The 60,948-nt window shown below is 41.6% G+C and overlaps 2 protein-coding genes across 2 annotated transcripts; both read right to left on the reverse strand.

The window, feature by feature from the left end:
- Positions 1 to 30,606: 30,606 nt before the first annotated feature.
- On the reverse strand, positions 30,607 to 33,429 carry LOC124286987 (zinc finger protein 501-like). The gene is made up of 2 exons (XM_046723454.1): positions 31,828 to 33,429; positions 30,607 to 31,652 (listed from the first exon to the last, which is right to left on the reverse strand). The coding sequence occupies exons 1-2, from the start codon at positions 32,454 to 32,456 to the stop codon at positions 31,118 to 31,120; spliced, it is 1,164 nt and encodes a 387-aa protein (XP_046579410.1). The 5' UTR covers positions 32,457 to 33,429; the 3' UTR covers positions 30,607 to 31,117.
- Positions 33,430 to 39,384: 5,955 nt separating this feature from the next.
- On the reverse strand, positions 39,385 to 43,874 carry LOC124286989 (zinc finger protein 501-like). The gene is made up of 2 exons (XM_046723455.1): positions 43,804 to 43,874; positions 39,385 to 41,129 (listed from the first exon to the last, which is right to left on the reverse strand). The coding sequence occupies exon 2, from the start codon at positions 40,690 to 40,692 to the stop codon at positions 39,385 to 39,387; it is 1,308 nt and encodes a 435-aa protein (XP_046579411.1). The 5' UTR covers positions 40,693 to 41,129; positions 43,804 to 43,874.
- Positions 43,875 to 60,948: the final 17,074 nt, after the last annotated feature.

Genomic DNA, 60,948 nt, shown 5'->3' on the forward strand with positions numbered 1-60,948 from the left:
TTTGAAGAGGGAAATTTTACTGAGAATAGCTGCAGATTAGCTGCTGAATATTTGCTTCTGGGTATGTCAAGATACATCCATGGAAACATACAGTATTGTTAACAGGTCCAGTAACGTTTTCCAGATAATATGTACAGACAAACAAGGTGGACGAAGTAGTAGACGGGATACTGTTTTCCTGCGTTGTTCCTTGAAAGGTAGAAACCCATGTTTTCACAAACTTCTAATTTAAGTAAAAAGAACGGATAAATAAATAAAGGTGGCACGCGCAGTTTTGACAATCTTTTTAATATAGATACCGAACCGATCTGCAACTTCAACATTCGGTTGTGTTCACGGTTTTTATAATATTACGATGGGAATTTTTGAGAAAAAACAACAAACAACATAATTCAGTTACCTTTCCCCTGCTAATATCTTAGACGAACGTGAAATGACGGATAGATTATTTGGTAGAAAATACGCTTCCCAATCTCAGCAGCTGGCTGAGACGATTTTTTCATCGGGCATGTAGATATAACTACATTTTCACTCGCCAGTTATACAACCTGTCAACTAAAATATATTGAAAATAAACTACGTAAATTTTCCTTTTTACATATCATTCACAAACGACGGATACCAAAGTACAACAAACAGAATTCATCAACAACATTCGCTATCACGTACGTTTCGCCGGCGGTGACGCCATTGTGATTAGTCCGTGGTTGTCCCCCCTAACGTCAAAAACGAAGTGGGCGGGGCTTATCGGCCGGGACTGGATCGGTCTATTATCTTTAGAAAGTATTAAATTTGGCATCTTAGAAAAGAAATACAGTTCGCCCTACCACCATGTATAGTGTAATAAAAAACACTTTCGCCCTGAACTATTATCGTCCGAGTGCTTTAACGTTATAATAGTTCAGGGCGAAAGTGTGTTTTATTACACTATACATGGTGGTAGAGCGAAGTGTATTTCTTAATTATGATGTTCTAACAAAGTGACGTCATGATAAACATGCGCAGTTGTCTCTTCCCCAACGCTACCGAAAGTGGTTTGGCGTCACAGGTCAAAATGAAAATGCTGCCTGTGATTCAGCTTATCGAAGACAAAACAAGATTATGTCAGGATGGTAAATCCAACAAGACCGCAAAACGGTCAATAATAGAAGTTAAAAGGGTGAGTGGCATATTAAAAATCATGTATTACATACTTTTATATCCTGTTATGTAAGGAAACTTATCATCAAGTAGGTGGTTACAAAGATTCTTCCACAATGTACAAAGTGAATTGCATATTCTTACAAAATGGAACCTGTTTTGTATTGACTAAAACCGTTGGATAAACGTTTTTCGTATTTGTTTGTGGGTGAAATAAAACTGTATTTTCATTCAAAATTGTGTGTCGTGAATTAGAGTTCACTTGAAATTTGAAATTACGTGTATGCCACATCATATCTTTCAAATGATTTATTTAGTGTAAAATTGTATTATTTATTGTAGGATGTGACCGTTGATGAGATTGACGGGGCTCTGAAGACATAAGCCTCAGAGGGTCCAAACATCGTCGCTTTCCTCAGAGGTGATGCTCTGGCCGGCCTCCTAATCGCTTCCGACACCGTGTAATGCGAGGTGAATGTCGAAGATGGCATCATGGCCGCGGTATTGAAACTGATGGCGACGTACTTCATTTTCAATTTAAGCTATCCCACAGCATACACGATGGTTTTGTAGGTTCAGAGAAATGGGGGAAGTTGTCTCATCCTTGCCCGACCCTGAGGTATAGCTCTGTTTTCTTCAATGATATGCGACTTTAACTGCAGATGTTATGAGATGTGCACGAATGAGTTGTTGCAGTTAAAGTTATCTCCTTCTCCTACTCTCCATATAGCCGTCCGCGGTCTAACAAAAGGATATTAACAATAACACATTTTCGTACTCAATGTAAGTTTTAATAAAGCTTTGAATAATTTCATATTGTTGTTGTTTTTATTCGTTCATGTTAGGCTGGTGGAAGTTTGAGAACACTAGTGTTCTGAAATAAGGCTCAGAACACTCAAAGGGCGTTCTAAATCTGTTACAGCGTCCGAGGCATCCGGGGCTGTTCTTAATTGAACACATACAGAACACACAAGGAGTGTTCTAAAATCTAGAACACGAGCGTTCTGTACGTGGAACACTAGTGTTCTGACGGCAGAACACATAATGTCTAAATCAGAACACTCCGAATGCGTTCTAAATCTGTTACAGGTATGGTGTTCTCATGTTCAGAACTAGAACACTTAGGTTTAGAGTGCATGGAACAGATGAGAGACGAAATATGAAAATTTAACATTCAGTCTAAATCACCTCGAATTATAGCTTCAAACATTCAGATGATCTTTAGACACCACAGATACATTAATAGAAACGTCCAATTCCGATTCATGAACAAGATTTTAGAAATTGTGTCCCCCTCAATTGCATTCTCGGGATTGTGAATTATCTGTGACCAAGAATGAATTTTCCGTTACATCAATTTCATAATCGCAATTTTTCTGTCACTATAGAGCTATTCAGTGTTTTAGATATGTGTCCTCTTTCCGCCGATTAAACAGCATATGCTTCTTTATAGTGGGAAATAAACCCAATCATAATTGTTTCTTTGCATGCTACAATAATTCATTCAATCATTTTTTCAAATATATCAAGTCATTATAAAGAAATTATGAAAATCTTAATTTATTACTTTACATGATTATAAAGGGTTTTCAGAGTAATATCGCTACATTCGTTCCTGAAGGAACATAGCATTGAGGTAAACGTTGAATTAATTCCCTTACAAAGTTGATTTTGGACGTCTACAAGACATATATTGTACCTTACCCTCGCCTTGCAGATGCTATAATCACAAAGACTCTGTCATAAATCATAAAGTTTCTGTCCCAAAACTCACAAAGACTCCACTGTCACTGTAACCAAGTTCCCTACCTGTGATACACGATATTGTGGAGTTGACTGCCATATTTGTGCGTGAAAATCGCGAACTCCTAACATTGTCGGATCGTAAATATTAGTGGATGCCAAACCTAAATCGTGACAGGGAGTAAAGATGCAAGAGTTGCTTCCATTTAAATACCTGCTGAAGATTCGTTTTTCAATTAAATCTAAAACATTTTAAACACAATTTTTATTTTTTCTTGTGGTGGAACCTTTTTTTTTCAATGGGCGGTGTACAATTGCGAACGGTCGGCGCAAAGTTTAGAAATAAAAATATATTTTTTTATTGTATGGGCGGGTGAGATTTTTACGGGCGGTGGGAGATGAGAAACACAGAATTAAATAGGGACGCCCTTATGAATGTGGAAACGGTTTTGTCGCTTTTATTTAGTTTACGGTCTGAAATAAATCAAACGTGTATTTATAATATAATAGGTAATAAGAAATGGTTAAAGAAATTAATGAACGCGCGTCCTTTGGTACATTGAAATTTCACAGATCACGGGTAACCAATTCAGAAATACGTATAAGCATTGTCTCAAAGTTTCTTACGCTATTCTTACAGAGGGTAGCCCAGTCTCATGTCAAGGTCAGTTTGCAGCAATCTTCTCACGGGGGCTTCTGAGTCCGTGGTCTCGGTGTGAGCCCGCCTGTAAGTTAAATCCAAGACGTTGACATTTTCCAAAACACGAAAAATGCCCAATGACAACCACTGATTGCAAAATACCCTTGAAACCCCTGTGGCAGGGCTGAACGGTGTTTTTTTGTTGTTTATTTTTGTCTGTTTGTTTGTTGTTGTTGTTGTGTTTGTTATTATTTTTTTGGTTTTTTTGTTGTTGTTTTGTTTTGTTTGGTGTTTTTCTTTCTTTCTTTTTCTTTTTGGGGGGGTGTGGTTACTTGGAATGGTCCTTTTCAGGTAGACTAATGCTTAGTCTCTGAATATATATAATTTTGATAGTAACAAACAAGCCCATTTAAATTTAAAAGGAGCCCCAGGGAGACCAGAGATTCAGAACCTGAGGAAATCTAGACTTGCTTTATTTATAGCTTTAGCACTGCAGAGAGGGCTTGGCAGTAGGGACAATAACGTGGTTTAGGGACTGTGAGACAGACTACTTTTCAGGTAATGTGAGTCTGTCTACAACAAAATAAACATGTCATAATAAAGCAATTAACTGAGCATCAATCAGACGGCAATGCACTGCTGTGGTGTCTAAACCCTAAAGCATGGGTGACAAGGGAGTAGTAATTATTGTCCTTCTACGCGATTAGCATGAAAAAGCCGTTGTTGCTGTTTTGTCAACCTGTTCAATGTTATAACATTGTCTTACATATAGCTGGGGTGGCCACAGATTCAGTACAACCCACTGAGCTGAAGGCTGGAGTTAACCTGTTCAATGCTATAACATTGTCTTACATATAGCTGGAGTGGCCACAGAGTCAGTACAACCCACTGAGCTGAAGGCTGGAGTCAACCTTGAGCATGCACTAGTGTGTGGATATGTGCGATATATATATATCCAATAATAATAATAATAATAATAATAATAATAATAACCTGTTCAATGCTATAACATTGTTTGTTTTGACTGCACTAATCAATGTTTGACTTTGAGCCAAATAAAGTCATGCTTAATTAACCAAACATGTTCTGTCATGAGGTGGTTATGGATGAGCACTTTTAAGGTGGCTGCCATCTTGGGGAAAGCGCTAAATATTTTTTGTTTTGGGCTGGACAATGTTTGATTTTGGACCAAATACAGTCATGCCTAAGGATCCAAAAATATATTTATTTCTGTGGTATTTTGAAATATTTACTGTTCTGTGTAACTTTCTCCAAAGTGTTCTTGTTACAGTCACTTTCTGATAATAGAAACAACAAAAACCTTTCAGCATCAACAAGAAACCTCCGCTAAAAGCAGAATTGCTTGTACAATTCTGACTATATTAGTACAGCTGAGGTCAGTCTTTAAACAATCCAAAGAATGGGATTAGTACAGAGAACAAAAATAAAACTTTCACTTCACAAACTTTATTCTGTTTCTACACAGCATCTGTCACATGATCATATGCCAGTTTCACTTAAATACAGTTTGTTTTCTCATAATATCAGGTATCACAATCATATATTTCAATCATTATAATTAACACAAACTAATATGGAATACAAAAGTACATAATGGTTGTAAATAATGAATGAACTGAAAGTGCAGCATCTTGCAGATGGACAACCCTGCAAAAACATGACTGGAAAAAACTGTTACATGAGCAGTACAACAGGGTGTTGGCATTACACGGTCCTTGGCACCAAACAAATGGTTGACAGTAACTTATCTTCGGTGTTGATTCCATTGCATAAGGGATATAGTAGGGGTGAAATGGTAGTTCTTACCGCAGTAGGTACATATTGCGGTACAAGGCCTTTGGTTCAGTTGAGATATGATCATAATGCAGAAAATTGACAAAAGCCGTCTAGCAAAGAAATACATAGATTTGGACAACATGATTTGATTTCTAGACATTTTAGAAAATGTTTAAAAAGGTTAATAAAATGACGGTAAGAAAACTGAAAATACTGAACTTTTGGATTACATTAAGGTATATCAAACCGAAGGTCAAATATTGCAGTTCTACTAATACCACGGTTTACCATTTCACCCCCAGAATATAGAAGCAACTCTTGTATATTCTTGAGAAAAGTTCTACTTTGTGTTTCACCATGATACAAGAAAATGGAGCAAATATAGACAATATATTTGAAATATACAACACTAATATACTAGTGAACACCATCCAGTTCTTCTAGATATTCTGTGAGTGTGAACCTGTGTTTGCAAGACAGGATAATATCTGAGGACTATTGTAAGTATTATATTACAAAATGACTTGAATGACACACCAGTCTGATAATTGAATACTAATCTCGAGCTACATCATCTCCTGACCAAGGCGGTGGGGTAGTCTACTGGTTAAAGCGTTTCTTTGTCACGCCAAAGACCCAGGTTTGGTTCCCCACACAGGTACAATGTGTGAAGCTCATTTATGCTGTCCCTGCCATGATATTAATGGAATATTGCTAAAAGCGGCATAAAACCATACTAAACTAAATCTTGCAGTTGAGAATCCTCTGTATACAGCTGACAAAGAAGGAGCATCAGGGTAGCCTAGTGGTTAAAGTGTTCGCTTGTCTTGCTGAAGATCCGGGTTTGATTCCCCAATTGGGTACGATGTGTGAAGCCCATTTCTGGTGTCCCCCGCCGTGATATTGCTGGAATATTGCTAAAAGTGACGTAAAACCTTACTAACTCACTCATCCCCAGACCAGAAGAGTAGTCCGACTAAGTGGCCAAGGCAGGAGCATAGAACACCCGGACACCTCAGGTTACATTATATGTCAGCAATACTCACTGGGCAGTTATATACTGGACAAAAATAGTTAGGGATATATGTAAATTTTGAAATTATGAATACTGACCTATTTATTCATTTACACACTTATACAATATCAATCATAAAAATACCAATATCCCTAACTTATTTTGTCCAGTATATAATTGCAACCCCTTTCATTATGACCTGACTATTTGAAAAGGAGACACAATCAAACTGTCACAAAATCATTGCAGAAAATGTGGCCTTGGACCCAAACTGGAAAATGCTAAATCATAAGAGCTTTGACACATAAACATAGTCAAACAGATGGTTTCATCAGTAGACAAATACCCCCATTTCCTGGAGATGACACTTACAATATGAGGAGAGAGATTTACACTGGCCTATACATTTTAATTTTCAAGTAAAAGTGAAAAGAAGAGATACTCTGGGATCAATTATTGTTAAAAATGATTCCACTTCCAGACCATCTGTGTTGACAACGTCAGTGACGACACCTAAGGCCAGGGGAGGAGAAAAGTAGCGTGCTGATATTCTGAGTGAAGCTGATATATCACAGGAACATCCAGACCATCTGTGTTGACAACATCAGTGACGACACCTAGGCCAGGGTAGGAGAAAAGTAGGGTGCTGATATTCTGAGTGAAGCTGATATATCAGAGGAGCGTCCAGACCATCTGTGTTGACAACATCAGTGATGACACCTAGGCCAGGGTAGGAGAAAAGTAGGGTGCTGATATTCTGGTTGAAGCTGATATATCACAGGAACATCCAGACCATCTGTGTTGACAACATCAGTGACGACACCTAGGCCAGGGTAGGAGAAAAGTAGGGTGCTGATATTCTGAGTGAAGCTGATATATCAGAGCGTCCAGACCATCTGTGTTGACAACATCAGTGACGACACCTAGGCCAGGGGGGGAGAAAAGTAGGGTGCTGATATTCTGGTTGAAGCTGATATATCACAGGAACAGACGAAGCATCAAGAACCACAACAGACAAATTTTGATCAGCATGAATGCCATGCTTCTGACATTGACATTATGAATTTCTTTGTCACTAAGACAAAATCTATTCTAGACAAGAAGAAAAAGACTTTTCCCAAGTGATAGTCCTACAGATATGACAGGGCAAAAGAATATTGTCGTGACACAGCCAAAGAGAGACAATGATGAGACTTCATCTTGCTGTTAGTCAGCATTCAAGTCTGTAACTATTATAGAAAGTGCAGATGAACTGCTGATTGGACTGTTCAGATACTACCATTACAGCACTGTAGGATCCAAATGCTGAGAAAAGATGCAGCTACTGGCAAAAGAAATGGAAGACAATATGTCAGTTGAAGAGAGCAGAGGTCCCATTACAGTATTGAATTAGAAGGCAGTCATTATCAAGTGGCTCTGTCAGGGGAGAGCACTCCTACCCATCTCTCCTTGATGACTCAGAGAGTACTATCAGCATAAACACATGATAAGAGGGCTGGAGATAAGCAGAATGTCACCACTGGAGGACTAAACAAGCAGCTGATTGTACATTATACTCTTGCTGGGTTAGGGACTTCATAATTTATGGTGTGTGTGTGTGTGTGTGTGTGTGTGTGTGTGTGTGTGTGTGAGAGCAAGAAATTATTATGATTTTTATGGAAAAGCATGTACAATGTGAATGACCCCTCCCCAAAACTTTTAAGCATGATTTTATATGTTTATATACAAAATTGCTGACCCCTCTAGTACAAAACTTATGACCATCCTACGTGACCAGAACAAAATGGGTACCCTCCCTTAAAATCATCATCACCCCCAAGTCAAAGGTCCCTAATGAGTGCCCTCTGTTGTCTGGACTAATCAAGTTATTCAAGAGAAGGAAGTAGTATTACAGATGTCTAATTCCGTTCCCTCATGCCCCACAAAAAAATATTATTATTATTTTGTGTGGAGCATGTGCGGCAGTGTGTCGCACGTTTTATTTTATATTTTATTTATTTATTTATTTTTTAAATTATACTGGATACGACCAGTACTGGAGTTTCTTAGGAACAATCATGACCAGCCATCTAGGTCGGAAGTTCAGGCTTTGTGTTCGGAGGCTAGGACCTTAGTTGGTCAGTGGAATTCCTTAGTGCTTAGGAATGGTTTTTTATTCAGTAAAGTAGAGTCAGAGTTCTTTGGTCCGCGAGAGCAGTTGGTTGCTCCCATACTTGTCTGTACTAGTATCTTCCAACATCTTCACGCTGACCGTACTGCAGGACATTTTGGTCGTGATAGAACACTTAAGGCTGTTAAGCTCAGATTCTATTGGCCAGGTATGTCTAAGGACATTAAAAGGTGGTGCAAGGCTTGTGATTTTTGTGCACGCTGTAAACCTGGTCCAGGACGGGGCAAAACAAGGTTACGGCAGTTTCAGGTCCAATCACCTATGCAATGTATAGCCACAGACATTGTGGGTCCTTTGCCGAGGAGTCGTCATGGGAACGAATACATAATGGTGTTAGGAGATTACTTTACAAAATGGAAGGAAGCTTATCCAATACCTGATCACACAGCTCAAACAGTTGCAGACAAATTAGTAACAGAATTTATCTGTAGATTTGGTTGTCCAAGCCAAATTCACACTGATCAGGGTCGTGAATTCGAGTCCATTTTATTCAGGGAAGTCTGTAACTTATTAGGTGTTGACAAGAGTAGAACTCCCTATCGTCCCCAGTCAGATGGACTTGTTGAACGGTTTAATCGGACACTTCGACAAATGTTATCCATCTATGTCCACCAGGAACCCTTAGACTGGGACTGACTGAGTTTGGTTTTACGCCGCTTTTAGCAATATTCCAGCAACATCACGGCCGGGGACACCAGAAATGGGCTTCACACATTGTACCCATGTGGGGATTCGAACCCTGGTCTTCGGCGTGACAAGCCAACGCTTTAACCACTAGGCTACCCCACCGCCCCCCTTAGACTGGGATGATCACCTCCTGTATTTACTCATGGCATACAGGGCTACAGAGCATAAGAGTACACATTGCTCCCTGAATCTAATGATGTTAGGTAGAGAAGTCAGTGTACCTGTTTTGAAATGTGACCATTTTTAGAATATTATGCAAGACTTTCGTTTTATCAGTATCTTCTGTTAGCGGTATGTTATCTAGTGTAGGGTGGGAGTTATCTCCCTTTTTTGAACGAGCTTTTCGTTGTTATGTTAGCACTGACGAAGACCGCATGGTGTGCCGAGATGCACTGCAGGTTGATGGAAGCTGTGTTTTGTATAGAGGCGGAAAATTCACTCTTCAGAATCTGTCAACTTTATTTAATAAAGGACTTATTGGAAGAATTCCGCCTTATTTAACCATTGTTCATTCAAAACAAATTTCTGAAGAATGAAGAGTTACAGAGTGTCGATGTATGGACAACAAGTGAAGTGTGTCGATGAATAGACAATTTAAAGGTGATATTAATGTAGCGGTTATCGTGTAGGTCAGAAGTTTTTAGTGGTATTTGGGTTGGCATTGGCAGAGGGTTGCCTCCCTTTTGTTTTGGTCCCCCTTGCGAAACCAGATCATGGCTGAAAGCACATGTCATGTTGAACTTTGCGATGTCTTCTTCGATGGACATTCATGCGATGTGAGGAACCATGGTGTTCACAAAGTTGTGAAGAGAATGTGTACGGACAAGGTTTGCGACAACTTTGTATTTTAAATGAAGAATAAATGTTGGAACTTTTATAGATTGTCTTTTTGCACGTGAGTTGCTTGGAAACCTAGCGGACTACCGCTATAGTGAACACCACCTCTGAATGCAACTCGTGAATAGCAGAACATTTTACGATTCATGATGAGTGATAAAGTTTCAGTGATAAGTGGTTTGTCAGGACAGTCGGCAAAGTCATTGACTTCATGAATGGCAGCTCAAGCGAAGGCAGCGGAATATCGTGTGCAGTTAGAATATGTTGAAAGGGAAGAGAAAAACGCAGTGAACTTTTGAAACTTGAATTAAAGAAGAAACTTGATATTGAAAATGCCAAGTCACAGGTATTTGAACAGTTTGAATCGAGTGAAACATTTCTTTATGGAGCTAGTCCAGATAAAATCTCTCCCAATGTTAATGGACAGGCTGTAGAGAAATCAGTAAATATTGAGGAAGAAAATAAGACTGAACTTGTTAAGAAATATATTCAAACATTACCAAATGATGATATTCAGAACTCTAACCAGGATCATGATAAAACATTTGATGGTGCAGATCGTGCTCAAAACCCAGGAATCTATTCCACACCAATTTCTACAGGAGAAACACAAAGACAGACACAGCCATTTTCTTCAACGAAGCTGAATGTTGGTGCAGATGAATTCACACCCAAGTTTACACCTGATTGTGTTCCCAGAAGGTCTGAGATTTCAAATGTAGACTGTGTTATGGCTGCAGCAAGTGAGATTGCTAATATGACTAGGACATTTGCAGAGAAGTTTAGTTTGAGTAGATTACCAGTTCCTGAACCTGGTATTTTCTATGGAAATCCCATTTATTTTCCTTCTTGGAAAACTGCCTTTGAAACTTTGATAGAAACCCGTGAAATTCAGCCCCAAGAAAAACTTTATTATTTGAAGAAATATGTTGGTGGCAGTGTGTGAGATGACCTAGAAGGATATTTTCTTATGAGAACCCCTGAAGCCCTCACGATGAAGCTAAACAGCTTCTTGAAGATAGATATGGAAATCAAGTTGTGTTAGGAGATGCATTCAGGGATAAACTAGATGCATGGCCGAAAATTAGTTGGAAAAATGGAACAGCATTGAGAAATGCGCTGACTTTCTGAAACAGTGTTTGATTGCAACAAGAACTATTCCAAGTTTGAGAGCCCTCGACTTTGAGAAGGAGAATAGAATGTTAGTGTCTAAATTGCCAGACAACTTGATTCACAGATGGAGTCGCATAGTTGTCATTTTTAGATCGAGGAAAGTATATCCTCCATTTTCGGAGTTTGTGAAGTTTGTGACTGACAAGCCAATGTTGCATGTGAACCAGTCACACGTGTCCTTGTCATGAAGCAGGACAAAATCAAGGATTCCTTTACACAGAAGGATAGGGTTAGAGACACACAGACAAATCATAGTCTGAGAAGACCAGCTATCTCTATGTCAACAGAAGTAAAGAAGAAATATTGCTTCCTGTGCAACAAAGATCATGAACTTGAACATTGCGATGTTTTCCTCAAGAAATCTGTTGCTGATAAGAAGCAATTTGCGATGCAACGTGGGATCTGTTTAGGTTGTTTGAAATGGGGTCATCGCTCAAAGGATTGCCAGGACAGATTGACTTGTCAAGTGTGTTCTCGAAACACCCAACAGTGTTTCATGGTGACCGTGTGGACAACAAATGTGAGATGAAATCAGATCAGCGAAGTTTGAATTGCGAAACACAAGTGAAATCTGTGAACGGGAAAGTAGCTGTTAGTCATATGAAGGACACTGCTCAGAATAACAAGTGTGCGATGATCGTACCAGTGTGGTTGTCACATGATGATAATCCAGATTCTGAGATATTGACTTATGCTTTATTGGACACCCAGTCTGATACAACGTTCATTCTGAAGGATACCTGTGAGAGGCTTGGTGTTACTGGACCTAAGGTTCAGCTGATGTTATCTACAATGCATGCAGAGAACGAAACAATTGAGTGTCAGAAGATCAGGAATCTTACTGTCAGAGGATACAACTCTTCACTGAAGATACCTTTACCTATTTCCTATACCAGGGGTATAATGCCTGTGAGTCGTGGTCACATTCCTACACCCGAGAATGTAGCTCAGTGGACGCACCGCAAGCATGTCAAGTGAGTTGTTAGAGTTACAGGACTGTGAAGTTGGTATTCTGATTGGGTACAACTGTCCCAAAGCTCTCACACCCAGAGATGTCATACCTGCAGATGCAAGTGGACCGTATGCTGTGAGAACAGACCTAGGATGGAGTGTGGTTGGTGTCATGGATCCAGAGGCTGTTGATGAAGATCCTATTGGAACGAGCCACCGTATGCTCACGTATAAGGTACCAGAAGAGCTGTCTTCCAGATGCAATGCTGCAGAGAAGTCTGAGCTTTTGAACCACGTGGTGATATCCTTGCAGACTTCGGTGAAGGAAACTATAGGAACAACACAAGTTGTCAAGTTGCTTGAACAAGATTTTATTGAATGTGAGAAGAGTGACAAGGTGTTGTCCTACGATGATGCTAAATTCGTAAAGATTGCAAGAACCAGAATTCGCCAATGCGCTGACAGTCATTATGAAATGCCCCTGCCTTTTCGTCACCCACAACCAAAGTTGCCTAACAACAAAGTTCAAGCTACCCTGTCGTCATGGAGCAGCTGAGATCACGTTTTAAAAAGATGTCCAATTCCACACAGACTACGTAGCATTCATGGATAAGATCATCCAGAACGGACATGCTGAACGAGCCCCTGTGATAGATGACAGCAAGAAAACTGTTTGGTATATTCCACACCATGGGGTGTACAACCCACGAAACCCAACAAAATACGAAGTCGCGTTTGATTGCAGTGCACGATTTCGTGGTGAATCCCTAAACGACCACCTCTTGCAAGGTCCAGATATGACGAACACATTGATCGGAGTCCTCCACAGATTCCGTCAAGAACGGATTGCGGTGATGTGTGATATTGAACAGATGTTTTTTCAATTTCGCGTTGAGGAGAATCAAAGAGACTATCTTCGTTTCCTTTGGTTCGATAAAGGGGATTTTAATTCCAATCCTGTTGAGTATCGCATGAAGGTGCACTTGTTCGGAGCTACCTCCTCGCCGGGATGTTCCAACTATTGTCTGCGACAATGTGCGAATGATTATGAGGAAGAAGTTGGACACGAAGCTGCTGAGTTTTTGAGAAACAACTTCTATGTAGATGATGGGTTGAAGTCGGTGAAGACAGTACAGGAAGCTGTCAAACTTGTCAGTGAAAGCCAAGAACTTTGTGCGAAGGGTGGCATCAGGTTACACAAATTTGTGTCCAACTCAAAAGAGGTCATGACCTCTCTCCGTCCACAGGATCGTGCCAATTCCAAGGAGACAGAACTGCTCAAAGGCATGGACATTGTTGAGAAGCCTTTGGGAATTCACTGGTGCGTAGAAACTGATACTCTGTCAATCAGAGTTACTTTACAGGACTCTCCACTGACGCCAGAGGCGTGTTATCAACGGTCAGTTCTGTGTATGACCCTTGGGTTTTATAGCTCCAGTCATCATGGTTGGAAAGGCTATACTACAAACAATGTGCCGAGATAATGCTGACTGGGATGACCCAGTCCCAGAAACCCCCGCGATCCCAATGGGAGAAGTGGAGAACTGAGATTTTAGAATTGACAAGTCTTAACGTGGATAGATGTTTCAAACCACAGGAGTTCAGTGAGATTGAAAGAGTGGAGTTTCACCATTTCTCAGACGCCAGCAATCTGGGATATGGTCAGTGTTCTTACGTCAGATTGACTGATAGTGGCGGAAAGATATATGTCTCATTCCTGATGGGAAAATCTAGAGTTTCTCGCTAAAACAGGTCACCATACCTCGCTTAGAACTCACTGCAGCACTGGTATCAGTCAGAATCAGTACTTTGTTGTCCAGAGAACTTGAATTTGAAGATGTGAAACATGTGTTCTGGACAGATAGCAAGGTGGTAATTGGCTACATAAACAACGACTCGAAGCGCATTTCACGTCTTTGTGGCTAATCGAGTGTCACAGATCCGAGATAAGACTGAGCCAGCTCAGTGGAGATACATCCAGACTGAGAATAACCCAGCAGATGACGCTTCTCGAGGTCTCACACCTCATGACTTGATACACAAGTCCGACTGGCTGAAGGGACCAGTCTTTCTCTGGAACAAGCAACTACCTGAACAGCACACAGATTCAAACAGTGTGATGTTAAACGCAGATGATCCAGAAGTGAAATGTGTTAAAGGTGTTGTGATGAAGACGATGACAACTGAATCAACCAAGCTAGACATGGTTGACCGATTTGCACGCTTCTCTGATTGGTTCAGGTTGAAGCGTGTTGTTGCAATGTGCCTGAAACTGAAGCGAAAGTTGAGACGAGATGTGAAATTGAAACACAGCGAGACCTGCGGAGCTGACAAAATTATTGGATCAAGCACTAGTGTTACTGTGAATGACATGCTGGAAGCTGAAAATGAGATAGTCAAACACTGTCAAAATAGTGCTTATGCAGAGGAGATTCAATTTTTGCGATCTGTGAAAGACAATCAATACACATTCAGACAACTGAAGAAGACGAGCTCACTCTCTCGCCTTGATCCATTCTTGGATAGCTCTGGTGTGATTCGTGTCGGAGGTAGAATCAGGCAGTCTTCTGTCACCTGCAATGAGAAACATCCAGTGATACTTGCAAAGGGACAACATGTTAGCAACCTTATTATTCGTCATTGCCATGAGAAAACGTGTCATCAAGGACGCGGGATGACTACAAATGAAATACGATCAAGTGGCTATTGGATTGTAGGCTGTAGCTCTGCAGTTTCATCTTACATATACAAATGTGTGAAGTGTAGGAAACTCCGAAGTCAAGTACAGCAACAAAGGATGGCAGATTTACCATCTGAACGAGTGAATGCGTCCCCACCATTCACATATTGTGGTGTAGACTGCTTCGGACCCTTCCTGGTGAAAGAAGGTCGGAAGACTCAGAAACGCTATGGCATACTCTTTACTTGTTTAGCCTGTCGTGCTATACATGTTGAAGTTGCTTCATCACTCTCCACAGATTCTTTCATAAATGCTCTGAGGCGGTTCCAGGCAGTTAGGGGACCAGTGCGAGAATTGCGGTGTGATAGAGGCACAAACTTTGTTGGTGCCATGAATGAACTAAAGGACTCTTTTGAGACTGAGATGTTAAGAAACTACCTTTTGAAATGTAATTGTGACTTAGTGAAATTCAACATGAATGTACCTGGAGCCAGCCACATGGGTGGTGTCTGGGAAAGACAGATACGCTCAGTGCGTTCAGTGCTCAATTCCCTAATGGACCAAGTGAAGGCCCAGCTGAATGATGAATCCCTGAGAACATTGATGCTGGAGGCTATGGCGATTGTGAACAGTCGGCCGCTATCAACTGATACTCTTAATGATCCAACATCATTAGAGCCTCTGACAGCAAATCACTTGCTGACTATGAAAAGTCAGATTGTACTGCCCCCTCCCGGACATTTTCAGAAGGCAGATTTGTATGCGTGCAAGCAGTGGCGTAAAGTGCAGTACTATGCCAATGAGTTTTGGTCTAGATGGAAGAAGGAATTTCTTCAAAACATGCAGACACGACAGAAATGGACCCAACATTTCAGAGATGTACGTGTTGGCGATGTTATGATCCTCAAGAATGACAATGTACCAAGAAATCAGTGGCAACTTGGTAGAGTTGTTGAGACCTTTCCGGTAAGGACGGACATGTTCGGAAAGTAAACTTCAGATCGCAGATCAAGGATTAGACTCAAAGGGAAGACGGCAATCTTCCACTACCTTTCTGGAACGGCCTGTCCAGAAACTGATACTTCTCCTTGAACATGAAGAATGATTTGAACTGTTTATGCTGACTGAGCTAACTACTTGAACTGATCTGAGTGGATATGTTTGTGAACTTTGCAAGTATTGAAGTGTGAAATATCTGAAATTGAAATGATGTTTTGAACATTTTAAGGTTGGATAAGATTTTATTCAAAACCGTTTGTTTTATTGAAATGTCATGTTTTAGTGAAATCTATGTTTACTTTAAAGTTTGAATGTGTGTTAAGAATTAATTTACTTGGTAACATTTAAATTGGCGAGGATGAGTTAACTTGCTATGAATATGTAAATTGCGATGGCATGAATGGAAATTAAGGATATTGCAATTATATGTGTGTATCATTAGTTGCAAGTTATAGATAGTTTCCTATTAAAATTAGTTTATGCTAATTTGTGGGGGAGTGTAGCGGTTATCGTGTAGGTCAGAAGTTTTTAGTGGTATTTGGGTTGGCATTGGCAGAGGGTTGCCTCCCTTTTGTTTTGGTCCCCCTTGCGAAACCAGATCATGGCTGAAAGCACATGTCATGTTGAACTTTGCGATGTCTTCTTCGATGGACATTCATGCGATGTGAGGAACCATGGTGTTCACAAAGTTGTGAAGAGAATGTGTACGGACAAGGTTTGCGACAACTTTGTATTTTAAATGAAGAATAAATGTTGGAACTTTTATAGATTGTCTTTTGCACGTGAGTTGCTTGGAAACCTAGCGGACTACCGCTATAATTAAACTTTGTTGATGAATGATGGCTACACAAGATTTCATTCTGCAAGAGGTTGAAGCTGAAATTCATAGTATGGATGAGGAGCGGAGGTTCCAGGAAATGGATGAGAGGGAAAGAGAGGTACGTCAGAAGAGAAAATTATACAGAGCAAAGATAACAAGAACAATTAATCGATTATTATTGTCAATGACAACCAGGAAACTTACTCCACGGAGAGTTGAAAGAGAACTAGATGATCTGCGAACTGATTACAAACAGACTTTATTGTTGAATGCAGAATTGTACAACTTTCCTAACCCAAAATGTACTCAGCTTGACAAGTGGGAGACAGACCTCACTGATGACATCTATGAGATAGAAGACAAGATAGAAGATTATAGGAAAAGAGAAGAACTATCTCAAATAGAGGAAGCACAGCATCACAGGAAAGTTATATCTATTGAAGCTATCAGTGATAGAAAAGAGGCCAACAAGCATGAAACTGACAAAAAAGGCAGCATCGAGGTCAAGCAAGAATATCCAGACAAGGTAAATAACAGTAGAATATCCAGCATGCAAGATCCAGGTGCAGATCCACATGTTAGGCAAGATGATTGTCCAGTTACTGTTGACTCATGGATTGACGATTTGGTAGAATATGAAGAGACAAAGTTACCACAGGCTTCTCATACAGAGATGAGTATTGCACAAGCCTTGTACAGACTAGAGGCAAGCAGAGACATTCCATCGTTACAGATTAAACAGTTCAGTGGCAATGCATTGGAGTATGTAGAATTTATTGAAACTTTTAAAATTCATATTCACAACAAAATTAATTTGACTGATGAGCAAAGAATGGGACAATTGAAAATGCATTTATCTGGGGAAGCTGAGAGATCAATAGCAGGTTTGGGATCAGGTGGATTAATGTATGCGTCAGCCTTGAAGACAATAAAGGAACAGTTTGGACATCCAAGTCGCATAGTACCCATTGATCTCATGGCTGGTGATCCGCCTCTATCTGTTGCTAGGGACTGCCCAGTAGAATATGTAGAGTGGCTTAAGGATACTTTCCAGAGAATTTTTGTATTCGCCAATAGTCAGTTAGGCCTTGCTGCTAGCACTCAGAAGAGAAATTATGATAAAAATCTGAAGGCTAGGTCTTTTGAAGTAGGAACATTTGTTTGGCGATGGTATCCTCCAAAAGCAAATCAGAAGTTGGGGCTAGGCTGGGATGGGCCATATATGGTGATAGATAAACTTTCGGAATGGACATAGTCCATCCAGAAACAAGAACACAAACCAGTGGTCACCGTTCATGTGGACCATCTTAAACCCTATGAGGGTACGTCTGCACCAAAAGACTGGACCATCCAGACTGCAGGTACTTCTACCAGTGACATTTCCTTACAGGAGGAGTTAAATGACAGTATTTCAAGTATGGGGGAAGATGAAAGAGAATCTCCAGTTCCTGTTACCAGGACAAGGACTCGGAGGGTAGTTAGACCCCGTTGTAGATATTCGCCCTGAATGAATGAAAATGGAACCCTAAGCTAGACAAAGAAGTTTAGTTCCATTTTATTCATTTTTCGATATGTTACTTAATTTCGTTCTTTTATTTAGCGAAATATTAATTACATGAAGACATGGAAATCCATGCAGATGAGAGAGAGTTGGCAGAGTTTCTTGAAGGGGAGAGGCCAGACTGGCCACGGGAAGAGATGAGCTGCCCAGTCCTGAGCTGCAGGACATCCCGTTTCCTTAAGTATGGATGTCTCTTGGACCACTGGCTCCGTTTCCACCAGCCTCAGATACGCCTGTTCTCCTGTCGGACGTGTGGCAAGGACTTCGAGAGGAAGAAGGCGGCTGAAGAACATGCCCGTATGCACCAGCCAGCAGGTACAATCGCCACCGTTTCCAGGCAGAACAGGAGATACATTTGTCCAGGAGACACCGTTCTGCCACATCAAACAGCTCTGGAGACACCCCGTATCCTTCCCCGTGGATCGTATTGCTGCCAGGGAGGAGGTCACTCGACGCAGGAGAACCATGTCCAGACGTAAGAGTCGAGAGGAGCAGGAGGATGAGGTCCAGGAGACCCTGAGATCTTTACGCCCTGGATAGTGGGGCTTATTATAGCCTGGGACTAAACTTCCCAGACCGTGACTGTCCTTTCGCATTTCTTGTTATTGATATTTTGTTGTGTAATCAAATGATTTGTATTTGTTAATAATTTGCCATGTTTCCTTTTTGTTTTTTTCAAGGGATAAAGTAATTTCGGGGAAATAACTAGTAGTCCACCACAATGGCAATGACACTTTAATGTTTGGACACTACCTGTGACCGGTGATAAACATAATCCATGAGGAATTAACACTGACGTTTCTGACATATGTCCAGCTGGTTGCACAGCCTGTGGGATACAGACGGCTGAACCATTAATCTTGACCAAGGGAGTATATAAGGGAAGGAGGCCAGACAGAAATAGAGAGAGATAGAGAGAGATCTGGACGGCAGCAGCAGAGGAAACAAGACGGCAGCAGAGACAGCAACAACACCAGCTGATCTCAGCAAACAGGCCAGGACTGCCAAGCCGCTGCTGATGTGACGAAATAAACAAGAATTTATCCATCTCCACCTCTTTGTCATTCCTTACTTTGTTATAAGTAAGGGCGGGATGGGTTCTTTATTTGGTGCCGTGACCCTGATCCTCCTTGATGGTGAAGACTGTGTAAAGGGAGAAAACTCCACCGAACGTTAGCCATACCACCCGAAAAGGGGTAAGTAACTTGTGGTGATTTTCGAGTTGCTTGAACATAATGGCTGGTCAGGAGTTAGTGGAGTTTCTACAAGGGTTGGCTAACCAAATTACGGGCTAATTAGCAAATTTAGCTACGGCAGTAGGTGCCACCGGAATATCAACGATAGTTAACACGTTTGAGGGGAATCCGAAGAGGTACAGGGAGTGGATAAAAGGTATTGAAAAATATGCAATTTCAACCAATGTAAACGATCAGCAGAAAAAACTAATAGCATATCAAAGTTGTACAGGCACAGTTAGTGACTACATCCAACGATATCTGAGTAGCAACCGGGATGCCACGTGGGACGACTTAAAAATAGAACTATCGTCTCGTTTTGCTGAGATTCAAGATCCACAACATGCGTTCATGTTGTTGAGATCCCTGAACCAGCGCCCTGGTGAGAGTGTACAAATGTATGCTGAGCGCATGCTAAACATGGCGGAGGAGGCATATGCTGGGCTCCGGCAAGATGGCGGAAATGGCATGGCGATTGAAAGGCAATTAGTAGGATTTTTCATCGATGGGTTGGCCCATGACTACCTTAAAAGAAAGGTGATTAGGGAAAATCCCGTGAATCTGGCTACGGCAGTGACCTGCGCTGCCAACGAACAAAATATGCAGGCCCGATTTAATTTAAGACTACCAGGAGGGCGTAACAACTCGAATTCCTTAAGGCCTAACAGTGGGATGAAACCGAGCGTAGGAAGGGAGGAAGAACCTAGGGACATAAGCCATGTAAGGCCTAAATTCTGTTCCACATGTCGCCAACCCAGTCACAGGGCTAGGGACTGTCGGTTGAGGCGGGGTACGATAAATGCAATAAACCAAGATCAAGGGTTCCAAAACAAGCCTAGGTTATGTTGGTGTTGCAACAAACCCGGACATCTTAAGCGTGATTGCCTGGACAGGCAGAGAGGAAGAAATAATTTAAACTAAGGGATCTTCCTCAGCGTGAAGCCACTGAGGAAGAAGACAAACCGGAACAAATATATTCTATCAATTTAGCTGGCAGACCAAATTCCATTATTCTTAGGATAAAGAAACAAAAATTCAGATGTTTAGTCCACTCTGGTGCAGAAGTTTCGATCATGCACAAGAGGGTTTTTTGATTCACTGAAAGATGTCCTCAAGTTACAAAAGAAAAAGCTTCACTACAGGGAGTTAACGGTGACCCTCTGGAGGTCCTAGGTAGCTTCAAAGTAGACTTTAAATTAAGAGGCACTTCCCTGACCCACACGTTTTATGTAGTGGACAACATGAATAGGAATATGATTTTAGGACATGACTGGTTTACACAGGCAGGGGGTCAGAATTTACTTTGATTTAGGCAGTTTAAGAGTTGGAAAAACCTATGTTCCCCTTGAAGAAGATATCCACATCTCATCTATTGTTAGATTAGTGGGACATGTTACCATTAAACCTCAGAGTAATAACGTCCTAAGGGCAAAGGTTAAGAACAGGCCAGGCAATGATATTGGCAACCTTTATCAGATGTCTGCAAGTGACACTACTTACTTACGGAATGAACCAGGACTTCTCATCAGTGATTCAGTGGTAAGATTAGATGAAAATAGATGTATCCCTGTTATGATTGTCAATAACACAAACAGATCTATTAGGCTTAAGCGAGGGTGTGTGTTAGGTAAAATTGAAAATGTACCCATCTAAAACGTAGTTGGAATCAAAGACCTACTAGGCCAGGATAAGCAGAAATAGTTGAAGAGACAGACATAGATATACCTAGCGAACACAAGGAGGCCATACAGGAACTGGTAGGACGGAACATGGACCTCTTTGCAAAGACAGACCTAGACTTAAGGCATACTGACACAGTAAGAATGAAGATAGACACTGGAGACCATCCCCCCATCCGACAGAAACCATATCACACCCCGTTAAACAAGCGTCAGATTGTGGACAAGGCCATAAACGAGATGCTGGAGGCTATGATAATACAACGTTCCAGGTCCCCCTGGAGTTTTCCTATCGTTGTTGTTGACAAAAAAGATGGTAGCAAAAGATTTTGTGTAGATTTTCGAGCATTGAACAAGATCACTCGTCCCATCTCGACGCCTCTCCCTTTGATTGACGACATACTTACGCAACTAGGAGACGCAAAGTACTTCACGACTCTGGATTTAAAATCAGGGTATTGGCAGGTGCAGATGGACCAACAAGATAGTGAAAAGACTGCTTTTGCCTGTCATAGAGGGTTATTTAAATTCTCAGTGATGCCATTTGGCTTATGCAATGCACCATCTATTTTTATGGAACTCATGAATATTGTCCTGGAAGATTTGGAGGCTTTTACGATTGCATATCTGGATGACATTCTCATCTTTTCAAAGTCTATATCTGAACATATCAACCATATTGAAACCGTATTCCAGCGAGTACGACAGCACTCATTAAAACTAAAGTTGACGTCATATTGCCACATTCAAAGTCCAGTGTATCCGATCAATCTTAGCAAAAATTGTATCATTGCACTGTTCATGAAGGCAGAGCAGAAGGTTAGAGAGCAGTGTCAAACAGAGGTTACGCCGCGTTCAGTATTACCGATGACACGGTATATCAGTAATGGGAAGTGGATAATTACTACCATTACCGATCTTGATTTCACGATCATTTGTAAGGATCAGAAACCGCGGGTATGACTGTGGAACCACCCTCTGGTCTTGTCCAAATGGATATAGGCTGTTCTGCTTCCAATGATCATTTAACATTGTCCCCACATTACTACCATGAAAGTCATCACAGTGTCGATGATGACTGGTTAGCATTATATCAACCACCTAATGTATTGTCTTTAATCTTATGGGAGTCTTTTCATAAGATAGTGAGAAACCTGTCATTAACTGAATTACCCAAACATCTTGATAATATCAATCCAATCCCCATGGATAGTTTGATTAATCAATTGGTAACTCTGGATACTAAGATGAAAGAGTCTTACAAGAAAAAGATTATAGTAGTGGGAATAGTAGTGGTTATTTAAGTTGTAACGGGAATCGTTATGTACATTAAGTTTAAACCCTGGCTAGCCAAAATGTTCAAGCGAGCAAGAGACACCCGGGTTGCTCCTGACTTCGAGTTGGTGCCGGTTATATCGGAGGTGTGAGTAGCACCGACAGAGAGCGCATAGCCACTGCACCATTCGAGTCAGGAGGAGGGACAGAGGATGCAGTGACAACTACAGCGGCCCCAGCTGTGAAGATCCTCTACCCAAGCCTGGACACCAGCACACTGGATCCACGTTAGTGGTCAAAATCGACAAACGAGTAGACAGTCAATGTCTATTCAGTGTCAATAGACAGTGGTGAGACTGGACTTGTTAATTTCCAGTAGTGACACCATGTGAAGACACAACGCAAGTACAAGTAGAAGACTAGACGACACGAGTATTAAACGGAAGAAATTTTTGAGGAAAAGTTCTTAGTTACATTGGGGCGAATCAAGGGTTGGCTAATCAAATTACGGCCCAATAAGCAAATTTATCTATGGCAGTAGGGGCCAGAGGAATTTCAACAATAGTTCACACTTTTGAGGGGGATCCAAAGAGGTACAGAGAGTGGATTATAAGTATAGAAAAATATGCAATCTTAACCAAGGCTAACGATCAGCAGACAAAACTAATAGCTTATCAAAGCAGTGTGGGCACAGTCAGCGACTACATTCAGAGATATCTAATAGCAACCAGGATGTCTACCCAGTGTAAATAGACAGTGGTACGACTGGACCCGTTATTATCCAGTAGTGATACCAAGTAAAAGAACACAACACAAGTAGAAGTAGAAGTACTAGACGATGCAATGCAAGTGAAGTAGATGTCCTACACAACGAGCAGAAGTTCTCTGGAAGAAACATTCTTGGTTACATTGGGGTGAATGTAACATAGTCAATGACCACCTTCCCTGGTCGACATTGGTCAGTCTCTGGTCAGTCTCTTGATCGTGTCAGCGACGTGACCACTAAGGATATGGTAAACAACTGCTGTGATCCTGAATCATTTATGGTGATTAAGACAAATTTAAGTTGTCCTGTTGTCCTTACTTTGTTACATACAGGCCCCCCCCTAACCAACGGAAGCAAGAACGTGTATATGGAAAGAAATCCCTCCAGTTTAGAACATATAATAGCAGGAATTGAAGGAAATTGATCTATTTTGGTCCCCAACGCGTTCAGAATGGAAAAAACGATCTGGTTTTCATGCACGAACATCAAATTTGGCAGAAATAGTCGCTTATTTGGTTGCAAATTCGACCGTTTCGGTCGCAACAACGTCTCGTTTTTTTCCGGTACCCAATAGGTAATTTTCGACACGAGAGCGTCATTTCCGGAACAAGACCAGCAGGAAAATGGCGACCAAGGATGAATTAGCGACTGTGGTAAGTTACATTTTAATGGATTAGAGCGTACCATTATGTTGTAAAGGTGAAAGTAGGTGAAAGTAATACCTTGCATTGAGCATAAACAAACATCATTATCCAACTTACATCAAGTTTCAGTCATGAAAACGTGTAGATCTAAGCGTGGCAGAAATTCGTGTTTTCAGTGCAGTTTGTGGAAAGCTAACTGCTGTCCGGCTGATACCAAAACAGATAGCCGATGACGTTGTAGTGTTGGTTCATTATTTCAAACATGTTATGTAAACAAAGTACGTTTACTTAGTTGCCAATGTATTTGTTTCAGATTTAGAATGGGGCGGAGAAAGTATAAGCTGTCATTGAACCGAGTTAAACGAAGCGTTAAGCCTATCAACAATACTGGACATACTGCATAATGCACATTAATCCCTGAGCACAGCACCCCGCTAAAAAAACGACGTGTTGACAATACAAGTAGTGGTCCAGATTTTCAGTTATCACCAATCAAGGACACGTCAGAGGAAAACCACAGTGCTTCGGATGACCTGTTGGCATCCGCCGATGATGAGAAACAGAGCTTGGCTTCCTATATTCAAGACTTGGGACCACAGTACATCAAACAGCAGAGTTCACTATGGTTTACCCTTCGAAAGGAAGTATTGGTCACTGGCAGTGTTCTGTATTCAGCAACTGGAGCGGGAGGTCTGAAAGCTAACAGGGAACATTACATGCATGTTGTTCAAGGAAAAGAACAAGCTAAGTTTTCAGATGAAATTCAGGCAGCTATTGATCATGGGCAGAAGTATAAAAGATTTGCAATGGCAACATTTTGCACAAGATTCATGCCTGGTTTTCTGCCTCAGCATGCAGTTTATGAGATTGGATGCCTTCCAATAGAAAATAGAGGAGTAAAAATATTAGCATCACCAGATGGGGTAGTGTGCAACTCAAACACTGGGCAAATAGAAGCAGTTGTTGAGATCAAATGTCCTTACACAGCGCCTTTGCATTCTACTATTCCATCAAGATATTACCTGCAAGTTCAAGCTGAAATTTTTGCAATGGATGTTCAGTATTGTTTCTTTGTTTCTTACAAAGAAAGCAAAACAAGGGTGTTCAAGATTGACAAAGACGAAGAAATATGGAACCTAGCTGGCATATGCTTGCATGAAACATACGGAGCACAACCAGTGATGTCAGTGATGAAAAACTTAAAATTCTCATAAAGGACTTATCAAAAGACCATGTTTGCTGGGAGAGTAAGAGTTTAAAGGATGCAAAGAAAGTACTTGGTAACTGTGATGAGTTGTCAAAGCTGAAAGTAACACAGTTGAAGGTTGTCATTCAGTTTGTTCGAAGTCATCTTGGAGAAAACATTTCTCTTTCTGGATCGAAAGCAGATCTAATTATGAGACTGAAAGCTGTGTTCCAGCTGGACGGTGAATTCAACTTACCCAGCAGAAAGAAAAGTGTCAAACCTTTGAAGGTACTTGCAACAAGAATTCTTCAGAGACAGAAATACCCTAAAGCAGCTCGGAATATTTCATATGCAGAATGGAAATTCCCACAAGTGTTGGAGAAATGGCACAGGAACACTATCATCAAACATGCAATGTTCATTCCTGACATCAACTCCAACAGACACATTTGATTGGTTTTATGTTCCTGAATTCTCCGTTTCACCACAAAATTGGCTCGACTGAACGCTCTTGTTGTTTGGATGATGGAAACTTGGAAACACTACAGTGTTGGAGGACAGCACTGGACAGCTTAACATCATTATTTGAAATGTTATTATATGATGGACAAACATGTCCATAGTACTCTCGTCAGGAGTTAGGATTCAGTATTCAGAAATTAACTTCCATTATTGGGGAGCATATATCATGTGTGTTAACATTCACACTTTCAGTGTGTGTGTGTGTGTGTGCGCGCGTGCATGTTTCATTGGTTTAAGACTATTTTTATTTCTCAACAACGTATGTTATGGATTTACAACTTCTTTAATATTTATAACACAACGTTTCTGGGCTACTTTTTTGCCCCTTCATCAGGTGAATGACAGAATATGATACAAGCAAAATATATAGTATGTACAGGAAGGCAGTGAGATAGTATTACAGATTGAGATGTACAGAGATTAAGTGATGTGTTTAGATGAGATGTTTATTTCTATTTTGCCTTATTAAAGTCAGATATAATATTGTTTACTTTTTGTTTATTTAGTGGGGAATAATATCCCAATAATAATAACTTGTGTACTTGCTTGACTATTTCAATTAACAAAGCTGACAGAGCACTTTGACTTGATGTGGGCCAGACACAGCTTCAGTGGATCCAAGTTAACACGTTGACTGCTTATCAGGAGTATACTCGTGTTATCAAATGTTACCGTGTTATCAAATGTTACTGCCTGGAGATGATTGCTTCTTCTGGCTGTTTTGCCAACATGTGAAATTTGTTATAAAATACCACTGATATAGCTACAAGATAACTCGTGGTGGCAAGTTCTGTTAAATGTGATAACACGAGAATACTCTTGAGAAGCAGTCAATGGGTTAAGGAGCTGTGAAACTTGACACCAGATCACTATCAACCATTCTGTACATTCAACTATAATTCTGTCTAAGTTGAGTGAAGCTCATTGGGATCAAGTGAGAAAAGCCATGGCCGAGATTCTACAAGGAGAGTCTCCTCAAGACATGGTGAAAAGTGAGGTTGACTCTGAACTGTGGCATCTGAGACAGGGCTACCATCAGACGAAGAGACAGTGGCATCATGTCTCAAGATCACTTAAGACTTCCAGGACAAGACAATCATGTTCACGAATTTGTCCTAAAGAAAGTAGATGTTTGGAATGGAGGGAACTCCTGTGATACCTGTGTCAGAGATAAGCATAGACTGGAAATAGACCTACAGAGGTGTGATGTTACCACTGCCAATCTCAAAGCGGACATCAAGCAAATCACGACATTGGAGACGTGTCAGTCAGAAATATCAAAACTGATAACAAATGTCACAGTGACTTTCAATACCCCCGTTCCTCTAAAAGGAACATCCAGACCATCTGTGTTGACAACGTCAGTGACGACACCTACGCCAGAGGAGGAGAAACGTAGGTTGCCGATACAATACCTGCAGGGAAGATGGAGCAGGAAAGTGATTGAAACTTGAAGATACAGGTGAATACCCTGCTATTGAAGAGCTTGAAGATACAGGTGAATACCCTGCTATTGAAGAGCTTGAAGATACAGGTGAATACCCTGCTATTGAAGAGCTTGAAGATACAGGTGAATACCCTGCTATTGAAGAGCTTGAAGATACAGGTGAATACCCAGCTATTGAAGAGCTTGAAGATACAGGTGAATACCCTGCTATTGAAGAGCTTGAAGATACAGGTGAATACCCTGCTATTGAAAGGCTGGTGGACTTTGTCCTCAAGGCTGCAGATGAAGCAAATGTTTTGGCACTACCAAGGGCACATGTTTCGAGCTTTTATTACAAAAGAAAATTAAGCATTTTATTCCTTTTCATTATTGTAGCATATTTAATGTCTTTCTTTTAGCATAATACTTCCGACAAAGACCTGGAAATCCATGCAGATGCATCTGAACTAGCAGGGCTCTAAGAGAGGGAGAGGCCAGTCTGGCCACAAGAGGGTAGGGGTTGTCCAGTCCACAGCTACAGTACGGATCTCCTGGATCACTGGATCCGATTCCATCAGCCCCAGGTGCACCTGTTCTCCTGTGGAACGTGTGGCAAGAACTTCGAGAAAAGAAGGTGACTAAGAAACATGCCAGAACGCACGAGCCAACAGGAACCGTCGCCACCGTCTCCTGGCAAAACAGGAGGTACGTTTGACCCATTCTCTCCCCGTTAAAAGAGTGGAATGTTAGGTCTTATGTAGGGGGATGCAAGGTTCCTTATATTAGTGTTAGGTCGGGTCGGGGGAAAATTAGCAGTAGGAAACGGAGTAGGATTTTGGTTATTGATTTTGGGTAATGTTCGGTTAAAACAGCGTTGGTTTGGGTGGTTTTTAGAAGTTTAAAGATTTCATGTAGCTGGATTGTTAATAAGCTATGTGAGCGAGAGAATTTATAGGTTGTTAATTTTTTGTTTGTATTTTTCTACCTAATTTCTTTTGTAATAAACTATTATCATTGTTCATTTTGTCTCTGTTATTTCCCAGTAGGCTTTATGCCCGATTCACGAACTGGTTACCCCAGTCAACCCGAACGCACACCTATAAAATAAAAGTACACAACACAAAGTCCAAGAAAGGTTGATTCAACAGCATGTTCCTACATACTACGTTAGCTTTACTCTTGGCGACGGTAGTTTAGTGAGAAACACACCTATTACACTGCAATGAACCTGCAAAAAGATGTAGTGAGCCCAGTCACGTGACTAGAGGCCAGAACTATGACCAGGTCGAAAAACTTCAAGTTACAACACATTCAAAATTTACTTGACAAGGCCAGAATCAAAGTAGGTACAGATGATGAACTCCCTGATGCTGACCGTTGTCAACGAAATTGCAACGAAATTGCGGGTTGCACAGTAGCTTAAACAACTCAAGACGAAAAGATTTTAAGACGGATTTCTTCCCTTTATAAACAATGATAAACATTGTGTTCAATGGAAGCTGTGGCCCCAACAAACTTGTTTGGTGACGACCTCCCAAAACATCATAAAGGACATAACAGAGAGAAAAGAATTAAGCAACAAACTTCATGGCTCTGCCAAGCTCAACAGGGGTTTTCCTTCATCACCATTTTCACGTGGGGCCCACCATTGCCCTGGTAACATATTCAGGCCTTATGATTCATCTTACAAAGGTCATAAGAGAGTTGGCTTTTACTAGAGGAGGTCAGTCAGGCAATTATGGATCAACAGGTCAACAAAATTCCTAGTGCATCTGTATAAGTTAGGTCTCAGCTTCTCTGCAAATTACTCTGCCAGATCAACCCTGTCTAATATTGTGAAGACACCAGAAGGGAATAATAATCCCCCCTGTCACAACATATTCAAGAAGATTTTTCACTTTAAGGCCTTCTTTACCGTGCTATAATGTGATGTGGGACAGGAGAAGAGTTATCAACTTTCTCAGGTGTGGTAAAGACAACTGAATCCTTGCTGAAGCTTCTGTGAAGACTGAAGACAGTGAATTCAATGGCTCCATTTAACTGACAGTAGAAATATTGACATTTCTAACACACAGGTCAAGATCAGATTTGGGGACTTGTTGAAACAGACAGGGCATGGGTATCAACAGAAAGAATGATCCCGAACAATTTAGACAAAGCTTTGTATATTGTGGCCTTGCTAACTCAGTACTAATGGCCTTGAGGAGAAGAAACAACCTTATTTATAGCAACGCTGAAACCATACAAAAGGTTTCTTAGGAAACAATTACAAGATGGGTGAAGACAGTACTCAAGAATTCAGGCATAAATATGGACATTTTTAAACTTCATAGTAAAAGAGCAGCTTCAACAAGTAAGGCCCATAATCTAAAAGTGCCTTTAATACTGACTGAATGACTGAGTTTTGGTTTTACACAGCTTTTAGCAATATTCCAACAACATCACGGCAGGGGACACCAGAAATGGGCTTCACACATCGAACCCGGACGAGTCAACGCTTTAACCGCTAGGCTACCCCACCGCCCCGCCATTAATACAATCAAATAGGGAGTGTGTGTTTGGATGCTTCTTCAACAAACCAATATTACATGACAATGTTTTCAGTAATGTCATTTTACAATCTGGTATGTCATCTAGATCTGAGTAATCTCCTTGTCTGGATCTACTTCCCTTAAATTTGAAGATTTAGTCTAAATTTAGCGATGGGACAATGAGTTAAAAAAAATTCAATGTACTGTTTTGGAATACATAATAAATGTTATGAAGAAATGGAATTTGTATTTTCCGTTTCTATTTGGGTCACTGGCCCAGTTTTGAAAATATGCTTCCTGCACTAAGAATCTTAAGTGATTCTGATAGCACGATGTAGGGAGAGGGCGATATTAAATGAGACTTACCTGTAAGGTGAAGCCCAAAATTAATTCCACCAGCCTGTGAAGTACTGAGGGATTCCCACTCACACCCTTGATGGCTTGGAACTGTATTTCTACCCTAAAGACTGATGATTCAGCACATACACACAACTTACGTAATCCCTTGGTACTTAATAGTTTCTAATACAAACAAATAATTATGCTTAGATTGAAAAGGATATAAACCCATAAGTGCTCTAGGCATGTTTGAGTTACATACTGTCATGTATATATGTGAAAATCTAAACTGATATTTCTTATAAGAGTGAGTGAGTGAGTGAGTAAGATGGGTTTTATGCTGCTTTTAGCAATATTCTAGCAATATCATGGCGGGGGACACCACATAAGGGCTTCACACATCATGGGCGGATCCAGGAATTTTGAAGGTGGGGGCTGGGGTGGGGGTGTTTTCAGGGGTTGAATGCCCTGAACCCCCAATTGGCTCAGCCAACGCAAAAAAAAATCTTCAATGTCGTCTTAAGTCATGTTCAAAGGGTGTGTGTGTGTGTTGAACCCCCCCTCTGGATCTGCCAATGCACATTGTACCCATGTGGGGAATGGAACCCAGGTCTTCGGCGTGATGAGCAAATGTTTTAACCATTAGGCTACCCCACCGTCCCATTTCTCATAAGACTGACTGACTGAGGTTGGTTTTACGCTGCTTTTAGCAATATTCCAGCAACATCACGGCAGGGGACACCAGAAATGGGCTTCACACATTGTGCCCATATGGGGATTCGAACCCGGGTCTTCGGCGTGACGAGCCAACGCTTTAACCATTAGGCTACCCCACCGTCCCATTTCTCATAAGAACTTTGAGGATCAACTAAGTATGTTTAAACTTGTCAAAATCATACAGCTTGTATAGAAAGATGAACTTAAACATATCACTCACAGACATCATACACACTGTTCTCTAGGGGTGAAACGGTATGCCACAGTACAAGTGGAACAGCAGTATTTTGCCTTCAGTTCGGTATACCGTAATACAATCCAAAATTTGGTATTTCAGTTTTCGTACCTTATATTAACCTTTTAAAACCTTTTCTAAAAAGTCTAGAAATCGAATCAGTTTGTCAAAATCCATGCATTTCTTTGTTAGACGGCTGCTATTTTCCCAGAAGTAAGTTCTCATATACCGAACCGAAACGGACCTAACCGAGGGCTTTGTACCTCAATACGAACCATACCATGGTAAGAGCGTACCTTTTCACCCCCATTGTTCTCCATCTGATTCAAATGGTGTAAGAGTTCATCTGTCAAACAACAGATTCAGATACCGACTCACATCCATCTTTCTTGGTTCTAATGTGACACTTGAGATGTGTCCTTAGACTGCTGTATTCTGTAAATGATTTCTTACACTCAAGACACTGGAAAGGTTTTTCTCCAGTGTGACTCCTCATATGAGCCTTCAGATTGCCAGAAGTTGTAAATGCTTTCACACACACACCACACTGGTATGGCTTGATCCCAGTGTGAGTCCTAGTGTGGATCTGAAGCTGACCCGAACAGACAAATGCTTTCCCACACTCCGTACACGCAAACGGCTTGACTCCACTGTGATACTTCATATGAGTCTTCAGGCCTCTGGATGTTGTAAACGTCTTCAAACACTCACCACACTCAAAAGGTCTAATGCCGTTGTGACGTCTCACATGCGCCACCAGTTGGCTTGACTGTCTGAAAGCTTTTTCGCACTGGCTACACTTAAAGGGCCTGACACCATTGTGATAGTCCAAGTGTGATTTCAGACCACCTGACGTTCGGGAAATCTCTCCCGCACTCTGTGCACTGGTAGGGTTTGATTCCAGTATGAATCCTCATGTGTATTTTAAGGTCATTTGATCAGCTAAACCCTTTCTGACATTCACTACATTTAAAAGGCCTGATTCCACTGTGGCTACTCATGTGTCTCTGCAGGTCAGTGGATCATCTAAACGCTTTCTCACACTGACTACAAGTGTACGGCTTCACCCCACTATGACTCATCATGTGTCTGTGCAGGTCGTTGGATTGGGTAAACGTCTTCCCACACACACTACATTCGTAAGGCTTCACACCACTGTGACATCGTAGGTGCCTTTGAAGGTCACTTGATCGGATGAATGTTTTCCCGCACTCACTACACTCGTGAGACTTGTCTCCACTCTGAGACATCACATCTTCCTGGTCGTCTGGTTGTGTCAAATTTCTGTGACATCTTAGGTGGCTCTGAAGGTCGCTTGATCGGATGAATGTTTTCCTGCACTCACCACTCTCATGAAACTTGTCTCCGCTCTGAGACATCACATCTTCCTGTTGGACGTCTGCTTGTGTCAAAGTTCTTTCATAAGGACTGACGTCACCCCGACACCTCAACAGATCAAGTGTTCCAGAGTCTTGCTCACATTCACAATTCAACTTACCCAGCAGAAAGAAAAGTGTCAAACCTTTGAAGGTACTTGCAACAAGACTTCTACAGGGACAGAAATACCCTAAAGCTGCTCTGAATATTTCATATGCAGAATGGAAATTCCAAGTGTTGGAGAAATGGCAAAGGATCACTATGATCAAACATGCAATGTTCATTCCTGACATCAACTCCAACAGACACATTGATTGGTTTTATGTTCCTGAATTCTCTGATTCAAGAAGGCAATTAGAGGTCAAGAAGATTGACTTGCATGATTTGCTCACTCGTCACCGTTCAGCCATTTGCAAAGGGCACTTTTGACATGCTAAGAAGCTGCATTTCATTCAAGTAGCAGCCGAAAATTCAACCCCTTTAAAACTTGGAATGATGGAACAGCAACTGAACATGCAGTCAACTGACTCCGCCCTTATTACCTTCTCACAGAAAGTTCAGAACAGCACAGAGACAGCAGGCCACAGTCAGTACATATATAGATATCAAAACTTAAATATATCTTCCTTGTTTTTTAATAAACATGATCCAACAATTTGTTTGAGGATTTACCGGAGATGACTAGGAACCTATTTTAAATGGTATATTTCTGGAATGAAATTCGTATCAATACACGACTTTAGACAATATCACTGTTAATCTAGCTGCACACCACTTCATTAAACCATTATTTACCTAGGCTTTTAAAATGTTTATTATTGAACAGAAGGAAACAGTTGATCAAGGTTTTTATTGGGTCAGCTTACCTGAATACACCCATCGCTATACAGTGTACATGTGGCATTGTGATTCCTGTTTTCATGGTCTGTACTTGTAACGTTGAGTTATCTAAGCGGTCTGCCATACTTTGTAATTCAGTGGTTGTCAGTTTAATTCGTTTGAGTTATCTGGCTTTGTTGACAACTTGCTTTGAATGTATGCGAAATGTGGGCGATAACGATGTCTTGCGAACTTCCAAGTTATAGTGTAACCCTTTGATACATCATAATGTTGCACATATCAGTACGTACAAATGTTCTGAAAGAAATCTGTGTTATGACTGTGAAATTAGCATATGGTGCGATTTGAAATATTGTGGAGATGTGTGCGCTTACTGACACTGAGTGGATTGAGTGAGTGAGTGAGTTGGGTTTTATTCCACTTTCAACAATATTCCAGCAATATCACGGCAGTGCACTCTGTCTAATTCGGACCAGCTTGGGACCGACTAAAAAGTCCGAATTATACAGTAGTCCGAAGTACACAGATTTTAATGGAGTTATCTCCCTATTATCAGCAGAATTAAAATTATAAACTATTTTTCGCAATGTTATTGAAAACAACGATTCTCGGACACCTGCTTCGGCAGCGGGTCCACAATAACATTGTCAAAGAGCAAAGTAACGATGTTTCGAGGAATTCATGAAATAAATTGAATAAACTAATGAATGAAATCAACAACAACATTCATAAAAGTTGTCAAACGTACATATAAAATTACTATTTCCATCTTTTTGTGCGATCATGTAATGTAAGTCAAGTCACTGACAAGTGACATCTCGGCTCTCGCCGCCTCAATCTTCACGCTCGGACACGATGTTCAATGCGAAAATATATACATGAAGCATTTTTTGTCACAGGTCATAGCCTAGCACGATAAGTCGAATACGTTCCATAATTTACGTATAGGTAGCAATTTCTTACTTAATATGTTCAGAATAGCATTATTTTACCCAAAACTTTTGTCTAAATCTAAAAGTTTTCGTTTACGAGGACGGTATCCATTGCCGTAATATGATTGGCTGCCTTAGGTCATGTGTCTGATTTTGACCAATCACGACCCTTATAGCAGACTGTGGCGAAAAAGCGTCATTAGAAACCAATCTTTATCCAATAAAATCGCTTCTTACAACTGATTGATATCACACTGTGTCTGATGGCATCTTAAATGCATAGTGACATTGACACTGAGTTGACATGATCGGCTCAATTATAGTTTACAATTGGTGTTAGTCGCATCAAAGGTAAATAAGCGTTCACCGCTAGACCACGCGGTCTTGGCCAAGCGGACTTCCTGCTAAGTAAATAAGACAAAATACACAAACCAATCAACGGAATGTTTATTCAAGGTTTATTGGCCAAGCGGACTTCCTGCTCAGTCCGAATTATATAGCAATGTTTTTACATGTAACTACCTTATCGGGCCGACACTTTGGTCCGAAATCCGAAATAATGAGAGTCCGAGATACAGAACTTTTTTATTATGACAACAAAGAAGGATTACGTCGGGACCGTGAGTTCAGTCCTGTTTATACAGCAATCCGAGAAAGACAGAGTCCGAGTTTGACAGAGTGCACTGTAATGATGATGACGATAAGGAAGTAATATAGCGCTGCTTCCAAACAGCCTTTGCTCAACTGCGCTGAAGAAGAGAGAAAGAAAAGCCTATGAGAGGGATGTTGTGATCAGGTGGGGTTTTAGGCCTTTTTTGAAAGAGTCTTTGTAATTGATTTTTCTGATAGAGAAAGGGAGACTCTACCAGACCAATCTCAAGTCGCAAAAGGAATATTGTATCAAAACAATGTGGAACTTTTGTCTGTCCATTCAACTATAATTCTGTCTATATCAAAGTTGAGTGAAGCTCAACGGGATCAAGTGAGAAAAGCCATGGCCGAGATTCTACAAGGAGAGTCTCCTCAAGACATGTTGAAAAGTCTGGTTGTCTCTGAACTGTGGCATCTGAGACAGGGCTACCATCAGACGAAGAGACAGTGGCATCATGTCTCAAGATCACTAAAGACTTCCAGGACAAGACAATCATGTTCACGAATTTGTCCTGAAGAAAGTAGATATTTGGAATCGAGAGAACTCCTGTGATACCTGTGTCAGAGATAAGCATAGACTGGAAATAGACCTACAGAGGTGTGATGTTACCATTGCCAATCTCAAAGCGGACATCAAGCGAATCATGACATTGGAGACGTGTCAGTCGGAAATATCACAACTGATAACAAATGTCACAGTGACTTTTAATACCCCCCGTTCCTCTAAAAGGAACATCCAGACCATCTGTGTTGACAACGTCAGTGACGACACCTAGACCAGGGGAGGAGAAACGTAGGGTGCAGATCCAATACCTGCAGGGAAGATGGAGCAGGAAAGCGATTGAAACTTGAAGATACAGGTGAATACCCTGCTATTGAAGTGGGCTTCACACATTGTACCCATGTGGTAAATCAAGCCCAGGTCTTCGGCGTGACAAATATTTTAACCCTCAAGTTAAAGAAGAAAGGGTTCGACCTTAAAAATGTTTCGAGCTTTTATTACAGAAGAAAATTAAGCATTTTATTCCTTTTCATTATTGTAGCATACTTAATGTCTTTCTTTTAGCATAATACTTACGACAAAGACCTGGAAGTCACAAGGCCAGTCTGGTCACAAGAGGGTAGGGGTTGTCCAGACCACAACTGCAGGACAGGCCGAGTTTATAAGTACGGGCGTCTCCTGGATCACTGGATCCGATTCCATCAGCCCCAGGTGCACCTGTTCTCCTGTGGAACGTGTGGCAAGAACTTTGAGAAACGAAGGTGACTAAGGAACATGTCAGAACGCACGAGCCAACAGGAACCGTCACCACCGTCTCCTGGCAAAACAGGAGGTACGTTTGACCCATTCTCGACCCGTTAAAGAGTGGAATGTTAGGTCTTATGTAGGGGGATGCAAGGTTCAATATATTAGTGTTAGGTCGGGTCGGTAAGGTTCGGCTGAAACAGAATTGGTTTAGGGTGTTTTTTAGAAGAAGTTTAAAGGTTAATTGTTAGAAAAGGGTAATTTTAGGTTTCTTATACTAGTGTTAGGTCGGGTCGGGGGAAAATTAGTAGTAGGAAACGGAGTAGGATTTAGGTTATCGATTTTGGGTAATGTTCGGTTAAAACAGGGTTGGTTTGGGGAGTTTTTTAGAAGAAGTTTAAAGGTTTCATGTAGCGGGATTGTTAATACGCTATGTGAGTAGGATAACTGTGTCATTTATAGGTTGTTAAGTTTTTGTTTGTATTTTTCTACCTAATTTTTTTTTTAATAAACTATTATCAATGTTCATTTTGTCTCTGTTATTTCCCAATAGGCTTTATGCCCGATTCACGAACTGGTTTCCGAGTTTTGAACAGAGAACAAGTCAACCCGAACAACTCACACATATAAAATAAAAGTACACAACACAAAGTCCAAGAAAGGTTGATTCAACAGCATGTTCCTACATACTACATTAGCTTAACTCTTGGCGACGGTAGTTTAGCGAGAAACACACCTATTACACTGCAATAGACCTGCAAAAGATGTAGTGAGCCCAGTCACGTGACTAGAGGCCAGAACTATGACCAGGTCGAAAAACTTCAAGTTACAACACATTCAAAATTTACTTGACAAGGCCACAATCCCAGTGGTACAGATGATGAACTCCCTGATGCTGACCGTTGTCAACGAAATAGCAACGAAATTGCGGGTTGCACAGTAGCTTAAACAACTCAAGACGAAAAGATTTTAAGACGGACCTCTTCCCTTTATAAACATTGTGTTCAATGGAAGCTGTGGCCCCAACAAACTTGTTTGGTGATGACCTCCCAAAACATCATAAAGGACATAACAGAGAGAAAAGAATTAAGCAACAAACTTCATGGCTCTGCCAAGCTCAACAGGGGTTTTCCTTCATCACCATTTTCACGTGGGGCCAACCATTGCCCTGGTAACATATTCAGGCCTTATGATTCATCTTACAAAGGTCATAAGAGAGTTGGCTTTTACTAGAGGAGGTCAGTCAGGCAATTATGGATCAACAGGTCAACAAAATTCCTAGTGCATCTGTATAAGTTAGGTCTCAGCTACTCTGCAAATTACTCTGCCAGATCAACCCTGTCTAATATTGTGAAGACACCAGAAGGGAATAATAATCCCCCCTGTCACAACGTATTCAAGAGGATTTTTCACTTTATGGCCTTCTTTACCGTGCTATAATGTGACGTGGGACAGGAGTAGAGTTATCAACTTTCTCAGGTGTGGTAAAGACAACTGAATCCTTGCTGAAGCTTCTGTGAAGACTGAAGACAGTGAATTCAATGGCTCCATTTAACTGACAGTAGAAATATTGACATTTCAAACACACAGGTCAAGATCAGATTTGGGGACTTGTTGAAACAGACAGGGCATGGATATCAACAGAAAGAATGATCCTGAAGAATTTAGACAAAGCTTTGTATATTGTGGCCTTGCTAACTCAGTACTAATGGCCTTGAAGAGAAGAAACAGCCTTATTTATAGCAATGCTGAAACCACACAAAAGGGTTTCTTAGGAAACAATTACAAGATGGGTGAAGACAGTACTCAAGAATTCAGGCATAAATATGGACATTTTTAAACTTCATAGTAAAAGAGCAGCTTCAACAAGTAAGGCCTATAATCTAAAAGTGCCTTTAATACTGACTGACTGACTGAGTTTTGGTTTGATGCCGCTTTTAGCAATATTCCAGCAACATCACGGCGGGGGACACCAGAAATGGGCTTCACACATCGAACCTGGACGAGTCAACGCTTTAACCGCTAGGCTACCCCACCGCCCCGCCATTAATACAATCAAATAGGGAGTGTGTGTTTGGATGCTTCTTCAACAAACCAATATTACATGACAATGTTTTCAGTAATGTCATTTTACAATCTGGTATGTCATCTAGATCTGAGTAATCTCCTTGTCTGGATCTACTTCCCTAAAATTTGAAGATTTAGTCTAAATTTAGCGATGAGACAATGAGTTAAAAAAATTCAATGTACTGTTTTGGAATACATAATAAATGTTATGAAGAAATGGAATTTGTATTTTCCATTTCTATTTGGGTCACTGGCCCAGTTTTGAAAATATGCTTCCTGCACTAAGAATCTTAAGTGATTCTGATAGCACGGTGTAGGGAGAAGGCGATATTAAATGAGACTTACCTGTAAGGTGAAGCCCAAATTAATTCCACCAGCCTGTGAAGTACTGAGGGATTCCCACTCACACCCTTGATGGCTTGGAACCATATTTCTACCCTAAAGACTGATGATTCAGCACATACACACAACTTACGTAATCCCTGGGTACTTCATAGTTTCTAATACAAACAAATAATTATGCTTAGATTGAAAAGGATATAAACCCATCAGTGCTCTAGGCATGTTTGAGGTACGTACTGTCATGTATATATGTGAAAATCTAAACTGAAATTTCTTATAAGAGTGAGTGAGTAAGATTGGTTTTATGCTGCTTTTAGCAATATTCTAGCAATGTCATGGTGGGGGACACCAGATATGGGCTTCACACATCATGGGCGGATCCGGGAATTTTGAAGGTGGGGGTTTTCAGGGGGTTCGAACACCCTGAACCCCCAATTGGCTCAGCCAACGCAAAAAAAAATCTTCAATGTTGTCTTAAGTCATGTTCAAAAGGGGTGGGGTGTGTGTGTGTGTGTGTGTGTGTGTGTGTGTGTGTGTGTGTGTGTGTGTGTGTGTGTGTGTGTGTGTGTGTGTGTGTGTGTGTGTGTTGAATCCCCCCTCTGGATCTGCCAATGCACATTGTACCCATGTGGGAATGGAACCCAGGTCTTCGGCGTGACGAGCCAACGCTTTAACCATTAGGCTACCCCACCGTTCCCATTTCTCATAAGAACTTTGAGGATCAACTAAGTATGTTTAAACTTGTCAAAATCATACAGCTTGTATAGAAAGATGAACTAAAACAAATCATTCACAGACATCATACACACTGTCCTCTAGGGGTGAAACGGTATGCCACAGTACAAGTGGAACAGTGGTATTTTCCCTTCAGTTCGGTATACCGTAATACAATCCAAAATTCGGTATTTCAGTTTTCGTACCTTATATTAACCCTCTAAAACCTTTTCTAAAAAGTCTAGAAATCGAATCAGTTTGTCAAAATCTATGCATTTCTTTGCTAGACAGCCGCTATTTTCCCAGAAGTAAGTTCTCATATACTGAACCGAAACGGACCAAACCGAGGGTTTTGTACCTCAATACGAACCATACCATGGTAAGAGCGTACCTTTTCACCCCTATTGTTCTCCTTCATAAGATTCAAATGGGGTAAGAGTTCATCTGTCAAACAACAGATTCAGATACCGACTCACATCCATCTTTCTTGGCTCTAATGTGACACTTGAGGTGTGTCCTAAGACTGCTGTATTCTGTAAATGCTTTCTTACACTCAAGACACTGGAAAGGTTTTTCTCCAGTGTGACTCCTCATATGAGCCTTCAGATTGCCAGAAGTTGTAAACGCTTTCACACACACACCACACTGGTATGGCTTGATCCCAGTGTGAGTCCTAGTGTGGATCTGAAGCTGACCCGAACAGACAAATGCTTTCCCACACTCCGTACACGCAAATGGCTTGACTCCACTGTGATACTTCATATGAGTCTTCAGGCCTCTGGATGTTGTAAACGTCTTCAAACACTCACCACACTCAAAAGGTCTAATGCCGTTGTGACGTCTCACATGCGCCACCAGTTGGCTTGACTGTCTGAAAGCTTGTTCGCACTGGCTACACTTAAAGGGCCTGACACCATTGTGATAGTCCAAGTGTGATTTCAGACCACCTGACGTTCGGAAATCTCTCCCGCACTCTGTGCACTGGTAGGGTTTGATTCCAGTATGAATCCTCATGTGTATTTTAAGGTCATTTGATCGGCTAAACCCTTTCTGACATTCACTACATACAAAAGGCTTGATTCCACTGTGGCTACTCATGTGTCTCTGCAGGTCAGTGGATCGTCTAAACGCTTTCTCACACTGACTACATTTGTACGGCTTCACCCCACTATGACTCATCATGTGTCTGTGCAGGTCGTTGGATTGGGTAAACGTCTTCCCACACACACTACATTCGTAAGGCTTCACACCACTGTGACATCGTAGGTGCCTTTGAAGGTCGCTTGATCGGATGAATGTTTTCCCGCACTCACTACACTCGTGAGACTTGTCTCCACTCTGAGACATCACATCTTCCTGCTCGTCTGGTTGTGTCAAAGTTCTGTGACATCTTAGGTGGCTCTGAAGGTCGCTTGATCGGATGAATGTTGTCCCGCACTCACCGCACTCACCACTCTCATGAAACTTGTCTCCACTCTGAGACATCACATCTTCCTGTTGGTCGTCTGCTTGTGTCAAAGTTCTTTCATACTCGGTCTGTTCATAAGGACTGACATCACCCTGACACCTCGACAGTTCAAGTGTTCCAGAGACTTGCTCACATTCACAACCATCCCTCACTATGTTAACTTCAGCATCTGACTTCAAGAAACAAAATTGAGGTAATTCTTTCCCACACTCATTACTCTGAGGCTCAACAGCACCGCTAGACATCATATGTCCACATGTATCAGAAGATAACTTGATCATGAACATGCTTTCCCAAACTCAATTCACTGAAAAATAGTCTTGATTCCCTACTGACACATCTTGTGCCTCTGCAGGTCACTTGTACACGATTTCTCACACTCAGATATGGTCTGTCTCCATTGCAGTACATCAGGTGTTTCTCCAGGTGCCTGATTCAGTCAGTGCTTTCCCACACTCCCTACACTGACATGGCTTGATGGATTCTAATCTCAAATGCTTCACAAGATTAATTCAATAATTGCTATCAAGTGTTTTGCGTAATTTTCCCAAGATTTATTTCTGTACTCTGCTTTCATCTTCCATAACGGTGATGGAGAAAGATTTCTTGAATATTTTATGCTGACCTCAAATAATGACTGTCATCTTCTGATACTTCACTGAGAAGACCACTCCAGATTAAACTGACCAGATTACTTGGCTCTCAGCCTTGTTGTGGAAGCTCCCTGGAGTAAAAGAATGAAATAATCACAATTCAGCAATTGACCATGAAAAGGTGAAGCAGTTTCGGGAAGTTTTAGAAATAGATAGAACATGAACCATTTATGGCTAATATCTTTACTGAGTGCGAACATAAGATGCATACTGGGCTTTAGACCAATGAAGTTGCCCCCACCCATCTACCTGATAGGTGACCATTAAAGGTCTGGGTTAGAATTGGTCTCCAGCAAATCATGCTTGTCAAAAGAGGCAACTAACAGGATCGGGTAGTCAGGCTTGCTGACTTGGTCGAGACATGTCATTGTACCTTGGGGTATGAACCCTATAAAAAAATCAACTTAGTCAGGAGGGATGTCCCACGACCTATATAATAGCAAGTTCAAGTTCACAAGTCATAGTTTCATTCCCTATGAATCTACTGTAAAAGAAATACTCAAATAGTCACACAATCAAGTATTCGAGGTTACTGTATGACATATTATTTCACGAATGGCATGAGAAATTCTAAATGGCGATAACTGTTACAGTTAGTTTTGAGAAAACATCTATTTATACTGTCATGATTCACTTCCCGCCGCGTCATATAAAAACATGATCCGCGGCAGTGAACGGACTGGACACATCAGTGAATAGCTCATTAAGTATCATAATTAATTCTGTTTCATTAATTTAACGAACGGCAGAGTAAATTTGTAAATACCGCTAAAATATGGCGATAACTGTTCGCTAGCCAGTACAGACTTGCTTCGTATTGTGTCGTAGCACTACACAACTGCTGATACCTGGAATTGATAGGGAAGTGGGGTAAGGTGGGTGTGTGACCTTTTGTATGTGCTTTGATTACCATGATTAGTAACGGTTTACATATTGTGTTTGTGATTTCTATGCAAGGCTTTTGGGTGGACACAATGGAAAACAAAATGGTTAAGGCCCTGTGAAACAGGCAATCGCCACACCTGTGTCTGCCACTAGCCTTATCTTCCATCCGGAGGGGGTAGGGTAGTCTGTCTCACAGTCCCTGAACCACATTATTTTCCCTACTGCCAAGCCAAGCCCTCTCTGCAGTGCTAAAGCCCTAAATAAAGCAAGTCTAGATTCCCTCAGGTTCTGAATCTCTGGTCTCCCTGGGGTTCCTTTTCAATTTAAATGGGCTTGTTTGTTACTATCAAAATTATATATATTCAGAGACTAAGCATTAGTCTAGTGGTAGGGGTGTAAGAAATTGGGAGCAGGAGGGAAAGTGACTCACGAACTGTTTACAAACAGTCAATTTAATTTATGTTTGAAGGTCTGCACAACACTTGGTTTGTTTACTACAAGATGAGTATATTCTATTTATCCCCATTCCAAATTCCATTCCAAACTCCATTCCATACTTTACACTATGCCCTTTTTTGACCCCTAGACCTATATCACATGGATTGGATATTCGAAAATGTGGAAATCTATAAATGTCTAAAAAATGCTTTAATCTCGTTTTATAGCTAAAACACATGGAAATATCATGAAACGGCCCTCCTATTATCAGAAATTTGCGGGCCGCTGCAAATGATATTGGACCGCTCAACCTTAACGACGGGCCACTATCAGTTCTGTTGTCAAGTGCCGTCATAGTGGGTGCGTCGGTTCATTCGACATTGGCTTTGGACTGGCACATATTCTGGGTCAAACAAGTCAAAGCAACCCGAATTCCCGCTTTAAATAGCGGTAATATTGGCTTTCTTGTTGGTGCTAACCTCAACAATTGCACTGTTAATGTTGCTGTTGGACCAAAACCGAACACTGACATGGTTTGGCATGATGCAGGCTATGGTCTTGTCAAAGGCCAAGGTCGAATATTGTCACTTTCTGTTGTGACGTCACTTGAATTGTTCGATGACGTAATTGCATTCGGGCAGTCAACCCCGTCATAAGTTGGTTTTGAGTAAACTTACAGTCAAATTCCTTCATTGTTTCCTTTTTCTTTTCAACACAAATTCCATGTATTTAAGCAATAATAACGGTAATGCTATTTTTTTAGGGCATTATCATTTGCAGAAGCCCTCAGTCTTTTACAACTGCCCTCCTTCGTCGGACAGTTAATGGAAGACCTCGGGCTTCTGCAAATGATAATGCCCTCAAAAATAGCCTTACCCTTATATTATCTGCATGACTCATCAATTTAACATTACTGTGTTTATTCAAAGGACTTCATTGCTTGAGTATTTGTTTATTTATATATATATATTTATTTACACTATATATTTATTTATTATATTTTTTACTTTAATTGAGTTTTGGAGCAGCTGACTGAACCAAATCGAACCTATTTGACCAAGATATTGCGAGAGCCTCCATGCGGTACGTCCTATGACTATGTCCGCATCGTGTCTCTCGGCAAGCCAAGATAGGGCCTATCCAAAACAGATGACTTGGCTGATTTCGGGTGATGGCCTCTCGTATATAAAGTACATATTCTGGGACATTACAATTACGCAATTTGTTTTCAACGTTTAGCGCTATAAATTATAATTGAGAACAAAATAGTGAAATTTCAATTTTTATTTATTTTTTATAAATGGTCCCTAACTTGTCCTGTATGGTAACAATAAATACAGTCCCTCACCAAGTGGCATAATGAAAGTGGTCTGGAAAATATACAATATATACCATTTGCGTACGGGTGTTAAATATACTTACATTCCACAACAAATGCCACATCACCGCGACAGCATACCTCTGCCACTAATGTGTCACAAATTATCTTCCCCGCGAAGTATGCGTGTGATAACGGCTTCATCCAAAACGACGCTATGTGGGTCTCCAAAACGGCCAATATTGCCACGTTATCATCAGATCTATAATGAATGAATGTTGTTGAATTCATACCATGATCCTCGATCTATGAGGCCTGTGATCCCACTGACGAAAATATCATTTGCTTAACATTTAAAGAGGTACCATAAGTTATAATTCAATAACTGAACCTAGATATTTATAGAATGCCCTTTCCAAAATTGTGCTTAAATGTGCTTTCAGACGTAGGCTTGTGCAAAGGCTTGGAGGTGTGTCTTGAGTGAGTACCGACTGGGTTTCTGTTGACCAAAGGAAGTGAATTCTACGAACAGGTCCTGCTTTCTGGAAAGCTTAATAGCCGTACTTCTTGGGCGTTCTTGGAACGGACAGGTGTGTTTGGTCTGTTTGACTGCAGACTTCTCTTTGGCCTGCAAATAAATGGTGCAGATATGCGGGTGCTGACTTGAAGATTGTCAGCGGTTTGAATGCGATCCATTTAACAAACAGGGTACCGTTGTACAAAATAACATTAGCTCTAAGACTGTCGATCGTAAGTCTATGTTGAGGTATGGGACTAACGATCACCTTAGCCCTGAGGTTGTTTTGTACAACGGCACCCAGGGAGCCAATGATGACTCCTCAGACTCGGTGCCACTTGCACAAAACTATCCACACATGTCATGGTATCCCAATTGCGTAGATCGATGCTCATGCTGTCAATCACTGGATTGCCTGGTCCAGACTCGATTATTTACAAATCGTTGCCATATAGCTGGAATACTGCTGAGTGCGGCGTAAAACGTAACTCACTCACTCACTCACTCACTCGTAACACCTTCTACATTAAACACAACGTAATGCAATAGTTCAATGCTCCACACATCAATCCAGTTGGCGTTCATATAATTCACATTCTATAACAGCCACAAAGCAGAATAGTGTTCACAACGTAATGCAATAGTAAGGGTACCCGACCATATCTATACATTCTATGATAGACACAAAACAGCCTAGTGTTAATTAATCGGTTTTAGGCGACAATCCTAAACAGAAGCGCAGAAATATATGAGTGAGTGAAGGAGTGTGGTTTTACGCCGCTTTTACCAATATTCCACCAATATCACTGCGGGGGACACCAGAAATGGGCTTCACACATTGTACCCACAGAAATATATGAAAGGATGCTACGTTCCTCACAAACCTGAAGGTGGTGCCAAGGATCGTAACATATAGTAAAGAGATGTTCAATAGATTAAAGGTAACATAGAATAGCAATGGTAAATATTTATAAAAGTAGAAGATAATAAAGTTACATACCTGAGTGAATTTACTTGACAGCCACCGCATGATTTGTGACTGTCGTCGGTATTATATACCAACTCTAGCTATCGCAGTTAATCGCGTTTACAGATAAACCTTTCGATAACGTTATCACTCAGCTTGACCGAAGTATCGATGATAAAGGTGGACAATGGATGACCAGTTGCGAGTATGCCACGAAGGTATATGTGGCACGAGCGAGGTTTTACTAACGTGAAATACAAACAGCCCTAAAGACAGATAAATGTATTGCACCTTGGCTCTGTTAATTAAGAGTGAGTGAGTTTAGTTTTACGTCGCACTCAGCAATGTTCCAGCTATATGGCGGCGGTCTGTAAATAATCGAGTCTGGACCAGATAATCCAGTGATCAACAGCATGAGCATCTATCTGCGAAATTGGGAAACGATGACATGTGTCAACCAAGCCAACGAACCTGACCACCCGACCCCATTCGTCGCCTCTTACCACAAGCATGGGTTGCTGAAGATCAATATTCTAACCCGGATCTCATACATGACACAACAGGATGGTTTGAAAAAATTGTATATTTCATCAAAGAGTCAACATCATTTATAATGTTGCTACTGAAGGTATGACAATATGCTGGTGCACAAGATGATACAACATGTACAAATTGTCATACAAATGGTCCTAAAATACTTATTATTACATTCTGACTTTCCAATGACTTCTAAAGAAGTTTAAATATTCCATTTATATCATGACGTGACAGCTTACTATTGGAGGAAAGCCACAGAAGTAACACACGTCTCTGATCGATACCACTTTTATGAAACCAACAAGACAAGGAACTTGCTGAAAAACGCAGAATAATAAGGGTGAGCCAGGATTCGAACCCATAATCATGATGATCATAGTATTCTGGTGGGACAAAGGGATACAACTCTGCCAAGCAAATTGCAGCACCTTAGACGACTGGGCTTCCGTCCCCTTCCTGTTTTCGCAGGTGCACATGTATATCATAATAAAGATATATATACAATGTACATCCTTTTAAAGAAGTGACTATTCTCAGTTCCATTAATAGTTGAAAATATGAAGGACGAGCTCCCTGGTGCTCAGTGAAGCACTTGACATATATGAATGGAATTACTGTGATTAATATACTACTCAAGTGTGACGCCAACAAGAATGATCAAAGCATCAGTAAAATCACAGTTAATTATGAAGTACCCAGACATTTGGCAGTCGCAAACACTGATTCAGCAATCACAGGCAGTGTCAACATTAACTGATTACCGCCAAATCCCCTTATAATCTGCAAGCTGACAATTTTTCAAAATCCATTATGGAAAATGAGGACAGTTTTTATGGATATAGAACTTCTGTATTCTGTATAGCCTACATTTCGACATAGAATCTAACCGACATCTAGAATCTATGTCGAAACGTCGTCTTTACAGAACAAAGAAGTTGTATATTCATCTCCTCAACTTCTAGAATGCCAATCAAAGAAAAGAATCCATTATGATTACTTTCAGTCGTATGAAATGTTAAAAATGTAATGTTCAAACTTAACCTGCACAATGTAGTCTAGCCTTTAATAAATGTGACATACAAGACTCACTGTTGTAAAACACAATGCTATTGGACATTAAATCTTTGAACGTTTACAAGATGATCTTTGGGGATGTCCTACTGTGGCACCCCTTGTGTCTATGCAGGAGGCCTGAGTTTCTGAACTCTTTACCACACACACTGCACACGAAAGACTTGACCTTTTTCACTCTGTTGTGAAACCTCATGTGTGTCTTCAAGTTACCTGCTGTTGAAAATGCCTTCCCACACTCACTAGAAACATGAGGCTTTACACCACCGTGATATTTCATGTGCTCATTCAGACTGCCTGATCGCGCTAAGTGTTTGCCACACAACACACACTTATAAGGCTTCTCTCCACTGTGAATTCTCATGTGTGTATTCAGATTACCCGATTCTGCAAATGTCTTCCCACATTCGCCACACAGGTAAGGCTTGACTCCGCTGTAAAATCGCATATGTCGTTCAAGTTGATTACATGTTGTGAACGTTTTCCCAAATTCACCACACTGGTAAGGCTTGACTCCGCTGTGAAATCACATATGTCGTTCAAGTTGATTACATGTTGTAAACGCTTTCCCACACTCACCACACTCAACAGACTTGATTCCATTGTGACGTTTCATGTGAGTCCTTAAGTTACTTGAAATAGTAAACGACTTACCACACTGGCTACACTTGTAAGGCTTCAGTCCACAATGGCACCTCATATGTGTCTGAACATTACCTAGTGGTGTGAACATTTTCCCACAGTCACCACACTCAAACGGCTTGAAACCACTGTGACACTTCATGTGTCTGCAGGTGCCCCAGCTGTGTAAACGCGTTCCCACACTCTATACACGCATGAGGCTTTAGCCCACCGTGAAGTCTCATATGCTTCTGCAGGTTACTGGTGTCCCCCGCCCTGATATTGCAGGAATATTGCTAAAAGCGGTGTACTGTGAATTTTCATGACACTGTATTTGTTGGCATACATTTCAGTTTGTTGTTATTGAATAAACATGCTATACAATATTTCCTGTCTCTGCATCATTTGTAAGGTGAGATGAAACATCACAACAAATATCATTGCACTTAAAGTGCCATGCATGTAGCTCAATGTTAGACTACTTGTACCTTCCAGATTAATGTAGGACATTTTATAATAAATTGTATATTTTTGAATACACTGCACTTCTTTTTCTTTCTGAAACCTTAGTGGAGAAGCTTTCTTCTCATTTCCAGATTAAAAAATCCAATTTGAACACATCCAAGCTGTCGCCATGGCAACCACTATTATTTGGTATGCAGCTTGCTCTTGGGTCATCTGCCCTTCTCTCCCTGGCCTGCTTTGTTAGTCATAACATTCTCTTTCTAATAGCCCTTGTGTAGAGACCTTTTTGACATTTGAAGAGAACTGAATTCTTTCCTTTATTCTAAATCAATTATCTAATACAATTCATGTGCGACAAGTGCAAGTTCTTTAGTCGTGCTACAGATGTACCATCCTACAGTTTAACATGGAAACACCACTACACATTATACTAATTCCAAGCCAGCCAGCTCCTGCTTTATGCCCTACAGGCTGGGTGTCTGGCTGGGTAACAACAAATACCATGACACCATGCTATCCACAAGACCATGGAAGGCGGTGGGGTATTAACCTAAAGTCCTGTCGGAAATAGAGGAAAATGTTTGTTGGCTGTTACTATGTATCCCTAAAAGTGACACAATTGCAAATAGCATATGTCGAAAAATACAGCCTCCTCCTTTCCTCTGCCAGCCATGGTCTGGAATCTCCTGGGTCTTCTCCAGTTTCTTCTCCTGGTCTCCTCCACATCACTTTCAATCAGGGCTTGCTGGAGGACATCAATCTGGAGCAATGTATCATGGTCCAGGTGGTCCATACTCTATGGAAGTTGGGCAGTGACTGATGAATAGTCCAGATTCAACAGGTTTCTATACCCCATCGTGGAACATTACGGCAGCATTCCTGACGCATTTCTGACATTCGTGTTACATTCTAAGTGCATTTGAAGGACATTTGAAATATTCGAACTGCATTTTGTTTTAATTCTTTAACATTCGATCCATATTCGGGGGTCATTTCAAGAGGGTTCTGAATGCATTCTATGTAAATTCGTACAGCATTCGAGGTACGTTCCAACTGACATTCGAGTGCTATTCACGCAGCAATCGAACCGGACTCGTATGGCAGTCGAAATTCATTTTATGTATTCTTAGTGTATTCTAATTATTCCTACTGTCTTCAGATTCATTCGAGCTGCATTCGTGATCTAGTACATTTGGAATGAGTAAGAATCATTCGAGGCGGGTTCGAAGTGCGTTCTAAGTATTCCAACATCATTCTTACAAAGCTTGGAAAAAGTGCTTATTTTGACATTCTCTCTCGAATGCGGTTCGAATTTTGGGAATATTACTTTTTTGGCTGATTCTCCTGTCAATTCGAAATAAGTGTGAAGGACCCTTAATAGGATATCCAGAAAAGTATGCTTACTTGTAAAATCGGGCAAAACTAAGAAAAGATACGAATAGCTGCTGAAAACAATAGATCAGACTTTTGATGACAATTAGGTCGCTCGGTCAGGTATGATGACCGACCGTCGACACACCGAGCATGAAATGCACGTGCTGCCTACAGGCACAAGGGGTCATCTCAAAGATATTCTATGCGTTTTCTTGATGTTGAATGTCTCAGATATTGATTAACATCTAACGTGTCTTTTTTCATCAAGTTTATGTTGAGATATGTAAAACAGTATGATACCCATAGAAAGGCTTAAATCATCCATCGTATAAAATGTCTCAAATTATATAGGTAGCATGGCCACCAGAAGATCGACAGGACTGGATATTATTTGTAAATTGTTACTTACCTAGTTTAATTCCCCTAAAGGGTTATCTTATCTTAGCTGATATCTATATATCCCAGCACTCCCCAACCATCGTCTGCGACACCCGACCTGGTTTTGCTTTTGAGACGACCCCCATGTCTGTTGGTTTTTATAGCGGTAGTGAGACTACATGGTAGCTACATCCATAAGAGTTTCAGAAGTAAAAATATTATTTTGTACGTCATAAGCTATCGTTTCTAATGAAGCTAAGTCTAATTTCTAAATGGGCATTTCAAAAGTGTCCTTTGTAATACAATATCATCGTACACTAATTAGCATAAAGCCAAGGTCTTTTCCAAATAAGTCGACTTGGACTTAACACATTGCTCATTTCTGCACTAATCTCTCCTCAGTAAAGTCCTTTTTTTACGTTTCCTATCTCCCTACCAACGACACTGTACTTAGGCCGAACTTAGTTTAACAGATATTTCACACTTTCACATATTAACTACATAAATTGTGGATCTTAATGTGAAAATACCCATTTTTTTCTATTTCCGACAATACTTTAGTGGTTAAAGCATTCGCTGGTCACACCAAAGACCCAGGTTCGATTTCCCACATGGGTACTATGTGTGATGTCTATTTCTGGTGTTACCCATCGTGATATTGCTGGAATATTGCTAAAAGCGAAGTAAAACTGAACTCACTCACTCGCAAGACTGTGGAGGTGGTCATGTCTTCTGTAAGAGTGTTTATGAATTATGTCTTGATGACACTGCATCACGATGTTTCGATGACACTGCATCACGATGTCTTGATGACACTGCATCACGATGTCTCGATGACACTGCAACACGATGTCTCGGTGACACTGCATCACGATGTCTCGGTGACACTGCAACACGATGTCTCGGTGACACTGCATCACGATGTCTTGATGACACTGCATCACGATGTCTTGGCGACACTGCATCACGATGTCTTGATGACACTGCATCACGATGTCTTGGTGACACTGCATCACGATGTCTTGATGACACTGCATCACGATGTCTTGGTGACACTGCATCACGATGTCTTGATGACACTGCATCACGATGTCTCGGTGACACCGCATCACGATGTCTCGATGACACCGCATCACGATGCATAGGATGCAGTGTGGATATGTTCTTACACAAAACAGTATTGTCACAATAATCATAAAATTTATTTTCCACACACAATACATGAAGACATCTGGGAGGTACCGGTAGGTAACATGACAGCGACTTGACATCAGAACTATAACTTAATATGACAATGGAAGTGCGTTCACACATAGTTCACAGTGCCAGGAAACATGATAAAACTTCAAACACTTTCTTCTTCATATGTGTCAAGATGTAGATGCAACGTATCTGGTTTACAATCAAGCATGCTCTTTCAAAAAAAAAGTTTAAAAAACATCAGAAAACTCTTTCTCAACATTCAAGGTCTTAGCGAAGTTTTGAAGTTCCATCAACCACTGATACAGTTACCTTTATGTTGTTTCAACCCGTTGATCTTTTCCTTTGACCTTTCAAAGACACATGCTAAAGGGTCATTTATAAGAAGTACATTTCTGGACATGCCCTTTTGTCACGACACTTGGACAAAAACAGTACTACAGCATTCATAACTACTGGATAGGGTGCTCATGCTGGTGATCACTGGATTGTCTGGTCCATCTCAATTATTTACAGACCGCCACCATACAGCTGGAATATCGATGAGTGCAGCATAAAACTAAACTCCCTCACTCCTGTTGGTTAGCCATCTGATCAAGCATACTCATTTACTGAACATTTTTCTTGCCTACATATTACTGTTGGGAATCTAAATTGCACTAACCTATGTTGTAGACGGGAATCTGTGAGACATGCGCATGCACCAGCCATCAGTTTGCGTTCTGCTTGCCATTGGTGAATACACACTGAGCTCAAGATTATTTCGACCTGTCAATGCTTTTTTTTATTCGAATTACAAACTTTGTTTGTGCTGTACGATAACCTGCGAGTGTCGTGACCATTTTGACAGCACGCAGTGGGTGAAGCCCAGCTGCTTTTAGAGTGCTGGACCGAAATGGCTGAGGTTGTGGGTCATCTGCCAGGAGGCCAAAGTTCAAGATGGCGATGCCACAGGGAGACAGTTCGGACCACAATTTGAATGACAGTGAATCTAGTGGCAAGAGTGGCTCCTCAAAATGTTTTCGAGGTGGCAAAAACATTTTACAAGAGTGAGAATCTCAACAAAGGACAATCAGCTGCTAGCAAGTCAAAGGGAAGTTGTGTAAAAACTTCAGTGCTTGATCTCATTGAGCTGACAGTGCCAGTCTGAGAGATCTAGGTCAACCCAGATTGTGCAACAGGTTGTCTGTTCCTCCATCAAACAATGAGCCACACTCCACTCAGAGTATGGAAGTGGTTATGACTTCATTTCTCAGTCAGAATGTACAAAAGGAAGCTATGCAAGGCATATCGTCAGTTTTGTGTGGGTTTCAAGAAAAGTTTAAAGGCATTGAGACTTTGTTGAATTCCAGAGACTCACGGGAAGTACTGAGCGGAAGTAAACAAACTAAGAGTGGTTACATGTTTATTTTATGAGTATATTTTATGGGTAAATATGGTGCACCTTCTTCGAATGCTTTATGGGGTTGTTTTGTATAAGCCAACCATAATGCTTATTATTGACTAGACTTCCAGAGTGTTCCTGGGGCACATGGTCGGACTCGGCAGTGTCGCTCCAGTTGAAGCCAAGACCACAGGTATCCACAACTTTCCCATCCCGACCTGCAAGAAGGAAGTCCGACGATTCCTGGGAATGGCTGGCTACTACTGCTGGTTCTGCCCGAACTTTGCCACCGTGGCCTCAAGGCTCACCAACCTGCTGAAGAACGTCACCCGGTTCTGCTGGAACACAGAATGTGAAGATGCTTTCCAACAGATCAAGAAGATGCTGTACTCCTCCCCAATCTTGGCAGCTCCCAACTTTGAAAAGCCGTTCAAGCTAGCAGTCGATTCCAGTGGAATAGGATGTGGTGCAGTCCTATTCCAAGAGGATACCAATGGAGTAGATCAACCCTCTGAGTTACTACTCAAAGAAGTTCAACAGACACGAGGTGAATTATTTGACAGTGGAGAAGGAAGCCTTGGGGCTCATTTCAGCTTTGAAACACTACGAGATCTACCTCAAGTCACATACAGACCCGGTGGTAGTGTTTACAGACCATACTCCGCTGACCTTCATCTACCGAATGAAAACCTCCAACCAGAAGATTCTCCGTTGGAGTCTCCTGCTGCAGGACTTCAACCTGTCCATCCAGCACATTCCTGGAAGTGAGAATGTTATTGCAGACGCTTTGTCCCGTGTACCTGTGTAAATAAGGATATTCGGAAATCATGTGCTAATGACTTAGAAGAAGGGCATTTGGAAATCATGTGCCAATGCCTTGTAGTAATGACTTTTGTTAAAATTTGTTATTGTGTCAAAACTTTGCCATTCATTGTATTGCAAATTTCTTTGTTTTTAGGGGGGCCGTGTAACGGTAACCCGCCATTCCTGCGGGGAGTATCTACTCCGGAGAGAGTAATTAGTGTTACGGGTTTTTTTTTTACGTAGGCGCCCTTTACCCTAATTATTCATTTATACACAAATTTCACCCATAACATTAGGTAACATTTGAAAGAGCATGTCCGGCTGGTCTGAGAGGGTTTTCCTGCTAATTGTTTCCTTCGACGTCCGCACATTCCCCTTATTTAGTCCATGGTAAAGCGCATCAGCACGGAACAAAGCCACTGCGCCTAAGAACGGTGGGAGAACCTCAGGAAGCTGGACATGGGTAAATATGGTGCACCTTCTTTGAATGCTTTATGGGGTTGTTTTGTTTAAATCAACCATAATGCTTATTATTGACTAAACTTCCAGAGTGTTCCTGGGGCACATGGTCGGACTCGGCAGTGTCGCTCCAGTTGAAGCCAAGACCACAGGTATCCACAACTTTCCCATCCCGACCTGCAAGAAGGAAGTCCGACGATTCCTGGGAATGGCTGGCTACTACTGCTGGTTCTGCCCGAACTTTGCCACCGTGGCCTCAAGGCTCACCAACCTGCTGAAGAACGTCACCCGGTTCTGCTGGAACACAGAATGCGAAGATGCTTTCCAACAGATCAAGAAGATGCTGTACTCTTCCCCAATCTTTGCAGCTCCCAACTTTGAAAAGCCGTTCAAACTAGCAGTCGATTCCAGTGGAATAGGATGTGGTGCAGCCCTATTCCAAGAGGATACCAATGGAGTAGATCAACCCTGTGAGTTACTACTCAAAGAAGTTCAACAGACACGAGGTGAATTATTTGACAGTGGAGAAGGAAGCCTTGGGGCGCATTTCAGCTTTGAAACACTACGAGATCTACTTCAAGTCACATACAGACCCGGTGGTAGTGTTTACAGACCATAATCCGCTGACCTTCATCTACCGAATGAAAACCTCCAACCAGAAGATTCTCTGTTGGAGTCTCCTGCTGCAGGACTTCAACCTGTCCATCCAGCACATTCCTGGAAGTGAGAATGTTATTGCAGACGCTTTGTCCCGTGTACCTGTGTAAATAAGGATATTTGGAAATCATGTGCTAATGACTTAGAAGAAGGGCATTTGGAAATCATGTGCCAATGCCTTGTAGTAATGACTTTTGTTAAAATTTGTTATTGTGTCAAAACTTTGCCATTCATTGTATTGCAAATTTCTTTGTTTTTAGGGGGCGATGTAGCGGTAACCCGCCATTCCTCTTGGGGAGTATCTACTCCGGAGAGAGTAATTAGTGTTACGTTTTTTTTTTTTACGTAGGCGCCCTTTACCCTAATTATTCATTTATACACAAATTTCACCCATAACATTAGGTAACATTTGAAAGAGCATGTCCGGCGGGTCTGAGAGGGTTTTCCTGCTAATTGCTTCCTTCGACGTCCGCCCATTCCCCTTATTTAGTCCATGGTAAAGCGCATCAGCACGGAACAAAGCCACTGCGCCTAGGAACGGTGGGAGAACCTCAGGAAGCTGGACATGGGTAAATATGGTGCACCTTCTTTGAATGCTTTATGGGGTTGTTTTGTTTAAATCAACCGTAATGCTTATTATTGACTAAACTTCCAGAGTGTTCCTGGGGCACATGGTCGGACTCAGCAGTGTCGCTCCAGTTGAAGCCAAGACCACAGGTATCCACAACTTTCCCATCCCGACCTGCAAGAAGGAAGTCCGACGATTCCTGGGAATGGCTGGCTACTACTGCTGGTTCTGCCCGAACTTTGCCACCGTGGCCTCAAGGCTCACCAACCTGCTGAAGAACGTCACCCGGTTCTGCTGGAACACAGAATGCGAAGATGCTTTCCAACAGATCAAGAAGATGCTGTGCTCCTCCCCAATCTTGGCAGCTCCCAACTTTGAAAAGCCGTTCAAGCTAGCAGTCGATTCCAGTGGAATAGGATGTGGTGCAGTCCTATTCCAAGAGGATACCAATGGAGTAGATCAACCCGAGTTACTACTCAAAGAAGTTCAACAGACACAAGGTGAATTATTTGACAGTGGAGAAGGAAGCCTTGGGGCTCATTTCAGCTTTGAAACACTACGAGATCTACCTCAAGTCACATACAGACCCGGTGGTAGTGTTTACAGACCATACTCCTCTGACCTTCATCTACCGAATGAAAACCTCCAACCAGAAGATTCTCCGTTGGAGTCTCCTGCTGCAGGACTTCAACCTGTCCATCCAGCACATTCCTGGAAGTGAGAATGTTATTGCAGATGCTTTGTCCCGTGTACCTGTGTAAATAAGGATATTCGGAAATCATGTGCTAATGACTTAGAAGAAGGGCAATTGGAAATCATGTGCCAATGCCTTGTAGTAATGACTTTTGTTAAAATTTGTTATTGTGTCAAAACTTTGCCATTCATTGTATTGCAAATTTCTTTGTTTTTAAGGGGGCCGTGTAACGGTAACCCGCCATTCCTGCGGGGAGTATCTACTCCGGAGAGAGTAATTAGTGTTACGGGGTTTTTTTTTACGTAGGCGCCCTTTACCCTAATTATTCATTTATACACAAATTTCACCCATAACATTAGGTAACATTTGAAATAGCATGTCCGGCGGGTCTGAGAGGGTTTTCCTGCTAATTGCTTCCTTCGACGTCCGCCCATTCCCCTTATGTAGTCCATGGTAAAGTGCATCGGCACGGAACAAAGCCACTGCACCTAGGAACGGTGGGAGAACCTCAGGAAGCTGGACATGGGTAAATATGGTGCACCTGCTTCATATGCTTTATGGGGTTGTTTTGTATAAGCCAACCATAATGCTTATTATTGACTAGACTTCCAGAGTGTTCCTGGGGCACATGGTCGGACTCGGCAGTGTCGCTCCAGTTGAAGCCAAGACCACAGGGATCCACAACTTTCCCATCCCGACCTGCAAGAAGGAAGTCCGACGATTCCTGGAAATGGCTGGCTACTAGCACCGGTTCTGCCAGAACTTCGCAACTGTGGCCTCAAGGCTCACCAACCTGCTGAAGAATGTCACCCGGTTCTGCTGGAACACAGAATGCGAAGATGCTTTCCAACAGATCAAGAAGATGCTGTGCTCCTCCCCAATCTTGGCAGCTCCCAAATTTGAAAAGCTAGTAGTCGATGCCAGTGGAATAGGATGTGGTGCAGTCCTATTCCAAGAGGATACCAATGGAGTAGATCAACCCTGTGAGTTACTACTCAAAGAAGTTCAACAGACACGAGGTGAATTATTTGACAGTGGAGAAGGAAGCCTTGGGGCTCATTTCAGCTTTGAAACACTACGAGATCTACTTCAAGTCACATACAGACCCAGTGGTAGTGTTTACAGACCATAATCCGCTGACCTTCATCTACCGAATGAAAACCTCCAACCAGAAGATTCTCCGTTGGAGTCTCCTGCTGCAGGACTTCAACCTGTCCATCCAGCACATTCCTGGAAGTGAGAATGTTATTGCAGATGCTTTGTCCCGTGTACCTGTGTAAATAAGGACATTCGGAAACCATGTGCCAATGACTTAGAAGAAGGGCATTTGGAAATCATGTGCCAATGCCTTGTAGTAATGACTTTTGTTAAAATTTGTTATTGTGTCAAAAATTTGCCATTCATTGTATTGCAAATTTCTTTGTTTTTAAGGGGGCCGTGTAACGGTAACCCGCCATTCCTGCGTGGAATATCTACTCCGGAGAGAGTAATTAGAGTTACGGGGTTTTTTTTGTACGTAGGCGCCCTTTCCCCTAATTATTCATTTACACACAAATTTTACCCATAACATTAGGTAACATTTGAAAGAGCATGTCTGGCGGGTCTGAGAGGGTTGTCCTGCTAATTGCTTCCTCCCGACGCCCGCCCATTCCCCTTATTTAGTCCATGGTAAAGCCACTGCGCCTAGTAACGGTGGGAGGACCTCAGGAAGCTGGACATGGGTAAATATGGTGCACCTTCTTCGTATGCTTTATGGGGTTGTTTTGTATAAGCCAACCGTAGTGCTTATTACTGACTAGACTTCCAGAGTGTTCCTGGGGCACATGGTCGGACTCAGCAGTGTCACTCCAGTTGAAGCCAAGACCACAGGGATCCACAACTTTCCCAAATGACCTGCAAGAAGGAAGTCCGACGATTCCTGGGAATGGCTGGCTACTACTGCCGGTTCTGCCCGAACTTCATTACCGTGGCCTCACTGCTCACCAACTCTACGACAACTCTACCCAAGTCTGGACATGACTGGATAATCACAACCCGGGAACGACGGCAGTGACGTGATCCAGACTGTGTTGTGTCCCGACGGCATGTCCAAGGACTAACTCGTGAACGACCAATGTTCGGTTAATTCCCAAGTGTGTTGAAACTGTGGGAATGTATAGTGAACTGTGTAAATGTTTCCCAATCATTTCAAGGAAACCATAATTTTCCATTAGTGTGCTATAGTGGACTGTAGCAACTGTATATGGCTGAAACACAGCTGAAGGACTGTATAACCAAACAAGAAAAGTAAAGTGGCCGTGTGCCGGTATGTCGGCCTATGAAACTAATCCAGTGAGACGGACGCACTGTCCCCTGCCACCTAGCTGACCGGTGCGTGTCTGGCTGGGAAACTATATTTTACTAAAATGTCAAGACAGGGTCTTAAGAAGGCATACAAGGAATGTCGCACCAGACACTAACGAGGGGGAGAGATTCATGTGGTGGGTAGAAGCAGGATCAAACGCATTGGACACAAATCCAGCATGACCGATGTACTGCCCACTGTCCCCTCCAGACTGACCGGTGCATGACAAGTGGGAGACCATATCTTACTACAAGTGAAAACAAGGTGTTAAGAAGGCTGTCGTGAAATGCCCCACTGGATACTAGCGACGAGGATGACTAAACTGGTGGAATTAACTGGATCAACCTGCCAGATTGTCTGTGGCCAGTGTGACGTTAAGGAGAGATAGGTTAGCTGGTTAAAAAGGAGCCAGGCCCCACGCTCAACAGCAGATCCCAACCGACTCTGACCAGACATACTGCAGCCGACTGAGAGGGACTCTCTGCCCGCCTCTGCCTGACCCTGCTGGACCATGCTGACCCGGACCTCCCCTGTGGACTCAGTGATGGGATTGTGACTGAAATAAAACTTCAATTCCTTGCAAACCTTTTGTTGTCGCCTTTGTACTTTGTTACAAGTAAAGGCGATGCTTAGGGTTCTTCAACTGGTGGAGTGACCCAGATGGATCTCCGTCGAAAGAGGACTATTGAGGAGGAAAACTGTGCTGCTACATGGAGACTGTCCCGATGAGAAAACGAGTGAGTAGACAAGGGTTTTGTTGTTAGTACTCTCCAATATTCAAAATGGCTAGCCAGGAGTTAAGCGAGTTCCTTCAAGGTTTGGCAAAACAAATTTCACGGCAGTTATCCAATTTATCCTCAAAAATAGGGACACAGGGAATATCCTCTGTAGTTTCGATGGAGATCCAAAAAGGTACAAGGAATGGATTGAAGGTATTGAAAAGTATTCAATGTTGACCAATTCCAACTCAAACCAGAAGAAAATGATAGCCTACCAAACTAGCACAGGAGCTGTCAGTGATTTTATACACAGATTTATGAACGACCACAAGCAGGCAACCTGGGAGGAATTAAAAGTAGAATTAGCAAGGCGGTTTGCAGAAATAACCGATCCACAACATGCATTTATGTTACTCCGATCTCTCTGGCATAATGATGGTGAAAGCGTACAGTTATTTGCTGAACGTCTACTAAATTTAGCAGAGAAGGCATATGCAGGTTTAGGCTAGGATGGCAACAGTATGGCAGTAGAGAGACAACTTGTAGGTTTCTTTATAGATGGGCTTGCCTTCGCCTACTTGCAAAAGAAATTAATGCGAGAAAACCCACAAAATTTGGTGACAGTAGTCACCTCGGCCACATATGAGCAAAACGTTACGGCTCGTTTTGAACTGAGGTTGGGAAGGTCAAGTGGTAGATATAGGAGCCCGAGTAACAGTAGGGAGGGGGATTTCCCAATCGAACGAAGGGAAGAAGCAATGGACATAGACCACCTGAGGAATAGGAAATGCTTTAAATGCAACCAAACAGAGCATAGGGCTAGGGACTGTAGAATTCAAGCTTGCCAGATTGGGCTGTATCAGATTGATCAGTATTTGGTCGCGGATAGCGATAGGTGCGTACAGACATGGTAGCGAAAATACTTTCTTTTGTAAGATAGCTTACAACAAATCGACAACACGATCCAGAATGTTACCAACCATTTTCAAGTACGCATTGATAACATGGAGTGGGCTGTAAAGGCTTATTTACTGGCTTGCCAAAAGAATTAGGAGGGGAAAACACATCCATGTTACTTCCGAATTTGAGTTGGTGCCTGTTGAAACGGAAGGTGAGGTTACCACCAACAGGGAGCGGATAGCCTCTGCACCACTCGTGCCCGGAAGGGTGGACGGAACGGGAACAAGAACGGTAGTGCAACAACTCTACCCAAGTCTGGACATGACTGGATAATCACAACCCGGGAACGACGGCAGTGACGTGATGCAGACTGTGTTGTGTCCCGACGGCATGTCCAAGGACTAACTCGTGAACGACCAATGTTCGGTTAATTCCCAAGTGTGTTGAAACTGTGGGAATGTATAGTGAACTGTGTAAATGTTTCCCAATCATTTCAAGGAGACTATAATTTTACATTAGTGTGCTATAGTGGACTGTAGCAACTGTATACGGCTGAAACACAGCTGAAGAACTGTATAACCATACAAGAAAATGAAATTTTTCCAGCGAAAAATTTCAAAGTAAAGTGGGGCTAATGTAACACAATAGGCCGTGTGCCCGTGTGTCGGCCTATGACACTAATCCAGTGAGACGGACGCACTGTCCCCTGCCACCTAGCTGACCGGTGCGTGTCTGGCTGGGAAACTATATTTTACTAAAATGTCAAGACAGGGTCTTAAGAAGGCATACAAGGAATGTCGCACCAGACACTAACGAGGGGAGAGATTCATGTGGTGGGTAGAAGCAGGATCAAATGCATCGGACACAAATCCAGCATGACCGATGTACTGCCCACTGTCCCCTCCAGACTGACCGGTGCATGACAAGTAGGAGACCATATCTTACTACAAGTGAAAACAAGGTGTTAAGAAGGCTGTCGTGAAATGCCCCACTGGATACTAGCAACGAGGATGACTAATCTGGTGGAATTAACTGGATAAATCTGCCAGATTGTCTGTGGCCAGTGTGACATTTAGGAGAGAGGGGTAAGCTGGTTAAAAGGGAGCCAGGCCCAACAGCAGATCTCAACCGACTCTGACCAGACGTACTGCAGCCAACTGAGAGGGACTCTCTGCCCACTTCTGCCGGGACCAGTCTGACCAGACCTCCCCTATGGACTCAGTGATGAGACTGTGACTGAAATAAAACTTCAATTCCTTGCAAACCTTTTGTTGTCGCCTTTTTACTTTGTTACAGTGTACAGAACTGTACATTTTGATAATTTCTTTAGACCCTGGAATGAATCATTGATCATGTGGACTGAGGGATGAAATGATGTTTGTAACTGCTCTGAAAGAAACAAACTAACACCAAGCAAAGTCATAGATGTGTTGTGGGTACAGTGAATAATATTGTGCATTCCTGTGGATGCAGTGTATTTTTTTTCTTCTCCTTTCTCTACATGGCAGCACCCTTGATGTAAACAGTGATGATGAAGGGCTTGTAAGAGATGATTCAGAGTCGGATTGCTATCAAACCCTTTACACAGAT

Source organism: Haliotis rubra, unplaced genomic scaffold (genome assembly GCF_003918875.1).
Source record: "Haliotis rubra isolate DU_JTF1 unplaced genomic scaffold, ASM391887v1 Scf398, whole genome shotgun sequence".
Lineage (NCBI taxonomy): Eukaryota > Metazoa > Mollusca > Gastropoda > Lepetellida > Haliotidae > Haliotis > Haliotis rubra.

What these genes read in the sequence shown, in the direction of transcription:
- LOC124286989 (XM_046723455.1), bottom strand. Translation starts at nt 40,692, where the DNA reads ATGTTCATGATCAAGTTATCTTCTGATACATGTGGACATATGATGTCT.
- LOC124286987 (XM_046723454.1), bottom strand. Translation starts at nt 32,456, where the DNA reads ATGTGTCTGTTGGAGTTGATGTCAGGAATGAACATTGCATGTTTGATC. An exon ending in AGTCATAGTGGGGTGAAGCC is followed by an intron (nt 31,653 to 31,827) that starts GTACACTTGTAG and finishes AAACCCTACCAG; the next exon opens with TGCACAGAGTGCGGGAGAGA.